Source organism: Primulina eburnea, chromosome 7 (genome assembly GCF_022965805.1).
Source record: "Primulina eburnea isolate SZY01 chromosome 7, ASM2296580v1, whole genome shotgun sequence".
In the NCBI taxonomy this organism is placed as follows: Eukaryota; Viridiplantae; Streptophyta; class Magnoliopsida; order Lamiales; family Gesneriaceae; genus Primulina; species Primulina eburnea.
The window spans coordinates 8,603,058-8,675,146 of NC_133107.1; the positions used below are offsets into that span (position 1 = coordinate 8,603,058).

Here is a 72,089-nt window from a genome sequence, read left to right on the forward strand (position 1 = left end):
GATAGTACTAATCATAGCACTGGTCTGAAGTGCAGAGGCTCTCACCTTGCGACTAAGAGCATCGGCTGTGAGATTCGCAGAACCTGGATGGTATTTGATCTCGCAGTCATAATCTTTAAGTAGATCCATCCAACGGCGTTGTCTCATGTTCAACTCAGCCTGAGTGAACAGATACTTCAGACTCTTATGATCAGTAAAAATTTCAAACTTAACCCCGTACAAGTAATGACGCCAGATCTTCAGCGCGAACACAATAGCAGCTAATTCTAGATCATGAATAGGGTACTTCTCCTCGTGAGGTTTCAGCTGCCTAGAAGCGTAAGCGATCACATGACCATTCTGCGTCAACACACACCCTAAGCCTTGAAAAGAGGCATCGGTGTAAACACTGAAACCATCAGATCCTGACGGTAACGCCAAAACAGGTGCAGAAGTCAGAAGTCGACGAAGCTCTCTGAAACTATCTTCGCACTCAGATGACCACTCAAATGGAACATCCTTCCGAGTAAGTTGCGTCAATGGTCTAGCTACCTGAGAGAAATTCACGATGAAGCGACGATAATACCCTGCCAGACCTAGAAAACTACGGATCTCAGCCACCGTCGTAGGACGTGACCAATTCAGCACTGCTTCGATCTTGCTGGGATCCACAGAAATTCCTTCCTTGGAAATCACATGACCAAGGAATACTACACGATCAATCCAGAACTCGCACTTACTCAGCTTAGCATACAATTGCTTCTCGCGAAGAATCTGCAACACAATCCTCAAGTGCTGGATATGCTCTTCCACACTGTGAGAATAAATCAAGATATCATCGATAAAAACCACAACAAACTGATCCAGAAAATCACGAAAGACTCGGTTCATTAGATCCATGAACACCGCTGGCGCATTCGTCAATCCGAATGGCATAACTAGAAACTCGTAATGCCCATATCGAGTACGAAATGCAGTCTTTGGAAATATCATCATCTCTAACTCTCATCTGATGATAACCCGATCGCAAGTCAATCTTGGAGTAAACAGAGGTACCCTGAAGCTGATCGAACAAATCATCGATACGAGGTAATGGATACTTGTTTTTGATCGTCACACGATTCAGCTGGCGATAATCAATACACAATCGCATCGATCCTATCCTTTTTCTTGACAAACAAGACTGGAGCTCCCCAAGGTGAAACACTTGGGCGAATATAACCTTTATCAAGAAGATCCTGCAATTGCTGCTTCAATTCTCTCATATCTGACGGAGCAAGACGATAGGGGGCACGAGAAATCGGTGCAGTCCCTGGCATTAACTCAATGCCAAATTCCACCTCTCTAACCGGAGGAAAACCAGGAATCTCATCTGGAAAAACATCAGGAAATTCACAAACCACTGGAATATCCTCTATACCAACACTACCTGTGGAGGAATCAATCGCATAGATGAGGTAGCCTTCCCCGCCCGCCTCTAAAACACGACAGGCTTTCAGAGCAGATACCACTGGCATCGGAGGTCGCGCTCCCTCACCATAGAAAAACCAACTAGAGCTCTCAGTCGTACGAAACTGAACAAGCTTCTGGTAACAATCCACGGTAGCTCGGTAGGTAGTCAATAGGTCTATACCTAGAATACAATCAAAATCTTCCATCTCCAGGATCATAAGATTCGCAATCAATTCGTTACCCTCAAAATCTAAGGGACAACCCATCACTAGACGCTTAGCTAACACCGAATGACCCATCGGGGTAGAAACGGAAAGAATGACGTCTACGATCGGCCTGGTCACCCCAACGACCTACAATTCCCTGACTACTCTCATCACCAAAGTGGTCAGCCATCGCTACAAGATAGAATGGGGAAAATGGTAAAATGGTCAACGAAAATCCCAAAACAGAATCTATAACCCAAAATCGTAAGCATGCTCTGATACCATAAATGTAGTGACCCGTTCCAGAATCACCTACTAATCAAGAACTAAGCATGCGATTAACTTAATTAAAAACAATCAGAAATAAAGGCGGAAAACTGTCACCAAAAGATAGTTATACAACCCAATCGAAAATCCAGGACAACTCAACTAAAATGAAATATACGGTACAACCATATCGAAACAAAAAGATACCGAAGAACTAAACCAACCAGCTACTCAACGTCCTCATCCTCCTCCTCCTGAGCTGTCCAACCTGAGGCCTGCCCCGTGGGAATGGGGTGTCCAAGATAAACAAAACCGAGGACGTGAGCGATAAGAACGCCCAGTACAAAAGCATGAGTATACAAACCTATATGAAATGCACATGCTATGATATGATACCAGGGTAGTCAAGAAACAGGAGTAACAAAGGATCTCAATATGCTCAGTCTAGAGGCGCCAAGTGGATAGTGCCGCGCGGTACTCCTCTGGGTCACTGCATCCACTACAAGAACAGACGTGGACCTAAAATGTCCCGGATCACCGAAGCCCTCCGGACCCGTCGGCCACTGTGTACTCTCGGTGTCCATGCGTCCACAAGACAAGACAGGGCTGAGCGGCCCCACAAGATATAACTTATCTCGAAAGAGATACAGCTCAACAGTAAAGGCTATCTCGAAGGAGATACGGCTCAACATGAAATGCAACATGCATCATAAAACGTGACATAATAGCATGCATCATATGACATATATCAATGCACCACATAATCATGCAACACATATAAGGATGTATACTCGACCAGGATATCTCGGATAGTACTTTCGTACCTCTATCACAGCAAGCCTAGCCTTACGCAACACCGCTAATCAGGTCTAGAACAAGCCTACGCATCAAAAGCATACCCAATGAACAATACTACCATGCTAGACTAGCAAAACCAGTACTACCAAAGGTTTAGGGTTTACCTTCGTCCGTCGACAGCCCTTTGATGTCGATTGCCTCGTAACTCAGGCGTCGCTACGCTACCAATCCTGGCAGCTCTTGGCTATCGCTCGACCAACAACTAACCCTAGAAACCTTCCAAACCTCTCAACTAGGAGACACAACTTCAAGAATTTGCAATCCAAAATGAGGAATTCCGAGCACTATTTATAGGCTATGTTCGGATCCACCGAACACACTTCGGAACGTCCGAACTCCTACGTGTCCATCGGCTCTTGACACCTCATGATCGGATCCACCGAACCTACACTTCGGATCATCCGAACTTGCATGCAAACTGACGTGTCGATCAACTCTTGACACCTCATGATCGGATCCACCGAACCCACTTCGGATCGTCCGAACTCTTCGGTGCTACCGAACCATCTTCGGTCCGTCCGATCATGACCATGGTCAAAATTACACATTAAACCTTCTTAATCACCATTAATCCGTTAATTACCCAATTTGGAATTCAGGCTACTACATTTTCCAATCTTCGGAAGTTCACAGCATGTGCGTACAATAATCACACACACGTGTTGTCTTCGGTGTTGCCAAAACCGGTGACAACACCATTTTTGCATGTATATTTTTAGGATGCTAGGCATACTGCATAATCATAATCATCCTATTTATTTGTGTAATGTCTGAACAGTGAAGGCAATTTCTGAAAGGTACTCTCTGAGTGTTCATACTTCCAATCAAATGTTGAGGAATAAATTATGCTCAATCCAAGACATCGAGTAGTTGAGGACGTGATCTTGTCTAATGTGAAAAAGTGACTTGGAAAATGTGAGCAAAAGGAGAAAAACAGAAAAGAGGTAAATAAAAAAATTGTTTAGAAGAAAATGAAAAATGCTACCTAGAGGAGTCCATTGAAGACCGTTCTTCTAGTGTGGGAGCTACCACTTCTAAGTTAAATAATGGAAAAAGCTACCTAGGGGAGTCCATTGAAGACCGTTCTTCTAGTGTGGGAGCTACCATTTCTGAATCAAAATAAAATTTTATGGAAGTTTGAATAAAACTCAGTGGTGTTGTCGGGAGGTGTTGCCAACACCAAGTTCTGACACATCACAATTTTTACATTGCCTGACATTTTGAAAATTCATCATATTGGAGGCATATGTAGGACATGCATATTGATTTTTGTTTCGTGAATTCATCATGTGTAGTGACATATCAGTGTTGACATATAACAGTTGATAAAAACATTGATTACCTAGATTTTGAATTTATGTGTATACTTGAGTCAGTGAGTAATAATCGAAGTGGGTTTTACTGGATATTCTTTTGAAATTGTCGTAACACGAGTTTGAATCAATTTTACTGTTTGATTTTGTGATAGAATCGTTATGAGTGTTTTGGGTAAATTTCGGAAATATTACATTTTCCATGCGGATTTTTTTTTAGCTGAAGGATTGAATCGGTGTATTGTTTTTGTTAGAGTAAGAGCATATATGTTTTGTTATAGTCTGTTTTTGGAAGTTGGCTTACATTCTGGCCAAAAAGAGGGAGTAGGAGATCCAAAAATGCAAAAGAATGATGCTGAAGTATCTGGAGTTGCTGAGCTTGAATGAATACTTATACTCTGTCTTTAATGCTGTTTTTGGGTTGCTTTGCGTGATTAATGAATTTCTCATTCGTATGTCTTCTTATGTTTTCAGGTGTTCTAATGATGGTGTTGACAACACTGTCAACAACACCAGTGTTCTAACATGTTTAATTCAGGGGGAGATGAACTTTGACTCAGGGGGAGACACACTCTAATGCAGGGGGAGCTTCACTGACTGCGATGCTAACCAAAATTATCATTTTTGGATGTTTTGTCCAGAAAGACAAAAAGGGGGAGATTGAAAGGAATATTTTATTCCTTTATTATTTTGCTAAATTGATATTATCAATTTATGATTTTGCCTTTCTAGATTATCAAATCTTGTTTGATTTAATTTAAATGATAATATCTTGGTTTACTTATTTGTAGATTATGAGATATTGCTTGATTTAATTCTAGATGATAATAACTTGATTGATTTATATCTAGATATTATATGATTTGTTTTTAATATGATTTTTATCTCCATGATATTCTATCCATGTTTAAAAGAGTGTTATCCCTAATGAAAATATTTTTTCCATATTTTGTAGGACTCTTCTATTGAATAACTTTTAGGTCAAGCCATATATATAAATATGAGAAGTCTTATAGCCGTACTTGGGGCTTTTTAGGGAGAGAGAGAAGAAGAGGTTTTAAAGAGGAGAGGCATGAGGTTTTGGAGTGTGTTCTTTTGTGTCTTCATGAGCTTTCTCGTGTGTGATCTCTGCGTGGTTTTCCGTGGACTTAGTGCATAGTCCTTTTACAGAGATTACTGAAGAATATTTTAATGTTGAAGACTTTGTGTGATTGAGTCACAGACTTTGCCGTGTTGCCGATTGGTTTTGCCAACACTCAAGAACAACACTGACGCAGAGTGTTGATCGAAGAGTGTCGTCGTTTGGTTTTAAGCAACACGCTTTTTTATTTTATGCATCTAGTTTTTATGTGGTTTGTTTTGATACATTTTTAATTCCTTGGAATGTCAAGGAATTTGGTTTTGTTTTATCACTAGTATTGTTTTGATGTAAACGATTTACATAATTTTTCTAGTGAATTTTTTGACATGAGGCATCGCACAAGTATTCGTACTTGTGCATAATTTAAATCTGGTGTTAATTTATTAAAGTTATATTTGTGTTTTAAATACTTAATTTCCGCTGCCGTGTTGTGTACAGTGTTGACAACACCGGACACAACACTAACTTCTGATACACACATTATAATGTTTTTATTTTAATTTCCTATACAACAATTCCTTACAGAAGATATTAAGATCGACACCAGTGGGAAAGATCTACATATTAATCAAGCCGAAGAGTAAGGAAGTGGCATTGAATAGATTGACAACAAAAGTATTTTTCTTAATTCTCACAACTTAATTTTACATATCTCAGGGATATAATACTAGAAAATATTTTACTCTTTTTGCGACATGGCTATAAATTTCTTCCTATTGCTGGAAATATTAGCAAACCCAACTTGGGAATGGATTATATATGATTCTGCAAATGCATTATTGGAACTGCAGCTTCCACAGACATGAATGGCAGGTGACATATAATTTAATATATTTTTAATTTATGCACGTGATTTTATGGTAAACGATAACTTGGGGTTTTTTTGATCCCACGAAGATTGATGAGGTTCGCTAATCATGCAAGAATCTCACTTTTTGTCCGTATATCAACCGGTATGTATGTCACATGCAGAAATATTATGAAATATGTCATGTACGCTGGTTGGTCTAGACAGGATTCTCCGAAGAATTCTAATATGACATCAAATACATTAGCAATGTGCGACACCGTATCAGACGATAAAATTAATTTGCAAAAAAGAAAACGAAAAACAAAGTTGTTGCATTTGAAAATAAAATGTTATATATGTGTGTGTAGGTACCGATAGACATGGTGAAAAGTACAATTATTGCAAAGTACGGATTTCAGAGAAGCCAAACCTGAATGTATACCCTGTGGAATCTGGTGAAAAAAACCCTTTGCGAATAGGTGACATTTTCGAACCAATTAAGTTGTGAATTCGAAATGCGAAATCAATATGATCATTAGGAAAATAAAGTTTTTTTCAACAATTTTAATGACTTATCTGAGTACACCCAACACGAGATATGAAAGCATCACCACCAGTCTAGCGCAGTCGAGACAGATGAAAAAGCTGATAAAAAACAATGCAAAGCGAAGATTGCTCGCGCCCAGCAACTTCGAAAGACATGTGAATTTGTTCGATTCATGAAAGCGATGTAGTTTTGTGGATTGACTGAATTTTTTTATACACATGGGAAATACTCAGAAATGATTGGTAGAAAGTCCAAGAAGAGCTGCTTAATTAGCTTTGAAATCGATGTGACAAAAATAGACTGGAGAAAGTATCTTCAAGAAATTCACATTCCCGGATTGATAAAATATATATTTAATAATCACAAAAATATGTCTGAATAGATAACATGTGCCTGTTTAAATTTACCAGAGAAATTAACACATGCAATGCACTTCATAACATTAGTTTTTATTAAAAAATAATTATACAATTGAACTGTTATGTCAATATTTGAGTTTTCGTATTTGGAGTTTCATATTAATTTATAATATATCTTTTGCCACGCCCCGTTCGAAGTGTTTTTGTGAGAACCTGAATTTCCAGCAGCTAAAAATGTTTCAGTAGCCATCAAAATTTCAGCAGCAACTCATATTTCAGAAGTTGGTATTTTTTCAGCAGACATATATTTCCAGCAGACAGAATCCAGCAGCAGAAGAATGAGAAAACAACAACAGCAGAAGAGCGAGGAAGCAGCAGACAGTTACGAATTCAGCTTAGACTTGTAACTGAAGCATTTAACACGAAATAAAGATAGTTGATGTCAGATTATGGCCTTTAATTGGTAAGCTAACAGTCAGAATTTCACCTATAAATATCACCCTCAAACATCTGAATTGGTTTACCAAAATCTTGAGTTATCACTTGAAATTAGAGCTAAGAGAGTACATTTTCGAAGCTGTAAAATCCAGTAGCAAGGCAAGCAGATTTCCAGATTTCAACCGTAAAATCCAGTAGCAAGGCAAGCAGATTTCCAGACTTCAACCGAAATTCTTTAGCAAATTACTTTAAGCGGGCTTATGTATAATATCTTGAAATCCAGTTTGTTGATTTATGTTTTAAAGCAAAGTTTCTTTATGATCGATTTCTGATATCTGAATTTTGAAGCACTGAAACTTAGTGAACTAATGGTAGGAATATATATTCTGAACATTACTGATTACTGATTACTGGCCTCACCCCTTAGAGGAGAGAACATATAGGGGACTGATATCAGTTTAGCCATGAAATTCACGAACGTGCTCAGTGCTTATTTGATAAACTTCTGATTTCCGATCACTGAATACTGATTACTGATTTCTGAACACTGAACACTGATTTCTGTTATGAAAATAAGAATTTCTGTATTTTTTTGTATTACTGTTCTGTATGAAAATGATTTCGAAAACTGGGAGTTATTCCCGCCCCCGCTTACTGAGTGACAACCATATCACTCACCCACCAAAACATCTCGGATAAGAACGATGAAGAAAGGCTAGAAGAAGAGGAGCAGATCCAGTTCTGGCTGGTGAAGAAGATTGTTATTTCTCAGTTTTATTTATGTTGTTTTCCGTTGCGTCTGTAAGACATTGTGATGTCTGGTTTGTTTTACATTTCCGCTGTAAAACATTAATTATTCGAGCTTATATCAGACATTGAAATATTCAGTATTTATGAATAAAAGACTGGTTTTTGAATTTCGTACTTCTGAGGCTTATTGTTTTCGAATGTAAATTTGAGAGCAACGCCGGTGTCAACCAACCCCCGTCTCGGGGAGTGACAATTTTACACTGACGTTGTTTGAAAGATGAAATCTGAAAAACAACAAGTCTCGTAGTTCAGTATAAACTAGACCAACAATTTCATAAATGGTTCGTAAATAACTTGTCATTACAAAAAAAATTCATAAGAACAAAATACAATTACGGAAACGTTTTGCAACTTAAATAAAATTGAAATAATAGAACTAAAATCTTATACTTGAAAACATCTTCTTCATCATCCACAAAAACATAGATGTTCCTTAATTTCCAATTGTTCTTCATCTTTATCTGAGAAGCGAGCAAGGGTGAGTGTTTTTTGAAACACTCGGTAAGTGAGGGCCGATCGAACACAATATATATAATAAATACATATGATTTTTTTTTAAAAAAAACTTACGTTGACAGAACATATTTGTTGGGATCGGTTAAGGGGGTAATATCGTTGAGCTATAATAGCTCGGTTCTTGAAATATTGAACACCGATGAATTAAATCGAGTTTGATATGAAATCAAGCGGAAAACACTCGAAATAATCCTTCGTAGAAACCGAATAAATATTTTATAAACCATTTAAGATATATGCAAGTTGAATGAGTAAAAAGATTTTCGGTTGAAGCATTTTATCAAACACTTGGTATGCAATATTTTGGTATTTGAAGAACACATAAAATGCTTCAACAATGCATCTTTAAAACTAATGGAAATGATAAGTAAATGCAATAAACAAATAGACACGAATTTGTTTATGGATGTTCGGAGATTTCAAACACTCCTACGTCACCTCTTCTTCCCCTTGGGAAGGATTCACTAGAAGACTTTGATTCATACAACTCTTTGTACAAACCCGATCCGGAAGGGCAGCACCCAACTAGAACTCCTAGCACTCAAGATTGTAGGCAGCACCTCACAATCAGCATATTGTTTAATGTCTCATATGCAAAGACTACATACACAAGTTTTACGTCTTTGTGCGAGACTCACTCAACTAAACTTGTAAACTCAACTCTCTCATATATGTGTGAGTGATTGTGTGTGTGTGTGGAATTTATCTTTTACAGTGCACATCTCAAATGTATCCTCACACAAGGGCTTGTGCTCTCAACTAGCTGATTTCTTCATGCTAACTGCCCATGCTTTGAATCCCCTTCCAAAGCTATTGTTTGATTTTCAATATGTTGTATTTATAAGCCCCAACATTGATATATACAAAACATAATCATATAAAACTAAAATTCATCTTATTTTACGTGACTTAATGATTAGTCCCTAATTTATTGCTCTAAGGGACGAGATCGTGACACAATTATAATCTAACTGTATAGGGATCATATCATAACATATTTCAGAATTCTTTCTCCATTTAAAACTTGAATCATAACAGTGTCCTGAAAAAATTATAATACAACACATAGAAGAAGGAGACATGCTCGATCGATTTAATACATATATTTATATTTGAGAACATAAGTCAACGCACATGTTTTTCTTAGAACAGATTTGCATGAAACTCAAACTTGAATAAAACTCAATACTTCGAGTGCTGCATGCCTCCATCTTTCTCGAAAATATGTGTATGTTTTGTTTGAACCTCTGCTGGGGAATTGGGTAGCACGGGAATTAACATATTATATTACACACAAACATGTATCGCAATCCCTAAAGTAAATAAAATGTCCAGAACCTCTCTCGGGGAATTGGGTAGCACGGGAATTTCCCTGGCCAATGTTTCCATTCTGTGGACGTGGCTGAATTCAATTGGCTGTGGGCGCCTCAAATTTTTTACACGTGCGGTCGTTAGATGTGGTGGACGAGGAGAATCGAAATCACGTATCTTGCCGACTCGAGTTTGTAATTACACCTTCATTTTCTATTATTTACAGCAACGCCATTTTGCTCTTTTTCCACGATTTTATCGATATAATATATACTATATTTTATTATTAAATTCCATACACTTAAAATAATTAACTTTGATGTTATAATAAAGGTAATTTGTAGAAAAATACATCTGTCTAAAATTTATTTAAGATTCAGTACTCAACAGTTTTTTTTTTGTATTTTAGTACCTGACAAAAGACCAACTTAGTTTTTAGTACATATTTCATGCATTTTTACATTTTTACCCTTTTAATTAATAAAAAAGTATATAAATACTTATTTTTGTTGGACATCTTCTCTTTCCACTCATCAATCCCGATGCATTTGGATGACATGTATATTTAATTTAAATGTTTTTTATTAAAAAAAACAAATTCACAACTAATTGAATTTTTTGAAATACTTAGTTTTACTTGTGAAATACTTAATTTCAATTTTAAAATACTTGATTCAGTAAATGAAATACTCAGAATGTTTATTAAAAACTGGATATTCGAACATGCATTTAAAAAAAAAAACAAATTCGCAACTAATTGAATTTTTTGAAATACTTAGTTTTACTTGTAAAATACTTAATTTCAATTTTAAAATAATTGATTTAGTAAATGAAATACTCAGAATGTGTATTAAAAACCTGGATATTCGAGTATGCATTTTTAAAAAAAACTTTTCGCAACTAATTGAATTTTTGAAATACTTAGTTTTACTTATGAAATACTTAATTTAAATTTTAAAATACTTGATTTAGAAAATGAAATACTCAGAATGTGTATTAAAAAGCAGGATATTCGAATATGCATTTAAAAAAAAAAACAGATTCGTAACTAACTGATTTTTTTGAAATACTTAGTTTTACTTGTGAAATACTTAATTTTAATTTTAAAACTACTTGATTTAGAAAATGAAATACTCAGAATGTGTATTAAAAACTGGATATTCGAATATGCATTTAAAAAAAAAAAACAAATTCGCAACTAATTGAATTTTTGAAATACTTAATTTTACTTGTTAAATACTTTATTTTAATTTTAAAATACTTTTTTTAGTAAATGAAATACTCAGAATGTGTATTAAAAAGCTGGATATTCGAATATGCATTTAAAAAAAAACAAATTCACAACTAATTGAATTTTTTGAAATACTTAATTTTACTTATGAAATATTTAATTTAAATTTTAAAGTACTTGATTTAGTAAATGAAATACTCAGAATGTGTATTAAAAATCTGGATATTCGAATATGAATTAAAAAAAAATCGCAACTAATTGAATTTTTTGAAATACTTCGTTTTACTTATGAAATACTTAATTTTAATTTTAAAATACTTGATTTAGTAAATGAAATACTCAGAATGTGTATTAAAAACCTAGATATTCTAGTATGCATTAAAAAAAACAAATTCGCAACTAATTGAATTTTTTGAAATACTTAGTTTTAATTATAAAATATTTAATTTAAATTTTAAAATATTCGATTTAGTAAATGAAATACTCAGAATGCGTATTAAAAAGCTGGATATTCGAATATGCATTTAAAAAAAATCGCAACTAATTGAATTTTTTGAAATACTTAGTTTTACTTATTAAATACTTAATTTTAATTTTAAAATACTTGATTTAGTAAATGAAATACTCAGAATGTGTATTAAAAACTGGATATTCGAATATGCATTTAAAAAAAACAAATTCGCAACTAATTGAAATTTTTGAAATACTTAGTTTTACTTGTGAAATAATTAATTTCAATTTTAAAATACTTGATTTTGTAAATGAAATACTCAGAATGTGTATTAAAAAACTGGATATTCGAATATGCTTTTAAAAAAAATCGCAACTAATTGAATTTTTTGAAATACTTAGTTTTACTTATGAAATACTTAATTTTAATTTTAAAATATTTGATTTAGTAAATGAAATACTCACAATGTGTATTTAAAAACTGGATATTCGAATATACAACGCAAATTCACCAAATGCTTGCATTTTCATCCAAGATCCATTTGGATGATATGTTTATTTCATTTAATTATTTTTTTATTGTTAAAAATACAAATTCGCAACTAAGCATTGAACTTTGTCAAGTACCTAGTTTTACTTGCGAAATACCTAATTTCAATTTTAAAATACTTGATTTGGTAAATGAGATACTCAGAATGAGTATTAAAATACTGAAAATTCGAATATGCAACGTAAGTTCACCAAATGCTCGCATTCTATCCAAGATGCATTTGGATGACATGTTCATTTTATTTATATATTTTCTTTATTTTTTTTTAAAAAAAATTCGCAACTAAGCATTGAACTTTTTCAAGTACTTAGTTTTGCTTGCGAAATAATTAATTTCAGTTTTAAAATACTTGATTTGTTAAATGAGATACTCATAATGAGTATTAAAATACTGGATATTCGAATATGCAGCGTAAGTTCACCAAGTGCTCACGTTTCCATCCAAGATGCATTTGGATGACATGTTCAAGGACTTTTCAACAGCCACAAAGCTTTGAAAAAGAAAAAAAGGCTTAGAGCGAAGATTTGAAGATTTCCGGACAATGTTCTTCGAAAGAATATCCCGTGATAGGAACAAGTAACTTAATCCGTGGATTTAAAATTTACAGATAAATATGAAGTCGGATATACGTCGATAGTCATAGTTCAGTAGGTCGAAAGCTAGTGGATTTAATAAAACGACATGCAATTCATCCTTGATAAATAATTAAAGAGACTTAATTACTTCACTGAGTTGAATTAGTTTGGCATAGGTTGAGAGGGCGTGTTCAATTGGATATGAAATATCGTCGAAAGCATAGATCATTGTCGAACGAATTAAGTAGATTAGCGAGGGGTAAATGAAATACTTAGAATGTTGTATTAAAATACTGTATATTCGAATATGTAACGTAAGTTCACCAAATGCTCGCATTTCCTTCCAAGATGTATTTGGATGACATGTTCATTACATTTTAAAATACTTGATTTAGTAAATGAAATACTCAGAATGTGTATTAAAAAACTGGATATTCGAATATTCATTTAAAAAAAAAAACAAATTCGCAACTAATTGAATTTTTTGAAATACTTAGTTTTACTTGTGAAATACTTAATTTTAATTTTAAAATACTTGATTTAATAAATGAAATACTCAGAATGTGTATTAAAAACTGGATATTCGAATATGCATTTAAAAAAAACAAATTCGCAACTAATTGAATTTTTTGAAATACTTAGTTTTACTTGTAAAATAATTAATTTCAATTTTAAAATACTTGAGTTTGTAAATGAAATACTCAAAATGTGTATTAAAAAACTATATATTCGAATATACATTTAAAAAAAATCTCAACTAATTGAATTTTTTGAAATACTTACTTTACTTGTGAAATACTTAATTTTAATTTTAAAATACTTGATTTAGTAAATGAAATACTCATAATGTGTATTAAAAACTGGATATTCGAATATGCAGTTTAAAAAAAACAAATTCGCAACTAATTGAATTTTTTAAAATACTTAGTTTTACTTGTGAAATAATTAATTTCAATTTTAAAATATTTGATTTTGTAAATGAAATACTCAGAATGTGTATTAAAAAACTGGATATTCGAATATGCATTAAAAAAAATCGCAACTAATTGAATTTTTTGAAATACTTAGTTTTACTTATGAAATACTTAATTTTAATTTTAAAATACTTGATTTAGTAAATGAAATACTCAGAATTTGTATAAAAAAACTGGATATTCGAATATACAACGCAAGTTCACCAAATGCTCGCATTTTCATCCAAGATCCATTTGGATGACATGTTCATTTCATTTAATTATTTTTTTTATTGTTAAAAAAACAAATTAGCAACTAAGCATTGAACTTTTTCAAGTACTTAGTTTTACTTGCGAAATACCTAATTTCAATTTTAAAATATTTGATTTGGTAAATGAGATAGTCGGAATGAGTATTAAGATACTGGAAATTCGAATATGCAACGTAAGTTCATCAAATGCTCGTATTCTCTCCAAGATGCATTGGGATGACATGTTCATTTTATTTAGATATTTTCTTTATTTTTTAAAAAAAATTCACAACTAAGCATTGAACATTTTGAAGTTATGCTCGATCACTATGAATTTTACAATGAAAGTTTTGCTCGATCACTAAACATGGAATATTTTGAAGTACTTACTTTTACTTGCGAAATACCTAATTTTAATTTAAAAATACTTGATTTGGTAAATGAGATACTCATAATATGTGATAGAATACTGGATATTCGAATATGCAACGTAAATTCAGTCATGATTGGTTTTTCCAACTAAGATTCATTAGAATACTTATTCATGTCATTTAAAGAAATGAAACAGTTCATTACTGATCGTGGAGTAAGAGTGAGTTGTTTGTAGATCAAAATAAGCACTTACTTTTAACAAAAATATAGCAGCATACTTGTCCCGGAGTAAAAGTAAGTTCTTAATTTGTATACCGAAATAAATTGTTATTTTTATTTCATGAGAAATGATGAGCAATGTATTTGTTAAAATTTCATTTGCATTGAAATTGCATCATAATGCATATTCGAATATCCAGTATTTTATAATCTATTTTAAGTATCTCATTTATGAAATCAAGTAATTTGAAACTAAAATTAGTACTTATCCAGTATTTTAATACACATTCTGAATATCTCATTTACCAAATCAAGTATATTAAAATGAAATGAACATGTCATTTAAATGCATCTTGGAAGGAAATGCTAGCATTTGGTGAACTTACGTTACATATTCGAATATCCAGTATTTTAATACAACATTCTAAGTATTTCATTTACTAAATCAGATATTTTAAAATTAAAATTAAGTATTTCATAAGTAAAACTAAGTTTTTCAAAAAATTCAATTAGTTGCGATTTTTTTTAAATGCATATTCGAATATCCAGTTTTTTAATACACAATCTGAGTATTTCATTTACAAAATCAATTATTTTAAAATTGAAATTAATTATTTCACAAGTAAAACTAAGTATTTCAAAAAATTCAATTAGTTGTGAATTTGTTTTTTTAAAATACATATTCGAATATCCTGTTTTTAATACACATTCCGAGTATTTCATTTACTAAATCAAGTATTTTAAAATTAAAATTAAGTATTTCACAAGTAAAACTAAGTATTTCAAAAAATTCAATTAGTTGCGAATTTGTTTTTTTTTTAAATGAATATTCGAATATCCAGTTTTTTAATACACATTCTGAGTATTTCATTTACTAAATCAAGTATTTTAAAATTACAATTAAGTATTTCACAAGTAAAACTAAGTATTTCAAAAAATTCAATTAGTTGCGAATTTGTTTTTTTTTAAATGCATATTCGAATATCCAGCTTTTTAATACACATTCTGAGTATTTCATTTACTAAATCAAGTATTTTAAAATTAAAATTAAGTATTTCACAAGTAAAACTAAGTATTTAAAAAATTCAATTAGTTGCGAAGTCGTTTTTTTTTTTAATGCATATTCGAATATCCAGTTTTTAATACACATTCTGAGTATTTCATTTTCTAAATCAAGTAGTTTTAAAATTAAAATTAAGTATTTTACAAGTAAAACTAAGTATTTCAAAAAATTCAGTTAGTTACGAATTTGTTTTTTTTTTAATGCATATTCGAATTTCCAGCTTTTTAATACACATTCTGAGTATTTCATTTACTAAATCAAGTATTTTAAAATTTAAATTAAGTATTTCATAAGTAAAACTAAGTATTTCAAAAAATTCAATTAATTGCGAAAAGTTTTTTTTTAAAATGCATACTTGAATATCCAGGTTTTTAATACACATTCTGAGTATTTCATTTACTAAATCAAGTATTTGAAAATTGAAATTAATTATTTTACAAGTAAAACTAAGTATTTCAAAAAATTCAATTAGTTGCGAATTTGTTTTTTTTTTTTAAATGCATGTTCGAATATCAAGTTTTTAATAAACATTCTGAGTATTTCATTTACTGAATCAAGTATTTTAAAATTGAAATTAAGCATTTCACAAGTAAAACTAAGTATTTAAAAAAATTCAATTAGCTGTGAATTTGTTTTTTTTAAATAAAAAATATTTAAATTAAATATACATGTCATCCAAATGTATCGGGATTGATGAGTGGAAAGAACAGATGTCCAACAAAATTAAGTATTTATATACTTTTTTATTAATTAAAAGGGTAAAAATGTAAAAATGCATGAAATATGTACTAAAAACTAAGTTGGTCTTTTGTCAGGTACTAAAATACAAAAAAATTGTTGGGTACTGAATCTTAAATAAATCTTGGACAGATGTATTTTTCTACAAATTACCCTTATAATAAATTATATTTTTTTAAAATCAGAAATATATTTATTTTTATTTATCTAATAAATTTTATCTTAATACAATCAGAAATATATTTATTTTTCTTTGATAAAAATCTATTTTAATAAATTTATATATTTTCTCATCACTGTCATATTCATATTTCAAATTTTTAAAACTGCTAAATTATTTTTTTAATCTTTATCTAGATTTTAAAATTTTTAAATGATCATTTCATTCTTAAATAAATATTAAATTAAAAGAAAAATATCACAAATAAATATAATGTTTCTTAACATGAATATTTATGTTTTCTTAAACGAAGAATTTATTTAAATACAAACAAATAACTAGTTATAGAAGTATTAATGAGAATATATATTACCAATCTAATTTGAATAAATTTTAGTGAATTAGATAGAAATCGAGACCCAATTAAATTAAGAAAATTAATGAATCTTTTTTATACTCTTATTTAATATAAAAATAAATATATTCGAAAAAAAGCATTCATAATCTTTGACATGTTTTTATTGGCATTATGATATATTATAAAAAATATTTATTAATAGTATAGTACAAATTCAGAAAAATGAAATAACATAATGCTGAACACATGCCATGATTATGCATGATTGCATGTATGTGCATATACATAATTTCGGGATCAAGAATGATGTATCATAAGTTTGAGACTTTGAAACACGATATCGGGTTTGACACTAAATTGTTACAGTCCCTCGATCTCTTTACTTAAAAAAATGATATATATACATTATAATATCATCATATCTTATATTCATTCGTTTATAGAAAAATAGTAAATCATGCATGTAAAATCATATTAAGAATTCCAGCTATCTTAAGTATTTATAGAGTCACACAAAAATACTTTTTTTAAATCCAAATATACAAACTCTGTGCTGAATAATATCTGTTTCTCTTAAAATTTTGTGAACGACATTGTTTTCGATGTCACAAGGTAAGGGATGATGATTATATATATAGATATATGCTTGAGGATTGTAATAATTACAAAAACATTTATTTAACTTAAAAAGTACATATATCTCTCCTGATAATTATACTATTATTTCAATTATATTTTGTTAATTTTAAAATAACATACACCTCATTTCAGATGTATGTCTATATCACAATTATCTATCCCTCTTGAATATGGAATAACAATGTAGAAAAAAATCTCAGGAAATATGTATGTATTCTAAAATTTAGCCACGGGGAGCCATGTGTAATTTGTAAAGTTAATGGAATTTTATTTATATAATATTAACACTGTTAACTTGAAATTCAAGTTAATTTAAAATATACTTCATATCAAATATAATATTTTATTATTTACTATAAAATTATCATGAAACAAATACAGCTATTAAATTTTATTGTAATTTTATAAGTAGTATTTTATTTATCAAATAATTATCCTTCAATAAAATATTATAATAATTATTTTATTTTATTATATAATTTTATATTTTTCTGTGTGATCATTAAATTATTATTTTAATTATTAATATTATCATCATTATTTTATATATAAAGAAAGTGATTTGTTTATAGCATTATTATTTTCATGATTATTATTCTGATATTTTACTTTTTGTAATTATAATTGTATATTTATAAGCATACAAAATGAAAAGAAATGAGGGAGTGAGAACTGAGAATTATCATTCTCATCTAAAATAGATGGATTGACTATTCTATGAATATGAAAATGATATTTTATGTTTTAATGTTATACTAATTAATCATATGTATAAGAAATGAGATGAGAATGTTTATTCCATTATAACCTCATTCCCTCATAGCAAACATGCTCTTATATTTACATTACCAAATATATTAATCTATTTTCTGGTTGTTTTTGGGGAGATAGTTTGAACTTCATATATTTCAATTATAATTTTATTGTTTACAACGATACAATAGATCAAATTCTAAATTAAGTTACTTATTTATAAATTAGTAAGAAAAAGTAGAATGAATTTCAAATAATACTTTTATTGAACGAACTTTGAGCCTATCTTAATTAACATGCAATATTATATAAACATGTTATAAGTGAATTTGAAATTTATGATCTCAATATTTTAAACAAAAAAATACATTTGAAATATTTTTCTTTAAACCAATCAATCTAAATAAAATCTCTATGAATATAGTATTGCGTGTTATAATTTTATTTTTATTTGTTAATATTTTCCTTATTCATTTGGATAATTGTCATTTTACCTATGCAATTTTAAAATTGTCGTTTTATCATTTGAAAATTTAATGATTACAATAATATATTTATTCTATAATATCGCACCCATTTTTATATATAAACTTGAATAAATTTGAGTAAATTTTTTTTTTTTAAAATACTATATAGTCATACAACACATATACGAAAACAACTGAATAAATCAAAGTTAAAATTCTCATAAAAAAATTATATAAAAACGTGACACTGGTTAATTATAATTATATATAAGCAAAAATTTGTGTGAAACAATCTTCAGGGTCGTATTTTGTGAGACAGATCTCTTATTTGAGTCATCCATAAAAAATTATTATTTTTATGCTAAAAATATTATTTTTTATTGTAAATATTGATAAAATTAACTCGTCTCACATATAAAAATTTCAAAAAATATCTCACGTTAAACTTACACGGAATATCAATATCTCTGTGGAAGATAAAATCAACCACTGGACCTACGTAAGGGCAAATTTGAAATAACACAAAATTATAGGGGTGATTCTATCGTAAGTACTTCGAAACTGGGGATTAGTTGGACGTAAACTATAGTAAAGTTTCCTCGTCTCTATCCATTTTTTCGTTCGACTTTCCACGTCATTTTGTATATATTTTTATCATAATTTATTATTATGATATTGTACCCTACGATTGTTCACTTGTACGTTACATCTGTGTTGCAAACTTGCAGCATAAAACCTCTCTCTAGATACAAACTGATGTACTTACTTACCAACAAAATCCTCGTTATTACATTCCTCCTTTCAGATTTCGCCGCCGAAACCGCTCGCCGGTGCTACCGCGGACGGAGTTCTCCGATCACCGGTGAGTGTCTATGCTTTTGTTCATTCCGACTTTCGTATGCATTGCGTGAACGATACGAAATGAAGTCGTGATCGGATTTTATGATTTTATCACTCGGTTCTATAAGCATGATGAAAGATCGAAGACTAAATGTTGTTTAGCGATTACATTTTCTGATTACGAAGCGAATTTTATGAGTTTTTTTTTAAAAAAAGTTTTGACATTTTTTCCCTGCTCTGTAGAAGTCTAGAGATTCGAGCTTCGTGAGAGGATAAGTTTGTTTCAGGTGACGTTTTTTTTCATGTGAATATATCGTTTTTACCGATTCTGGAAATGCTCGTGATGTACTCTGAACAGTGTATTTGATTCATTTCGAGGACTTTGTTGCAGTGATTATATCTAAATGCGTGTATGTGACGATTAATGCCTTTCTCTCAACGTATATTATATATATATTTTTAAAAAGTTTACTATAAAAGTTTTTGAAAAGATTTGATTGATGTTGAGAAAACTCCGGCAATTATTTTAATCTGAAAAGTCATTATTAGCATTTTCCTTGTCAAACAGGTAATTGGCAAAATGTAGTAATGTTTTTGTAAAATGCTCTTGATAAACTTGACTTAAAAACTAACTAAATTTTACGAAAAATCATTATTTATTTTTTAAAACCAACATGGTTTAGTTATGTTTCTATATTAAACGGATTTGAATTTTTACAACTATTATCTTTAAAGTTTATATGAAATTAAATTAATAGATATGAATCTTATTTATTGACCGACTCATGGATGTCAAATTAAAATAATTGTGCCTAAAATGTTTACTTTTAGCTATGAGAAAAGTTAATTTTATATTGACAAGAACGATAGATATATGTTAGTTATAACTCGTTAATTGCTATTTTTTATTCTAAAATTCGTAGTATTATCCTATATTTGCACCATGCATGGTCAAGGCTCTAACATGTTGTTTAGTGCTTGTATGGATAAGAGAAAAAACATATAACGTTTTGAGTCCAAAGTGAGGACAAGTAAAAATGACACCGTGACTTCTGAGTTATGAATAATTATGTAATTGTTGAAAGGAAAACTTAAAAAATGTAATGCTGTCTGCTTACATTGTTGTAAAATTCTTCATAGGCTGTAACTATTTTTTTCTTCGTTATGTAATTTCCATTAATTGTTGTACAGTGATATACATGTCAAACAGCCTTGTTTTGCAAGAAAACTTTTCTCTACAAGCCTGTGAATACATCTACCTCAGGCAGCTCCTCCAAATTACCCTGAGCCGACTTTTAAAAAATTTCTGAGAAGAACTGAGTGGGCTGAATTCTTAATGTGATGGCATCAAGATCTTGTGGAAGCTTCTTGGAATTGGCTTCTGGAGAATTTACGGATATTCCTCGAACTCCTAGAGCTCTCCCAAAGTTGATGACGCGTCCTGATATTTTATCTGATGGTAGTGGGAACAGTAACACTGATTCTGATGGCTCATCGTCTGTTTTCCGTGAGCGGAAAATCATAGTGGCTAACTTTCTGCCTTTGCATACCCATAAGGATCATGAAACTTCCAAGTGGCACTTTAGTTTCGATGAGGATTCACTTTTGTTCCAACTGAAGGATGGATTTCCACCTGAGACTAAGATTGTGTATGTTGGATCTCTCAAAGTTGAAATTGAAGCCAAGGAGCAGGAAGAAATCGCGAATAGACTTCTCAATGACTTCAACTGTGTTCCTACTTTTCTACCTCATGATACACATAAAAAGTTTTATCATGGTTTCTGTAAGCAACAACTTTGGCCTCTTTTTCATTACATGCTACCTATGTGCCCTAATCACGCAGATCGTTATGACAGACAGTTGTGGCGGGCCTATGTGTCTGCAAATAAGATTTTTTCTGATAAGGTCATGGAAGTGGTCAATCCAGAGGATGATTTCATATGGATTCATGATTATCATCTCATGGTGCTCCCCACATTTCTGAGAAAGCGCTACAATCGGGTCAAGCTTGGGTTTTTTCTTCACAGCCCATTTCCTTCATCAGAGATATATAGATCACTGCCTGTTAGAGATGAAATTTTGAAAGGTCTACTGAATTCTGATTTAATTGGTTTTCACACATATGACTATGCTCGACACTTCTTGTCATGCTGTGGCAGAATGCTGGGCTTGGGATATGAATCAAAGAGGGGGCATATTGGAGTTGATTACTTTGGCCGGACGGTGTATGTAAAAATTTTACCCGTGGGTGTTCACATGGGTAGACTAGAATCTGTCTTGAATCTCCCTTCTACACAGAATAAAATTAAAGAGATTCAAGAGCAGTTTAAGAACAAGAAATTGATTCTTGGTGTTGATGACATGGATATATTTAAAGGTGTCAGTCTTAAGTTATTAGCTTTTGAACAGCTCTTGCAGCTGCGTCCGGATTTGCAAGAAAAACTAGTGTTGGTTCAAATCGTGAACCCTGCAAGCAGCTCAGGAAAAAATGTTCAGGAAGCAAAAAGGGAAATCTACTTAGCTGCGAAAAGAATTAATGCATCTTATGGTTCTCCTGATTATGAACCTGTGATTCTGATTGACTGTCGCACTCTCTCTTTGAAAGGACTGCCTATTATGCAGTGGCAGAATGTTGTATAGTTAATGCAGTGAGGGATGGGATGAATTTAGTGCCGTATAAGTACATAGTCTGCAGGCAGGGATCTTCTCATTTAAATGAAGCTATATGCATGAAAATGGAATCTCCGAGAACTAGCATGCTTGTTCTATCAGAGTTCATTGGTTGCTCACCATCTTTGAGTGGAGCTATTAGGGTGAATCCATGGGATATTGAATCTGTTGCTGATGCCATGAATATGGCGATCACCATACCGGAGGCAGAAAAGCAACTTCGGCATGAGAAGCACTACCGATACATTAGTTCTCATGATGTAGCTTATTGGGATCGCAGCTTCATGCTGGACTTAGAAAGAGCATGTAAAGAACACTATGATAAGCTCTGTTGGGGCATAGGATTAGGCCTAGGGTTTAGAACCATATCACTTTCTCCAAGCTTTCAGAAATTATCTGTGGCTCACATTTTCTCAGCATACAAGAGGACAAGCAGAAGAGTACTATTTTTAGACTATGATGGTCCAATAGTTCCTCAGTCCGCAGCAGTTAAGTCCCCCGGTCCCGAAGTGGTTACTGTGCTTAATGCTCTGTGCAACAATCCGCATAACACAGTGTTCATTGTTAGTGGAAGAGGAAAGAATTCACTTAGTGATTGGCTTTCCCCATGCGAAGAATTAGGACTGGCTGCTGAACATGGTTACTTTATGAGGTATGATACAAGTTGATCATGTGCTCATAGTTTTTCATACCAATAACAGGGAAAAAAATCAAAGTTCATATCTAATTTTTCTTTATTTTGAAGCATGTATTTTTGTGTGTAAAGATCTCCTCGTTCATTTCAGGTGGAATTTGGCCTCTGATTGGGAGTCATTAACTGCTGAACTTGATTGGAAAGAAATTGTGGAACCCCTCATGAATCTGTACACAGAAGCGACTGACGGTTCATTTATTGAAGTTAAAGAGAGCGCACTGGTGTGGCATCATCAAGATGCAGACGCAGACTTTGGCTCCTGCCAGGCCAAGGAGCTATTGGAGCATTTGGAAAATGTTCTTGCTAATGAGCCTGCAGTTGTTCGAAGGGGACAGCATATTGTGGAAGTAAAACCACAGGTACTCTCCATCACAACATTCAGGTGTGCTCTAGTGCAGATTTTTCATTAAAACTAGTAGTGCCGTGCCACATACGTCTTACTATGTATAGTATTGTGTATATAAAAATGTTTTACCATTGTTAAAGTATGTGGCATTTCAGTAACTAAAACACACACTGAGCGTTTAAAACACCAGTATGATATGAATTTAATGTTTCATATAGTTATCAGTGCCTCAGGGGGATGGTATTGTACAAAATAAAAATGATTAACCATGAGACTGAAAGTTGATGACTTCCTTGATGTATAAAAATGCAGGGGGTGACCAAAGGTTTGGTTGCTGAAAAGGTCCTCTCAATGATGGTGAAAAATGGCAATGCACCAGATTTCGTGATGTGTATTGGGGATGATCGATCAGATGAAGATATGTTTGAGAGCATACTAGCTGTTGTGTCTGGTTCGTCCCTCCCTTCAACTCCAGAGATCTTTGTTTGCACAGTGGGGCAAAAACCGAGCAAGGCTAAATATTATCTTGATGATACTGCTGATGTTGTCAGACTCCTCAGAGGCCTCTCCACTCTTCGAATATAATGCCTCTGCCTAGCGAACTCGTCCAGGTTGCATATGATGCTATTCTATGATGAATGCAAAGCAGGTTTTGTAAATTACTTTCTTTTTTTGCTTGCTGACTAAGGGGAAAAAAATTCAAATAACTAAGCTAACTTAAAATTTGTAGTTCTACTGTATACAATCGGATGTACACTGGTGCATGATTACCGTTGGATAATGAGAGCTTCAAGAATTCACCAAGTTTGGGTCTTTCAGGACTTTTCTTTCGGGTGTGAAAATCTTTAGGGCAGTCCAATATACATGTTTGCATATGTACATATATATCCCTAGTGTTGGCTTGCAGATGTATAAAGGGATTCTTGATCTATAAGAAAGCACCATTCTTTTGCACGGTTTAACATTAATTATAAAAATATCCGTTTGATTTGTTCTGTTGGCCGATCTCATATGCTTGCTTGTTTTGTTTTACCATTATTATTATTTTCATTTTCGATGTTTAAGTTTACCGTTTAGATCTTTGGTTTTGCTTTATTTACATTACAAAGGGATATTATTGGCATCCTTTTATCACGAAAACAAAATTTATGTTATATCGGATCTCTTTTTATTCGTATATGAGGCCGTGCCTATTAAGAGGCAAATGAGTCCGACGACTCAGACCCATATCTTTTTTAGGGCCCAAATTTTTTTTAAAAAATTATTATATATAATACTATTTACTAGATAGCCCAAAACCAAGTATTTATTAAATGAAACTTGTTTAGCATGTTATCGATTTATTCCATAATCTTCTCAAATATTCATCTGCAGACAAGCCTTAATCGACTCCAGTCGGTACGTCTTCTCTAGGTTTGATTGAAAGACCCGTGAGGAGCTGTAAGTCTATTTTCTTGTATTTGTTTTGTTTCTAATTTTTTATTGTAGTTTTTTACTTTGTTCAGGGCTTTATGTGGTATCTATAATCTACGATTTTTGACTGAAATTTTGGTGTATGTAATGCTTATCCGGCTTTCAAATGCTCATATTGCTTATAAAATCTTGTTGATTGTCCCGGGTACAGTAGCAAGTGCAGAACGAAGTTTCTCAAATATAAAGATCTTCAAAAAATTTCTCCGATCAATAATGTCACGAGAAAGATTGGCTGTGTTATCGATTGAGAAAGAAATTACTGAACAACTTGATTATACAGACTTGATTAGTATTTTTAGCTCTAAAACTGTTAGACGGGTTGTTTTTTAGTGATCATTTTGGACATATTTGATATTTTTATTCCTTTAGATTTTTATATTGTCTTTGACGTATTAATTTAATTTGAAAAATCGCTATGGAACTAAAAAAAATATGAACACACGTTATGATTCAGAGACCTCTTTTTAAAAGTTAGGCTCAGATCCAAATATTGTTAGGATCGGCTCTGCGTATATGAGAGACCTATATTTAGCATGAGTATATTTGTAGTATAACATACCAGATATCATATATTCACCACGTCCTATGGACGGTGAGCATTCAATTTGGAAGGGTTCAGCTATTTTGTGAGCTGGGTTACTGGTTGAAAGGGCTGTGCACTTACGACATAGGCCAGATCGAATCATCCCTCTCTGTCATAGCTATTTCATCGATGTTAGCTTTGACCCAGATCACCGTTTGCAGGTCTAAATAATCGAGATGACAAAATTGTTAGGTATTGTTTGGTATATATGTGGTATTTGATAAACAAAATATGTGAAATTGTAATGTGAGCAATAAAAATTTGGTTAGATAGGTAATTTTATGTAGTTTAATTAATTATATGGTGTTTGATGAGTAGATGAATCTTATCAACCACATTAAACAATATTTGATTGTATAACGATAAAGCTCCAATTCGTATCCATTTCTCTAGAAAAGAACAAGATATTTTTAGATGTTAATGCACCCTCGTCGATTAAAAGTTGTTGGGTGGTCGTATAAGGAATCTAGTATCTTGTGAATTTAGTTTATGAAGATTACAATATATATGTGTGCGCGCGCGTGTTGTGCGCACATGCATGAAAGCTATGGAATGCGTGGACATGAAAGACTTGGTGCAAGGCTGCAAGCATGACGGGCTAAGAAGCAATGGTCGTTTGAGTGCAGAAACTATTTCGTTTAGCGTTTTCTTAAATATCAAGGTAGTGTTTTGTTTTGTTCTAATTTCAGCTTTTGTTTGATATATTTTCTGAAAAATGTATATTTGAAAATCATATCGGTTATGTAATGCATGTTTGGTCGTATTTTGTCGAAAAATAAACTTTTTACCGATAGATTTTATATCATACAACAATTTGGGTTATTTTAATGGTTATGGGTCTTTAAAAAAAAAATTGGTTATTTGTTGGTAGTTTTTTTTTTAAAAAAGATTGTATAATATATTAATTAATTACAATATAAAATAGTGATGTATTTTGGAAGAGAAAAAAACGTTGGATGATTACGTTAGAAGATGTGAAACAAATAAACAAAGCTGAAATATGTGTTGTTGCCAAAATATCGGGTGAGTGGGTTAGCTTCTCCTCGTAAATTTCGAGATCAAAATCCAATTCCAAACCTCATAATTTAGAAACAAATTAACATATGAAATTAGATCTTATAGTTATCTCAAAATAAATCAATTGACTAGATTTCCTCACTATTTAATAATTTTCAACCAAATTTCATTACATATTATTAAAATAATAAAAACAAACAAATAATTTATTTATTATAACATGAGCCTGGAGCCAATCTTTCTTTTCATTCTATATTATTGTTATGTAACATTCAATAAAAATTATATTCTATATAAAAATTCCCCCCCACTCAAAATTCGAGACATCAAAATAAGTAGTCGATTTTTTTTAACCAAATGCGACATAAGAGTGGTCTTCCTCCAATCAGTCAGCCTAGAAAATTTCAGTGCGCGATTTCTCAGATTCACTTCTCCGTGCATTTCAGCGTTACACAGCGATTCCCACCATTTCAGCAAGGTTGATTCCGCAGTACGATTCTCCAGATTCGAAGCACCCAAAATTGCCCCTTTTCATCAATCCAGATCTTTCAGCTTCGTTTCTTTTGTCTCTTGTTGATCTGAGAAATTTTTGGTTATATTAAAGTTAATCCGAGTGAAAATTCAGAATTGCTACTGGATCTAGTTGAATTATCGCGGAGCTTCAAAACGGATTCAATCATGAATCCTTTCTCCTCCGGCACTCGCCTGAGGTTGGTTCGATTTCCGCGTTCTGTTATTGGATAAGTTTACTTCGGTTTGATTTTTATCGTGATGGCTGGGATTTGTTTTTCTTTGTAATAGCTTTAGCGTAATCGGGCGATTCGCGTTGGTAATGTCTTTGTGTGTTTGGGTTTAGTTTTGCCAATCCTCTTATCATTGCTTAGGATGAGGATTGTTTACCTTAATAGTGAGCATTTCTAAAAACTGTTTGGATGAAAGTTGTCAGAAGAGGGGGATAGTAAATTGAAAAATCGAGTTCACGTAGTATGGAATCTGAATGTGTTGGATTGCATGTTAACTGATGAATTGACTTGCGATGAAGGCATGCTGTCCCTGAAGAATTTGATGAGTCTGAGTAGACTAAGTAGTAAGTAGTATTTGATGATGATGAGAAAGTTAAATATGATGGGATGAAAATACTGGCTTGGTGTCTCCTGCAATTTGTTTGTTGAAACTTTGGGAAAATGACATCATTCTTATGATAGCATGGGTAAATGATGGGTGTGATCACTCTTTTGAGGAGTCATTTGAGGAGGTCGATGCTCAAGTAGATCCATTATGTGTTATTGGACTGTTTTTGGAACACCGCCAGAGAAAGATCAATAGCACATGTTTGAAAATTTTAGAGTATATATGTGATGAGAATATGCAAACAACAAAGATGCTGGCTGTCATAAAAATTGAAGTAACCTAGAAAATGTATTAGTTAAGTGAACACACATGACCTCGACATTTATTCATGTATAGAGACTCAAAAGGAACAAGAGATCTACCATTTATGTTGACAGCAGAGGCTTTGTGGGATGAGTAGGATTTTGTTCTATATCAAGTAAATTCGCTAGTTAGTTGGAATTATTTTTCCCCGAAAAATGGACAACATTCTTCCACTGGTGCTGTTTCTTATTGCGGCATATCAGAGTCTTTACTCTTTAGGCAGGAGGGCCAGATGTTTAGAAGTAAACTTAAGTCAGTAATCCAAACAAGTTTTTAACTTAATTTGATGGTCACTTTGATTACTGAGGCAAATGATTTCTTCTTATACTTTCTTTTCTGGGACTATCATCCTCCATCTTATCTCCACATCCTCCTTGGTCTATGTCATTATTGTTGCTTGCTTGTTTTCTTATGATGATATTTTTTTTCACTCTTTCTTATTGCTGATTATTTTTTGTGGTACGAGTTAAGACGTGATTTTGTACTCTTTATGCTTTGTTTAAGGGACATGATTCGGGCAATTCGAGCTTGCAAAACTGCAGCAGAAGAACGTGGTGTTGTGAGAAAAGAATGTGCTGCTATTCGAGCCGCAATTAGTGAAAATGACCATGATTATAGGCATCGCAATTTGGCAAAGCTCATGTTCATACACATGCTTGGTTACCCAACACATTTTGGTCAAATGGAATGCTTGAAGCTAATTGCACATCCAGGGTTCCCTGAGAAGAGAATAGGATATCTTGGTCTAATGCTTCTTCTTGATGAAAGACAGGAAGTTCTTATGCTTGTTACCAACTCAATAAAACAGTATCCACATAAAGCTTAATTTCCTTTTTATTCTGTTTGCTTTGAAGCTAGCAACTTCTCCTTGGACTTGCAGCTGCCTAAAAGGGAAAAACAATGAAATAACATTGGAAAGGGCATGTCTATCTCTTCTGTGTTTATATTATAGCTAAGTCATTACCGATTGTCCATTTATTCGCTGTGTATTAGTTAAAGTTTCTATATCTTCAGATGCCTTAACTCGTGCACAGAGATCTAAATCACACCAACCAATACATCGTGGGACTTGCTCTTTGTGCCTTAGGGAATATCTGCTCAGCAGATATGGCTCGTGATCTTGCACCAGAAGTTGAAAGACTGCTCCAATTTAGAGATCCAAATATCAGGAAGAAAGTAGGTTTTTTATTAACAAAAAAATTACCAAATACACAGTTAAAACTTTTCGAAAGTTAAGAAGTCCTCGCTTCAATTTTACATATTCAGTTAGAAACTATCTAAAAGATTTTGGAATTATGTTTTATTACAGTGGCATAAAACTGTAAGATCTATAGTTCTATGATTAATAATTTTGGAACAAATTGCTGAATAATAATAAAAATTTAATGTTTTTCGGCAATGGAGTATAGTTTCTGAAGCTGCATTCCAAATTTTACATCAGTGTTGCATGCTTATTCTTTCTATGACTTGGGATCAACAGTTGTTACGTGACACTGCTATTGCCTGAGTAAAGACTTCTGTGAATTGTTTACTTCATGGCCATGCAGATTTATCGAAGAGAGTTTCTTAGCTCTAGGCATCAGTTACTGATTTTTTGCTAATCCGAAGCTAATATTAGGAATTCCTAAAACTAGTAAATTGGATTAGATGTATGAAATTTTTATTATTTCATTTCATATTAACATCTGTTTAATACTTGCTGTTATCATTCATTTATTCAAAAAAAAAAAAGATGATACCACTTTATGGTGATTATCATTCAATTTTTTTTTTCCTCTCAATTATTTCATGCAAGACCTTAAAAATTACTTATAAGAAACCCTACTTTCTCTCTGATGTAGGCAGCATTATGCTCTATAAGGATTATAAAGAAAGTTCCTGAGCTAGCAGAAAATTTTATGAATCCTGCCACTGCCTTATTGAAAGAAAAGCACCATGGAGTGTTATTAACTGGAGTCCAGCTTTGTACGGATATGTGTAAAGTCAGTACAGAGGCTCTCGAGCATTTCAGAAAGGTAATTCTATCCAGCTATATATTTATCCTGGAGTTTTTTGTGAGAAAAGAAAATGTGAAAAACTCTCCTACTTTACAAGTTCTTTTTTCCTTTTGGGTGGTTTTAGAAATGCGTTGATGGCTTGGTCAAAGTTCTTAAGGATCTTTCAAACAGTCCATATGCACCAGAGTACGACGTTTCAGGGATTACAGATCCTTTTCTTCATGTTAGATTGATCAAGCTTTTGTCCGTTTTGGGACAAGGAGACACCGATACTAGTGATGCGATGAATGATATTCTTGCTCAGGTAAGAGTAGTCTATAGGCACTACAAATTTTTCCTCTAATCAGCTTGAAGTCTTGTAGTCAATTCTCTATTTCAGCCTTTTTGAAATGCAATTTACCTGCTATGCAACTTTGGGGTTTGTATAAAGAAGATGATTGATTTTGACATCTCTTCGTTTGTAGTTGCTATTTCTCTTATCTAACTTGGAAATTTGCTGAGTTGATCTTTTGGATTGCTAATGTGATCGTGATCGAGTTCTAGATTCATAGGTGTTACTTTGAATTTTGATTCATTGGTAATAGTTAGAGAGAATCAATTCGAGAAATTTTAGGGCTCCTAGATTTTGGAACATATACTTTGTCGAATACTCTGCCTCAACTCTCTAGTGAAAAATGAGAGAATTAGGTAGAACTGAATGTAATTTACTATTATTTACTGAATTTTTCATGGTGATAATTGTTGGAAAAAATTATATGTAAGGTGATTAACGATTGGACTAATTGAATTTAATGTTTTGCAAGGGATGCGGTGTTTTTAGACTCAGATCAAAGTTTCAGTTTTGGTTTCCCTGTAATTGTAGGTGGCAACAAAAACTGAATCAAACAAAAATGCAGGGAATGCCATCCTCTATGAATGTGTTGCTACAATAATGACCATTGAAGATAATAGTGGGTTAAGGGTGCTAGCTATCAATATATTGGGAAGATTTTTGTCCAGTCGCGACAACAATATCAGGTTGTTCTCATTCATTTAGTTTGACCCGATCCACTTTTTATTGCGTCGATGAATATGAGGTTGTTTTACGTTTGAGTTCCATAAGTTATTTTCATAAGCATGGATTAGCTCTAATTGATTCATTTGTTTTTATTAGAATGTGATCATTCAACCAAGTTCTCATGATATTCGAGTATGAAAAGATATTATAAAAAAGAATATGTTTTCTGTTTCAACCAAATAAGTTAGAATGGGAAGAACTCTCATCTGACCTTAATTTGAGAGATTGTTATCTAACTTCTAAAGTTAATTTCTTCTTGAGGATTTTTTCTTTGCGCCTTGCAGTAAAAAGTACCTTGCTACGTGGCTTCTTGTTTCTTGATCATTTTTTTTCTGTCCAACTAAGATGAAACTTTGTTATGTCAGATATGTTGCATTGAACATGTTGATGAAAGCTATTTCCTTAGACAGTCAAGCAGTGCAGAGGCATCGAGCTACAATTTTGGAATGTGTGAAGGTATTATGTGGCCACCATTTCATGTAGAATTTTTAACTTTCAATTTTCTCATAATAGTTCAATTGGCTCCATCCATTGTAAGTGAGTGAGACAAGGCTTTTCTGAGATATTTGTACCCATCTATGACCTATATATTTGTTTTTGAATCTTCTAGATGTAGTCTATATGCTTTGACAAATTGTTTTGCATTACTGTATTCCTAGATGTTTGGATGAGTCAAAGCATATTTTGGGCTTGTATTTAGTTGTGTGCTAGTGAGACTCTCCCTCCAGCAAATCCCATGTGACAATTTTGTATCAATGAATGTTTTCTCCTTTTTTCAGTGGGGGGCATTTCGATTGAAACTCATCTCTTTCAGAAACTCATGGATGCTTGTTTTTTGTCAGGATTCAGATGCTTCAATCCGTAAAAGAGCCCTCGAGCTTGTATACCTTCTGGTGAACGAAAGTAATGTCAAATCTTTGACGAAAGAGTTGATTGACTATCTTGAAGTTAGTGACCCCGAATTCAAAGGAGACCTAACCTCCAAAATTTGCTCAATTGTTGAGAAGTAAGTTCAACTTGTAATGTGATCAATGCTTTCTTGTGTCTTCCTGCATGTTCCATGTAGACAAGGTTTTTAATCTCTCATAATTCTGAGAATAGTGATTGATTTATTTGATATGACCTAGATGCGATCTTTGTATTTCAATTCCAAGCTACGAGAAATCTTTCATGGAATGATCTCACAAGATTTGATAAAATTTAAACACAGGCGGACCAAAGGAAATCTGAGGGGGTGGGTAACTAAGGGTGTATAAATACATGTAGGCCTGCACAGACATATTACTGTGCAGTTAAATAACAGAAAATGGAATCCTTCTCTTTCTGCTCTTTTCCCTTTTCCTGAAATAAATTTTTAGTTTAAAACGGCACTTTGTCCTTCTATCTTTCCATTTCTGTAACTTATAGTTAGGGTCTCCATGCAGTCGATTCCTTCAACGATGTTTTATGGCTTTTCACCATCAGTGATTGGATGCACTGAATTGAAGTCATTTGTAGAAAATTCTAGAAACCTATGATTCTTTTTCCAGTTTATTGAATCTATTCACACAGCCTAATCTAATCTTCTGTGGCGGTGCTCCAGGTTTTCCCAAGAGAAAATTTGGTACATTGATCAAATGCTCAAGGTGCTGTCAGAGGTACTCACTCAACTTTTGGCTCTAAGCTTGAGGTTTGTCTTGATAATTGACAGATAGAAATCATAGAATGTTCTAATCCTGCCAATGGAGCAGCTTTAACCTTTACAAATAGGAGTTGTGTAGGTGTATTAAAATGCAAGGACTATCTAACATGCAGTTAATTGGAGGTGCTTTTACGCATAACAAAATTGCTTGAATGATTTAATGTCGATGTGAATGGGAAGATTCATTTCCGCAAGTAGATGCTTGCGATGAAACATGTTCCATTTACATTTTCAATTCTGGTCTGTGATTAATACCAGTCTCATTCAAAATGATGATAATACTAAATTTTCTTGAAGCACTTAAGGTTTGAGAAAAGGCTAAGAAATCGATGACAGGTTTTCTGAAGTAAATTTAGGTAATGTTGTGTATATATTTCCCTTGATAGAATAACATCTCTGTACAATTACTCTCCTCACTTCCTAGCAGAAGCTAGTATAAACTCTCAACAAGAAAAGTAACTGAATGACTTCTCTACGTCACCCCCAATAAATTATATTTCCCTATCCCCACATGCACTTTTCTTAGTTCTTCTAGAATACACATGCTTAACAATGTGCTTCTCTCTATTCTTTAAACCTACGTCCACATGACCAGCGTCATATACCTTAAGATGGCTGTGGACATTTTCCATCTAAGGTTATTGATTAAGTTACAGGACAACATTCTTAATTGTGAAGTTTACGAACATCACAGTTCCTCCTGGTAATATGAACATTTTAAATTCTTTACATGTCATCCACATGTTTATACATCTTTTTCAGAAATATGCTACGGTCAAATGTCTTTTCAAGGGAGGGCATTGCCTGACCCTTTTTATCTGAATGTGTGTCTTGTATAAGTAATGTGTTCTCAGGGAGATTCAATAGGTGTTATATTTCTTGCAGGCTGGAAATTTTGTGAAGGATGAAGTGTGGCATTCTCTTATTGTTGTAATTACTAATGCTTCTAACCTGCATGGATATTCTGTAAGGTCTTTGTACAAGGCTGCACAAACAGCAAGTGAACAGGTGTGTCGGAAGTTTGCTGATATTAATGCTTTGTTAATTTTGATCACGTACTTTGACTCATGTCTTACAATCCTGCCATGTCTTTACCAGGAAACTCTCATTCGAGTTACTGTTTGGTGCATCGGAGAATATGGGGAGATGTTGGTTAACAATAGTGGAGTTCTTGATATGGAAGACCCCATCACTGTGAGTTTGTGCTATTTTAAATCTCAGTAGTGCTCATAAAACTAGCATCGAACTTGGTACCTTCGTATGCATCTTCAATGTAGCCAAACTGGTCAGCTTGTCTCATTAGTTGTAACCAACGTTCGTAATATGTGTCCAACCGGCTCTTCCGTTTAGAGATCATTAATGAATAGTTATCATTTTTATTGCAGTGTGTTATGTCGAACATTTGAAGTGCACTATCACATTGTAGCTTTCATGTAGCTTAGTTCCTTATGCCACAAAATTGACAATTCTCTCAGTTGGTTATCTAGCACTATAACTATATTTTGGCATTTCCTTCCATGAGAGATTAACACTTGGACATACTATTGAAAAATGTTCGAGTCACATCGTAGTAAGGTCAAGGCCAGAATCATCAATTCTTAGATTTGCTCTGACAGCAAAATTGCTTAATATATTTTAACAATTTTGTTTTCCGAAGCAGGTAACTGAGGCTGATGCAGTGGATGTTGTTGAAACTGCAATTGGACGCCATTCTTCGGATCTCACAACTCAAGCTATGTGCTTGATTTCTTTGTTAAAACTGTCGAGTCATTTTACTTCATGTTCAAAGTATGTCGTTTATACTTTTTTTTCATCTGATAGCTCTACTATCTGGTGCATAGCTACAGTTTCCAAATTATTTTGCAGAAAGACCTCTTGGTTATTATATGTTTGCTAAAAACCTCATTTGAAAATTCAGAGTGTTGTTAAATTCGTAGCTAAAACCTCCCCTGTAAAAAATAATTAGATCGATAAAATTTGTTACAAAAAACCTGCTGTTGAAATATGTACGACGTATTTCCAAAATTAAATTTCTCAAAATGACAAATGATGTTTTATGTGTTGTAACTTGTAAAAAATATCACTTAAAATAATTCAGGAGTCTTTTGGCAATTTACCCACACTATCCATTCTGAGTGACTACTGTACGATAACAGATCGACAATTTTCCTCACGTTACCAATTTGTTTAGTTTTATTCAGAACTTTATTTGATGTGATTTGCTTGATTCATGTTTCTGCATTTGGATCACCATCACATATGACATATCATGTTTTGAACTTAATAAGCAAGTTTAAAAATATGTGTGTACGCTTTTGTAATTAAGTTATGGAAAAAGTTCATCTAATATCAGGAGGATAAATGATATAATTTCTCAATACAAAGGAAGCCTTGTACTTGAACTGCAACAGAGAGCAATGGAATTTAATTCTGTGATTGAGAAGCATGTAAAAATCAGGTACAAAAAGAGGTTTACTTATTCTCTAAATTTATGAATTCACGTTTTGGTTCTCCGAAATTGAGGATGGTGGATGAATTTTGTTTAGGTCTTCACTAGTGGAAAGGATGCCAGTACTTGATGAGGCAACCTATAGCGAGAGGAGATCTGGCTCTGTACCAACTACTGTTTCAACTTCACAAGGGGCTCCCCTTAAACTTCCAAATGGAGTTTCCAAACCAAATTCATCTCCTCTTATTGATTTGCTTGATCTTAGTTCAGATGACATTCCAGCAGCTAGCCCGTCTGATGGAAATTTTCTTCAGGATCTTCTTGGGGTAGATCTATCACCAGCTTCTTCACAGCAAGGTTGATTTTGCTTTAGTGCAAATGCGAGTCAATGGCTAGCTAAGAGTGCTCTGAACTCGTCATGAATATTTTGCAATTTATGCTCTGTATAGTGTCCGCTCTCTTACTTTCTCTTGTCGGGGGATTTTAAAAACCAAAAATTGTTGAGGTGTTGATCCTAGAGTACATGACCTTATTCTTCCTGACAACCAAATGATACAGAGTCCTGCCATCTTTACCAACACACAAAATATTTATTTACTATCATAGGTCAATTTTTTTATCTGTCAAGAAATTCTGCAATCATCGTTGCAAAATGTAGTTTTACATGTCAGTCATAAAATCAGATAGAATTCTTTCTCGTGGAAATTTTTTCTTACTAATCCAATTGTTTTTACTTTCAAATTTTCAGGAACTAATCAGATCCAAAAAAGTGGCACTGATGTGTTACTGGACCTTTTGTCTATTGGAACTCCTCCAGCTCAAAGTAGCTCGCCTGCTCTTGATTTGTTATCATCTGGTCAAAATGGCAAAAGTTCTGTGGATTTGTTAGATAAATTGGTTTCCCCTTCTGCACAAACCTCATCCCCTTTAGGAAGTTCTTCCATGATGGATTTGTTGGATGGTTTCGGACCCAACCAATCTGTCCCTCGTATGTTCCACTAGACTATGTACATTGTTGATTCATCTATCTATGATACTAATTGGCATAGTTAATTTGTTCCTGTTTGACGTGTTTCTTTCAGTTGCGAAAGGCAACGGCCCAACCTATCCATCGATTGTTGCATTTGAAAGTAACTCCTTGAAAGTGACTTTCAGCTTCTCAAAGGAATCTGGGAACCCACAGACAACTGTAATTGAGGCTCAATTTATCAACAAGTCGCCCAATGTCTTCTCTAATTTTATATTCCAGGCTGCTGTCCCAAAGGTAATTTAAGGATGGATCATTGGAACTTTCTATGCAGTTCGTTTTTCTGGTTGTTCCGCTCTGTCTCCTTTGCCGGAGACTGAAAAAATGTGAATCATATCTTGCCATAACTTCAGATTTTTATTTCTTGCATGTTCTTTATTTTGCATGATATGTGGGGTTGTCATTATTTCTTATGTCTTGGTGTTTAGTCTATTAACTTATACTACACTACTGGCTAAATAGCTGTCGAATATTTAGTTGGTTATGGTTTCTTGTTTCGATCGTTTTCCTTTCAGTCATTCTGCCTTGACTTCTGTTTTGTTCTGTAGCCCTACATTGACTATCATTTGTAGTTCTAAATGTTAATTGGGGTGGCAGAGTTGCATCTAGTTTTTTAAATTTATTTAGTTGGTGTTGGTGTTGGTGTTGATTAGCCTTTATTTTCGGTCATTGTTATGTCATGTTTGTTTATTTGGTCCACAGTTTCTTCAACTACAGTTGGATCCAGCTAGCAGCAATACGCTTCCTGCGAGTGGGAATGGATCAATCACACAGAAGATGCGAGTTTCAAACAGCCAGCATGGCAAGGTACATACATGGATCTATATTTTTCTTCATCTTTCTACCATTCCTCTAACTTAACTGTCACATAAGACCGTGTGCGAAAACTTGTGTGGAAACCATCATAATAATTTGATTCATAGGGCTTATGCGACTTGAATTGATTTCTATGTTCGCCATTTCTGGTTTTTCAGAAGTCCCTCATTATGCGCATTAGGATAAGTTATAAGGTGAATGACAAAGATGTTTTGGAGGAAGGGCAAATCAGCAACTTCCCCCGCAATATATGAGATAGAATGGCCATGGATAATTTGCATGAACGCTTGATAAATGGTCATCAAGGAGAAGCGACGTCTAATTTTCAGTTGTTTTTGAAGCTGAGTATTTTATACAATTATTCCAGCGGTAAGGCCTTTGGCATTTGGTTTCTATTGAGCTGGTTTTATGTACATTTGTGATATGTATAAGGAAATTTTCAATAATGGATTGTGTCATCAAGATTGGCCTTCTTTAGGATGCGTAGGAGGTACCAATTTTTCCCTCGTTGAACGACGGCTTCTGATTTTGTTTGATTAACTTGATGTATTCTTTAAAACGCTTGTTTGTAATATAGATTTGTCAATCGAGTCACCAATTCTTGTGGTATTTGATAGAATTCTTAGATTAACGTAACCTCGTTGTCATACTTATTCTCGAGCACACGGAAAAATCTATGTTACACCAGGTGTGGTGGGATCCTTTAAATCTCGGGAACCCCACATGGATTTATGTAGGTCTTCTGCTTGTTTTGATGAGTCCGATTGGTTATGCTTCAGCCTTCAAGGGTGGTCGATCTCCCCCTTCCCTTTTTAAAAATCAACTTTTCCGTTATTGTCATTCTCTTCGAATTTCTTGGGTCTGGATCCATGCATAAATCCATCCTCTTGCGATCAATCTTTCAACCTGGTTATTAGTCGGAGCTTCATGAAGCTCGGATATTTTGGCTTGGGAAAAAGAAGAAGAAAAAAGAGTCACTAGAATGTTTAAGTATATTGTAGCTAATGTTTAATATGCGAACGAGGGAAAAGGGGCAAGCAGGGGAGTGTTGATTCATCTTATACCAAAAAGTTCTAATAGATTTGATTTGATGAAGTATTTGATAAATTGATTTCAAATGACAGATGAGTCTAAAAACTCGAAATCAATATATTCAAATATAACTAGTACGTGCAAGATCACTTGCCCCATTGGTTCTCATATTATTGAAGATACATGCCAAAAATTGGGACAATTTGCTCACCTCTTTCAGCACAAAACATGGACCTGATGGACTGGTGGTGCCACCAACTTCACTAGCTTCCAATCTTGTACTCACTACTCTTCACATGGAATTTGTTGTCCCCATCATTTGAACCACTAGCATACAAATTTGCCAGCATATGATTGAGTGAATGAGACAAATGAAGCAAGCGTATGCACTAGGGAGGGAAGAAAAAATATTGCATTTGATCCATATGGATGCACGTGTGTATTGTTGGTTTAAAGGTGGTCGTTTTCTTAAAGATGTAACTCTCAGATCTCATACAAAGTATTCTAAGATTCAATATTTTATCTTAAATAAATTAAATTGATTATATCAATATCATGACTGGATGAGTATTATTTTCAAGTGTCTGGGACGTTTTTTACCTTTTATGTGAATGTTTGGCTCGTCGGACGAAACAACATCATCAACTTATTACACATTTTTATGTTTAACTAAAATGCTATATAGGTTTTCTACATTTTATGTGAATGTTTGGCTCGTCGGACGAAACAAATCTATAGCATTTTAGTTAAACATAAAAATGTGTAATAAGTTGATACATTATCATTCGTATCAAACGGCGTAACAAATATTCACTTTTGGTCAATAAAACAAATTATACTTTTTGTCCCCGGAAAAAACCACTCTCTACAAGACCCTTAATTTATGAAAATTATAATGAAATGAAAAACTCAAACACAATGTTCGATAGAAAAAATTGGTCCTACATAAATATGTTGTATGCAAAATTACGCTTAGAATAGCAATTTGTGTTGAAATTTAACCAGCAATCCGAACTAATACATATATATATATATATACATTGCACGTCTTTTTGGTGGGACAACAATGAAATATATAGATGTTAGTAACTATCTCATTCCATCTTTATCAAAAGAGATTCCAATCACAAAAAGAAATAGAATCAATGCATTTTCCAAAGATCAATTGGATGGTAAGAAATAAAGGAATTTGGGAAAAATTAACTCGTGTTAACTTTGCATAAATTCTTTCCCGCCAATTTGCTTTTACTTTTCTCACTCTTTTTTTTTTTTTTAATAACATCTCAATTTTTTAGTTTTTTTAAGATGATGGAACTCCCAACTTTTTTTTTCAATGCATACTGGATAAATTCTCATGCTAGCCAGATAAACATCACTAAGCAAACTCTGAGCGACAGAGTTGCCTGAGTAAGTATTAGTTGGAGAAATCGAACTCATGATAATTGACTAAATCCTACCTACTCCATCAACTCGAACATATCACATTTTTTTTTTAATTATATTGTCGGTGTCCTATCCTCATCTTCTTGATCAAAAAGTGTAGAACAACACCACTCTAGCTAATAAATTTTTCTACAAAATTGAATCATAATTGAAAAAAAGGTTTTTAAAATATTTTATTTTCTTAATTTCCAAAATAATACTATTTGTGTTGTATTATTGTTTTCGTGGCATGAATGATAGTTGTGATGATAAAATGTTTCATACGTTCTTAAAAGTGTGATGACGATTGCATCATTCTTGGAATCCGATAATAATGGCAAAACAGTATTTTTCATATTTCATACATGAACAATTCAATATATTTGGCAAAAATATGTGTGAGACGATCTCACGGGTCGTATTTTGTGAGACAGATATGTTATTTGGGTCATCAATAAAAAATTATTACTTTTAATGCTAAGAGTATTATTTTTTAGACAAAAACTTGTGTGACACGGTCTCACGGGTCGTATTTTGTGAGACGGATATCTTATTTGGGTCATCCATGAAAAAGTATTACTTTTTATGCTAAGAGTATTATTTTTCATTGTGAATATCGGTAGGGTGGACTCGTCTCACAGATAAAGATTCGTGAGACTGTCTCATAAGAGACCTACTCTATTTTTTATTGTAAATATTGGTAAAGTTGACCCGTCTCACAGATAAAGATTCGTGAGATCGTCTCACAAAAGCCTACTCATATATTTTGAGGAGCTAAATTCAAATTTTAGAAAATTACACGTGGAAAATATTATTTTTTTTTCATGTGAAAAAGGAGTTCTAGACCTCATAACTAAAATATTCTCCAGCATTATTCCAAGATTAGGTGAGGGCCAAAATATATTTTCAAATATATGTTATTTTGATGATAACATTGTTATAATGATTCTTTAATTCGAGAATACCATTCTTTACAAAATATTTAACATATTACTTCTGTTAGAAAAATTATATATAAAATTCTTAGATTTTTTTTTTATTTAATCTGAAGTTAAACAGAGCCACCGATTCACAGAATGGGTAGGTTATGAGGTGAACCATATGCTTGAGAAAATATTTCATGACCCCATATGTCCAACAATGTCTCCCATAATCACAAGAGTGCCTTCCTACCACTTTTCATTGATCCCACCATCCTTGATTTTTCATTCCACAATTGTTGCAGTAAGTGGATAAAGTGACAAAGTTTTGTTTCCAGAAACACCCAATTTTTTTACCAAAAAGTAGCATCTAATTATGCTACATCACCCCCACTTTAACTTGAATGGATTAACAGGTGAATTTCAAGAAAGATTAGAAATTTACAAGACTGGTGAAATGATGGCCTGGGAAATTGAGTCTGTGGGCTTGATTTCATAAAGTATTAGTGGGTATGTTTGGGGATGTAAAATCAAGAAGAATCCCAAAATAATCATATCTACAAATCTTTACAATATTAGATTTTGACATGTATTTGAATTGGATTATACGACGATACAATGAGCTCTTATAACAACTTCAATCAACCACTTTTGCTGGGCCGGAATAGAAATAAAATAGTTGTTGGTGATCTGGATCATGTAAGAGAGTATTATGTAATTCGAATTTGAAGATAAAAAGTTTGGCCATAAGTCAATCCGCATAGTGGGATGTGGAAAGAGATGCATCATTCGTTATACATACAATTGCATAAAACGAAACCAAAAGAAAAGTTGAAATAAAGCATGAGAGAAGGTAAAAAAAAAAGGTAAAAGAAACACATCAAAAAGATCTCTCATATATATATGCATGGGATAACTACTAAAACAATAATCGAAGCAAAACAGAGCACCTTAGTCTATCCCTAAAGAATAACCTCAACTTTATCATCAGGGCATGTACTAGAATTCGAGATATAGGGCGACCGGACGTTGAGAGACGACTCAATAAATTTTTAGGAACTGAAAATTGCGGGTTTTATAAAAAGTTAGGATCTAAGATTTCAATTTTTTTTTCATCCGATCGAGTAATCGCTCGCATTCGTTGTCGTTCGACCTCTAACTCCCATCATAAACTTACACATTAATAGAGATGGAATCATGTGTGCTAGTTGAACTAGGGAATTTGTTACTTTTCTTGGACCATTGCCAAATCTTGGAAACAGAAAAGCTTTCACCTTTAGTCCCACAAGTAATTTTCTTGCCAACACCAGCAGCAGTAGCATCTCCATGAGCTGTGAAATTCCCACTATGCCCCACTCTCCATTTCACAAGCCTCACATCACTACTACCCTCAGCACCATGTTCCCTTTGAGACAAGGCCACTTGCAGCTCTGAATCAGCCACCACATATTGAAATGAACCCATTGAAAAACACCTCCTACCATCCAAATTGCTATTGCTAGTCTCCCCAACTTCACTTTCCTTAATCCTGTTGTCACTAATTGCACTCTTCAATTTCCCAAGTCTAACTGAAAAAACTCTCTTTTCACTTATAGCAGCATTAGTGTCATCTTCTTTATCTTTTAACAAGCTAGGAACCCCTACTAAACTCGCATATCTCGAGCTTCCGCACTCGATTTCCTTCGAATCATCGCAATAGAACATAGGGTTTTCAAAAGCATATCCAGGAGTCAAGATCACACCTCTGCAAAGTGGACAAGTTGAATTTGAGAGCAACCATGTGTCTATACAATCAAGGTGGAAAGCATGACTGCAAGATGGGAGTAACCTCAACTTATCTTGTTCTGAGAATTCACACAAACAAACAGCACAATCAAAGTGTTCCTTTAAGCCCATTATGTCCTTGTACAGAAACACTGGAAGCAAATCAATGTAGGCTTGATCTAGACCAGAATCATGCAAGTGAAAAAGGTGCTGCAATTGCCTTTGAAAAGCTCCAGAAGTGGAGATTTCTGGGTAATTCGTGAGATTTGAAGATCTTTGCTTGAGGAGGAACTTTACGAGTAAATGGAGAAGAGCTAGAATGAAGAACACAACGGCTAGGACTACAATGATGAAGAGGATTATCGGGCTCACTTTACTCCCAAATGCTGATTGAATCCAAGACATTTTACTACCAGTAATGAATCATCTGAAATCTGAATCAAACCCTTTAAAAATTTCCAAGAACGGCCTCTTTCGGAAACTTAAATAAAGCAATACTTACCCATTATCAAGAAACAGAGGAAACCCAAATCTTAACCCGATTTTGTGACGCGGACAGATCCAAATGTCGGTTTAGAATGAAACTTGGTGCTAAAAATTGCTGACCCACCAAGGATTTTTTGCGTATGTTTCAAGAAAGTTGCAGACTTGCCTCACTCTTCTCAGTTTCTGCCGTTTTTTGAAACTGAGTTTTAGAATTCCTGGAAGAGACGGCCTTCGAAATACACACAAATTGTTAGAAAATGGGAGGAAGAAGAGGATTTAAGTGCGTGGCAATAGCACTTCAGGCCAGAGAGGGAGGGGACGACAACAAGAATGTGCACTCAAAATCACGAGGCTGCCATTTTTATGGCCTCACAGCAAACAAAAACAATATTTAAATTTAAAGGCACAAAATGTAACTAAAAAAACAGGATGAGATTCGGGTGATGAGTTGCAATCATATTTAAGAATTACTTAAAAAAAATTGATTTTCTTTAAGAGTAGGTCTCATGTGAGACCGTCTCACGGATCTTAATCTGTGAGACGGGTCAACCTTGCCCATATTCACAATAAAAAGTAATACTCTTAGCATAAAAAGTAATACTTTTTTTATGGATTATCCAAATAAAGATCTATCTCACAAAATACGATCTGTGACACTGTCTCACACAAGTTTTTGTCTTTTTTTAATACAAACATTTCATATGTAAAAGCATTTCATATTTCTAAGACATGCTTTGACATATTTATTAGTATATACTAAGATAGAGACTAATAAATAATCTCAATTGTAACTTCTTCTAAAGGATATCCGTGAGATCCAAAATGCGACAACGTAATCCAACATCATATAAATCTAAGAAAATGAAAAATGTTTAATTAAATCATTCTAATTGCATTATTTATATGTGATATGCATGCTTACATATTTAGAATCCGGTTTTTTATTAGTATGCGGCTTTTTATTAGAATGCATAAAACCGTATTTTCAAATATTATTCAAAACGCGATCGAGAAACGGATGCCAGTGACTATAAAGGGAAAATATTTTTATTAAATGACTATGTTTAATTATTTAATATATTGCATATTTAAGGTGTGATTTTAAAAATGGCGTCTTTTGAGGTGTTTGTACATGCCGAGTCGTATTTTAAACCGACAATTGATTTTTGAAGAAAACAAGGACTTTTTGGAGGCTCAATTAATATTTTCGAAAACTTTCCTAAACGAGATATTTCCTATATTATAATGAGACTATTATACCAAGGTTCTTGGGTCTAGCTTTCTACCCAATTATTTATATCAAAATATGGTGTTCTAAACCACAAAACACTTTCATATCACACAAGAAACCTAGGGTTTCTCCCTAGCAACACATGACCACGCACACACCCACATTTTTGAAGCAATTCATATGGGTTTTTGAAGGAAGAAAACGCAGCAAAGATTCCCCGTTTCTCCGTCAGCATTCTTCGCGTCTAGAATTGTTTATTCGTGCATGAATAACACAAAGGCACGTCGTATTATTTTTCCCTCATCGTGCATACCATATTATGTGTGAATATGTGTTCTTGCATGAAAAGTCTAAAAGTATAATAATATTTTCATTTTAAGTGTTTGCACTTGGAAGAACTTGAATTCTCTTGCAGAACTTGATGTTTCTTGATAGCATGAGGGGCTTGATAGGTTAAGGACCATATGGGAATGATTTGGGGACTGTTTAGGAGGCCTAGAAGGGGCTGCACAAGGATTGTACAGGAAGAAAAAGGGGCTGCACTATTTTTGGGGCCAAGAGAGCTAAGGCAAGACTTTGGGAAGGAAAGAGGAAGAGGGCGGCGCAGGCTACTTTACAGGCGAGGGGCTGGGCTCGTGAAGGTATTAGCCACAAGCCATGGTGGTCCACGGATGGCTGGATGGTCCATGAAGGGGAGGCGCATGGCTAGGACCCAATCTAGCCATGCACGTGAGGGATCCGAGCGAAGTGTGCACGTCATTGTGCATTTTTGAGTATGCTGGTCCAGGAGGGGTCCTAAGAGTTCGGTCTAGGTCCTAGGATGGTTGGTTAGGGTCTGGTCCCATCGGTTAGGGCCTAGGGTCGAAGGAGAGAAGCTTGGTTGAGGTTAGGGTTTGGTTGAAGAAGTGCAGATATTTTCAGTAGGTCTCTAAGTGTTTTCGATGGTTTTAAATGGCTTGAATTGGGATGGAAAAAGTTTGGATATGTGTTAATAAGCTATGGTTAAAGTTTGGCAACGTTTGCTTAAGTTTCGGGTTGATTCGAGTTTAAACCTGGGACTTCGGTTCAAGTTTTAAAATGAACATTGAATTTAGTTAAGGGGCTTAAGTTTACGTCTAAAAAATATTTATGAGTGTATTTTAAGGTGTCATGGGAAGTTTGGATGGATTTGGGTCATCGTTTTAAGGTCCAAGGGTAAAATGGTCAAGTTAGGGATTTACGGGCGAAACGATCATTTCGTACCTGAATTGCGTTAGCAGTCTTGGCAGTGTCTTGAATGTATTAACAAATGTTGAAATATATATTTTGAAAGGTTATGGAATTTTCTGATGAAAATCGTATAATGTTAAAAAATAAGTTGCGTACTTGGTTTCAAGAAAATGTATATATGCATGAATTTTTATAAGTGATGATATGATAAAATGTTTTGAAGGAAGTGATTTGATTGTGACTAATTCGAACATGAATACAAATATGAAATGACATGTAAAGCCAAGGCTCAGTTGACGGGTGAGAGTGTCGCTGATGTCTCCGCATGGTACCATGATAATACGTAAGATTGATTAGTTGACAAACAGTTGATACAAAAGTCACAATTAATAATATGAATTCATTTAAGTGGAAAACATATATGTATATGATGATAGGAAATAAATATGTTTATGTATATGAAGATCGTGAAATATATGTTAATTACAATACTTTTCACTGTAGCATGTGGATGTATACGTATTACTTGTTACTATAGTTAAGACTTGTTGAGTCAATAAACTCACTAAGTGTGAATGATGCAGGTGATGATTTTGTTGTTGAGACATGAGGGTCGAATAATTGAACCGGCTGGTCGGGTAGTACACTAACCCGAGGACCTCTGCCTTGCTAGTTTTTCCGCATAGTAATACTTTTACTTCACTCAAAAGATTTTGTTGACTTTTGGTAGTAAGAGTGGGTTTTGAGAGGAGTTTGATGTTTATGCTATTTTTTGAAAAATGTTAGCTTTAGGTTTGGTTTGACGTTTACGATGTTACGACTTTTATTACACTTTTGGATTTTGAGTAAAATAGATTGTGAGTTTATTTTAAATGGTGCAAAAACATGTATATATATATATATATATATATATATATATTTCGGCTGAAACCAAGAGGTTTTTTTTTAAAAAAATTCTAGTATATTTTAAAAGAAAAGAGTTTGAGACGTTTCATTTCTCTAGTCTCCTGATGACCTGTGGTACTTGTCATTGTCTACACATAAAGACAATAACAACCTCCCTTGGGATTAACAAACTTTGTACGTAACAACCATAACAAATATAATATGTATATATAAAGTGATATATGATATGCAATGCATGCATGTCGTGAAGCTATCAAGTCAATTACTCATTCATTGAAAATGTAACTGAATCAATCAAAACGTCAAATCATCAAAACTCGAGCAGACACACTGATCTTAGTTAAGTATGAGGAAATATCCATATGATAACATCGATAAAGAGTCATCAAATCCTCAATATCTACCAATCAATCATAGGTGTCACAGATGATTATGTCTTTACGGCCACATAATGCTAAACATAGTATCGTGTTCACATCCTCAAAATCAATGTCAAATCTAATTATATAAATGTATCCAAGGATCATATCTAAATGTACATGTCATGTATCGATGTATGTATAAAATAATGTATGGTAACATAATATTTATTTTATACATCAATCTATTAATCATGAATGTCATGTATGTCATATCAAATAAAGTAAGACGCATAAACATATACTTTCATTCAAATCAATCAATCATATATTAAATGACGATGATACATGTCATATGTTATTTGATCGCAACATATATTATTTCTTGAAGATCATCAGTTGAATCAAAGTGGAATGATTCAATCTGTTTGGTGCAATAATTGTCCATGCTGGAAGAGCGATTGAACCATGGCGCTTGAGCAACTGTGCGATTTAAAAGATTTTAGTTGCATCAGTACCACCAGTTATAACTTTTGGTAACGCGGCAAGCGTCCGATCATAATAATTGGTATCAGAGCGAGGTCATGGGTTCAAGTCTCCCAAGAATCATATTTCTATACTTATTAAGGGGGGAATGTTGGGTTAAGCGTGCATGAGTGAGAGAGTAGTAATGGGATGAGTGTCCTCATGAGAAGTTCTCATGCGTCGAGCTACTAACGTTGCGCCGCTTAATCTGGTTGGCTAAGTGGGCTGTAAAAGAGTGACATCAAATCTTAACGGACAATACTGTCTCTGCTGGGGACCGGGCCGACGGTGATCTCTAAGGGATATAGGACATCACCAACAGATAGACACGTACCTCCCCAGACTCATGTGCCTAACATACCGATCCATTAGCATCCAAGTAGGTGCACTCTGCGCTTCCATTAGTTTAAGAAAATAAAATTGCGTCTTGGCTAACATCTATAGTTTTTGATCTAATGTTAAGTGCTTGATCCTAACACAATCTACAAAATAAACTATAATTAGCTTAGCACATGGGCTTTCACTTAGAGTGCATATTTACAATTCAAAAATCAAATACCAAACTTTAATAAGTGAAGTCCACGAGGTTGCTGAAATCAGGCAATGAACATTCTACAAAAATCGTACGTGAGGGATTGATGCAATATTCACATTTTCATTCACCAATCCATTCCAGGAGAAATCATTTGTAATCCAGAATAATTTCAGAAATATTTAATTTCCAAAACCGATCACTCAACAAATCATTTAATCAATATTACACTTGCTATAATATATAATTACCATGATCGACTTCTCCCATGCATGTTCGACACATCCAATTCAATTTACTTCTATTATACATTTCAATAGTCTGCTTATTATCTTTACGAATTCAAATCAAGTCTGCTTATTATTTTTAAATTAAATATACTAGTTTATTATTTAATAGACTATTTGAATGAATAGATTATTGCAACTTTTAGTTTAATTATGATTATATTATGAGTTGATTTACATATAATAATGTACATAATTACTATTAATAAGATCATATGGTCTCACATGTATGATGTATATTATATCTTTTTTATTTTGATTGGTTCTCTTCTAACACGCAACGTATTAGGACAATAATTGCAAACGTACAGTTTATATGAATATAATATATTGGATTTAATTTTTTTAGTCTAATCACAGGTTAAAGACTTTTAAAATTAATCCATATATGATTGTTATTCTTGTTTAATTTCTAAATAAACTGTTTAGTCTTTGCATTAATTCAGAATTCTCGCGTTGTTAAGATATTATTATTGCCCTTAAGTTTTGGTGATCGACAAAATCAAAACAGTACCTAACTGTTTCAGGAAACAGATGCAATCTATTTTGTACAACAGGAACGCTTCAACCGCTTGATCTCAACCGCTTGCAACATCTCAACAACTTGAAGAGTTTCAACCGTTAAAAGTTTTCCAACCGGCTACCTACAGACTTCATTCGCTTTATTTAAGGAGCTATTTATTGAACACCTAATGAAAAACATTATCTGACCAGCTCAAGACATTCAACGGTTCCAGTCCTGATAAAGATCTTAATTTATGTCACTATCCCAAAATGGAAATATTGTTCAATTATCCTACAAGTTTTGATGGAGATAACATTTACTATAAAGAGGATAACTAACAACAAGTCTTCAGAGGAACGAGATTCAAAGTTGCACAAGTAAAGAGAACATTAAATATTTTCGCAACTGATAGTGACACATCATTTCAACGCTACATGTTTACATTACGTATCCTTTATCGACCGTTGGACTCATGACCTATATAAATGAAGAGTTGAAGAATGCAAGTAGATATCTTTGACTTTTGCACTCTATGATATACAAGCTTTTCAACCTCTATATTGCCACATCATTAAGCTTGGACATCTGAAGATATTAAGCGCACTCAAAGTTTCATCCTTTATCGCTCATTCAAGCACACACTCATAAAAAATCTATCTGATCATTCAAGGACCCACCTCATGCTACTCAAGCATATTGTTTCTTTATATCAGCAACCTTTGGATTATTTGATTTACTGAGTGGTCTGGTAAACCGAGGGTTCTTAAATATCCAGAAGTGTAAAGTAATCACTAAGAGTTCCAATACAGGTAGTGTGATAAGTCTTGATTGGAGTGGGATGGTGCAACAGTTTGTAAAACCACAGTCTTTTAGTGGAATCCTTCCTAAAAAAGAATAATGGGTGACGTAGAAGTTTTATCTCCGAACATCCATAAAATCACGTGTCTTTACTTTCTGCAATCTCTTACATTTTGAATCGTTTTCTTGTTAACAAGCTAGCCAAATGGTTGTAGCTATTATTAGAAATTCTGAACAGTCTTCCGCACTTTTTAAGCGGTTCACATTTCTAACCGTTCGATAAAATTTCAATCGCCTAAAAATAATTGTAAACAAATTTAAAAAGTCAATTTCTTCAAGAGTTATTCACCTCCTCTAAACTCTTTTTCGATCCAAGCAAGTGATATAAGAGTGGGTTTTCTTGAACTCTTATATATATATATATGACATCATTTAACAAGATTACCATGTTTTCAAAAGAAGATTATGATGATTGAAAAATTTGTATGCAGGCACACTTAGCGGCTCATGATGATGACATGTGGTATGTCATCAAAGACGGTCCTCTAAAATTCTGAATGTTAATTTTGTTGTTGCTGTAACTGAAGGTGCCTCTCAGGTGGTGGAAAAAACATCAATCTGAATGAACTGCTGAAGATAAAAAGAAGGCAAACCTTGACAATGTTGCCAATGATATCCTTTACAAAACTCTAGATAATAATATTTTTCTAAAATTAAACTTGTTCTACGCGAAAAAGATCTGGGAGAAGCTCACACAACTGTCTGAATGCAATGATCAAACCGATGAGAATAAACTAATCTTTGCCATCCACAAGTTCGACAATGTCAAAATGAAGTCTGGAGAAACTCTTTCTGAGTTTGATGAACGGTTTTGCAGTATCATTATTGAACTTATATCTCTAGGTAAAGAATATTCTAATAGTGAAATTTCTTTGAAGGTGATGAGAGTCCTTCTGATAAGTACATTTTATGCACTTAAATTATTCTTATACTTCATATAGATCGTTAGTCTTTTTGAGCAGAATTACGCGTTTTGTTGTTTTTTGGTGTGATTGCAGGAATCTAGGTGCGGCTACAACATGTGCGTGAAAACGAGCTAAAATGACGCCTAGGAGAAGAAGTGTGAGCCATCAAAAAAAAGTCAGAATACAGTGAGGCTCGCGCATATGCGCGTTCTTGTCATTAATGTTGTTGAATTACTGGCCATAATTCGATTGATCAAATAATTAAGATCTAACAATCGAGAGGGGGGATTGAAATTAGGACATGAGAAATCACATCGTTAGATATTTATAACGTGCAAAAGACGTATAACTCTGACGAATCCATAAGAAGACATTGGTTTCATTTATTACGTGTTGCTTGATTTTGAATAGACATATTAAAATCGGTAATAGATAATACAATTCTATTTAACACTTGAAAAAGGGAATAGAAAAATTGCGAGTTCTTGGTTAGTAAATACGATGCTATTTAATAACATGTTAGTTAATTTTAATTTAGCATAGGGGAAACCAGACGAAATCATATCTCTAGATTTATTTACTCAGTGAATTTTCTACTGCGTGCTAGAATTATCGGATTTTTATTTTATTTGAATTGATTATAAACCGACTATTTGATTTGTCTAAATAAAGTTGAGCTATGTCAATTATGGTAATTAATATACAATTTTAAATTTACTCTTCGTGGGATCGATATATGTACTCAAAACAGTACTAAAAGTTGACACCGTATACTTGCGGAAGTGAAAATACGCAACATCTTCCCAGAGAATGAGATATAGACAGTGGCTATACGAGAATCAAAGGATCTAAACAAGCTAGAGATTGATGACCTTTTCGCTGATCTGAAAGCATATGAGTTTGAGCTTTGAATTTGAATTGAGGAAGAACCATCTATACCTCAATCAAACAAGGCTCTTGCTGTAACCACAGTGACTCTTCCGGTCGAAGAGTCTCCAATTAAGAAATTAGTTGAGCAATAATCCATGAGGCTACGTCTCTGTTCATTAAGAGATTTGGTAAATTCATGCGCAAAAATCAATCTAAGTTTACTAAATCATATTACAAAAAGGACCATATAGATGATGGTCAAACATACTTTAACTATGACAAAAAATGGCATTTTATTGCAAAATGTAACATGCAAAAGAGGGATGAGAAGAAACCGGCTGAGAGGAGAAGGTCCAGAGATGATAAGAAGTTTGCCAAGAAGAAAGATCAACGAGGTTTATTTGCAGAATAAGGCAAGAACAAGTGGGCTGATTCAGACTCAAAGCAGTATATCTCTGAAGAATCCTCAAGTGAAAGTGATGATGAGGCAGTCAAATGTCTTATGGCTGATGAAGAGTCAGAGAATACCGAAGACATGGTATTTGATTTTGATTCCTTAGAATTTACGTGAGATGATCTTGTCACAGCATTGCATGACATTGTAAATGATTTTAAAGGACTCTCGCAATGGTTTGATGAAGCCAAAGCAAAAAACCAAGACCTGAAAAACAAGTCAACATTCCCCGGCTGTTCACATCAAAAGGAGGTTGATAGTTTGAAAGTCAAGATAAATATGTTAGCGGCTGAAAATGATGATTTGCATAGGTTATTCCATGTCACTTTGAAAGAAAACAAACGGTTGATAAATGTAATCAACTCAAGGAATAAGTCATCTACTTTCCTTGAGAAGATGCATGAGATGCAGAAACCAGCTAAGGGTAGAAATGGGCTTGGTTATGGTGATAAGTGCAAGAATTGCACGTTATTTATATGTTAATCCATTTGATTTATGTTGGTTCGAACAGAATTATGCTTGGTTTTTGTTGCGTTTGTATCGTGCAAGAGATAAACAACTATTGGATGGTTTAGAGCAAAGCGTGAAAATGCGAGAGACGAGAGCCACAACGCCACAATGTAGCGCCACATCGCTCATTAGGCCGAGGAACGAGCGCCTAGGCGCTGCCCAACAAGCGCCACGACGCCTCAAACACGAAGATCAAGCGCCTAAGCGCTAAGGAACAAGCACCGCATTGCTTACACTCATGAATGACGGGCGCCTAGAGCAGTGCCGTGGTGCTAATGGCGGTGAGGACAGTAATTAATGGGCTTTCATTTAAGGCCCGGACACAGAAATATAAAGGAAAGGATGGTTCAGAAGAAAAGGAGGCCGTTTTTTGGAGAGAAAAACACACAGGAAAGTAGGAGAGAACACGAGACGAAGATCCGGAGTGCGAAGATCGATCACAAATACGAAGAACGACTGGATCTGGGAACATAAACGACACTTCGAATTTGTCATCTATTCTTTCACTTTTATATTTTACTGTGTTGCGATGTCTAAAAATTTAAATATATGTTTATTTTATTTAGAATTTGTCATGAACTAATTTTATGGTCTAGAGAATAACGTAGCTATGTCGATACGATGATTTGACGCGGCTGTTTATATGATTGAATTTCGTTTGGTTTAAGTGTTTCTCTTGTTTTTATTCACTGCAATTGACTCGCCATAAATTGTGTGTTGTTTGATTAATTCTACAAATCGGGAGAGGGATTAGGATTATAGATCATTAGAGACGCATCGTTGAATGTTTATATCGTTCGGAAGGTGTATAACTTTAGAGAGGCTTAATGAGAACATCGTTTGCATTTATCAATGAAACTTAGATTTTATTAGGAATGTTTGGATCAAAGTTTGATTGATACAATTTATTCGTCACCTGGTAAAGGGGAGAATAAAATAATTAAGTGTTCTTGGCCATTAAATAATTGGAATTCATGAATATAAATTCAATCGGGAATAATTATCTTGTAAACGTAATGAAATCATTCCTCTATATATTTTCCCTCAACGATATTTCTCCATTCGGTGTTTAATTTAATTAATTATTTGCAATTAAGTTGTTTTTAAACAAACCAAACCTCTTATGATTTTCTAAATAAAGTCGAGACTATTTTATTTACAAGCACTGATATACGTTTATATACACACACTCTTCGTGGGGATAGACACTTGTACTCAAAAATACATTTTACTATAATTCGACGTCGTGCGCTTGTGAGCAATCAAGAATACACGTGACATATGGCATCAATGAGTGCAGTACTTCTGAGACATAGACTCAACAGTTACTAGATCAAGATAGTTTAAAATCAATTAAATTTGTCAGATCTGGTACGGTTTATGAACATGATAAGCATGAAGTCCAAGTCAATCAAAATGTAAATTTTGATAACAATGGACGGCATCATGGTCTAGGTTGTGTCGAATCTAAGAGTAAAAAATCCAACCGATCGCTTAGATGCAGGAAAAATCCAACCGCTCAAACCGATTTAGATTGGTCTCGTGGAAAATAAAGTTCAACAGGATATCACTCAAAGGAAATAAGACCTAACCGGTACTACAATAGCTGACCTGTTTAAAAGAGATACATACTGAATGAAAAGGACAAACTGCCAAAACAACATATAGCAAAAGAAAGAACACATTACACACCACCTGATTATGCACCAAACCACATACAATTTGGGACACACAATGAAATGTCTTTCAGGATAATTCGAGTGTGGTGGGTCCTGAAGGGTTTAATCAGTTCAAGACTCAAATAGATATGGGTACCAAGTTCTTATTTCAATAATTTCAGGTATGGAAGAATAAAATTTAAAAGAATCTATTTGGTTTTTAGAGTCTTAGACAACCGCTAATCTAGAAACATGACAGGAAATAGACATCTTCTATCAAAAATCATTGACTACAAAGGACAATAATCACTTTTGGTGATAACTGTAAAGGTAAAGCAGTGTGTAACGGTAAGATTACCCATGGCAGAATAATTATATAAGATGTTCTCTTAGTCGAAAAATTGTGTTAGAATTTGATTAACATAAGTCAACTATGTGACAATGGTTATACCGTTGAGCTTCACAAGCACACTTGCACGGTTAAATCTGTAACAAGCAATATTATGTTAACTGATCTAAGAGAACAAAACAGATATAAGGTGAGATGAAATGATGATAACTTAAATGCACCTACTTGTTTTATCGCTTTAAATGAAAATAAAAATTGGTTATGCCATAAACAGGTTAATCACCTAAACTTCAAGTCTATTGCCACCCTTAGCAAGCTTGAACTGGTCTCCGTCTGCCTAACATTGATTTTTCAAAAGATAGAGTTTTCAATGCTTGTCAGCTAAGTAAACAGGTTCGATCAACTTTCAAGAACAAAGGAAGGAACTCATCGGTTCGATGTTTGGAACTACTTCACATGGATTTAGTTGGACCTACACCAGTAATGAGCTTAGGGGTACAGAAATATACCCTAGTTGTGATTGATGATTTCTCACGATTCACATGGGTGAGTTTCTTGAGTTCCAAGGATCAAACCGCTACTCAGCTTATTAAACTTCTCAAGAGACTTCAGAATGAGAAAACTGAATTGGTAGACAGAATCAGGAGTGACAGAGGAAATGAATTCTTGAACCAACTCGTGTCATCCTATCTTGAGAACCATGGCATCAAGCATTAGCATTAAGCTGCCAGATTGCCTCAACAAAATGGAGTTGCTGAGAGAATAAATCACTCTCTTAAAGAAGCAGCTGGAACTATGCTAGCAGAATATAAGATTTCTCAAAGATTTTGGGCAAAACCTGTCAACACTGCTTGTTACACTCAGAATCGGTCCATGATCAACAAGAATCATGAAATATGGACCGGCAAGCAGCCCGAGATTGGATATTTCCGTACATTTGGTTGTAAGTGTTTAACACATATCAATTCCAAGACACATCTAACTGCTTTCGATGGTAAATCTGATAATATTTTCTTTTTGTGATTTTCAGCAGTTAGCAAAGTTTATAGAGTTTACAATCAAAGAACTCTAACTATTGAAGAATCGATATATGTTTTATTTGATTAATCATCTATTTTTCATGATAATAATAGTAATAATATTCATGATTTAAGTGATAAATTAGATGCTACTAACCTTGACTCTAGCAGTGATGATGAGATAGATTTGAGAAGAACTGGCAAACATATATTCGAAAAAAATCCAACTGTCCAAGAACAATCCCATCAGGTGGATGAACCGGTGAAAAATCACCAGCTAGAAACTAATCAGATAGAGAAGGAAACGGTGGAACAAGAAGATGCAAATGGTCAACCAACAGAGCCATGTCCATGTGCACCAACTCTCTGTGGAATACAAATCATCCACTCAAGCTGGTCATCGGTAATCCAACAGCTCCTCTTAGAACTAGAAAGCAAACGATTGATGAATTTATGCATGCATCATTTGTCTCTCAGATAGAACCTAAGAAAATTGATTAAGCACTAAACGATACTAATTGGATAGATGCTATGCAAGAATAACTAAATCAGTTTGAAAGAAGTAAATTATGGCATTTAGCTCCTTGACCTACTAACATGCATGTAATTGGTACTAGATAGGTGTTTAGAAATAAAATGGACGAGAACGGTTCAGTAGTAAGAAACAAATTTAGACTAGTAGCACAATGCTATAGACATGAAGAAGGTATTGACTTCGATGAATCATTTACTCATGTTGCTATATCAGAAGCCATTAGAATATTTCTTGCATTTGCTGAATTTAAAAACTTTAAAGTATATCAAATGGATATCAATATCAAATCAGCATTCTTGAACGGTTTTCTTAATGAAAAAGTATATGTTGAACAACCACCTGGCTTCTTAAGTCATAATCATCCTAACCACGTCTATATATTAGATAAAACATTGTATGGCCTAAAACAAGCACCACCTGTATGGTATGACACTTTACCAAGTTCCTACTCGATCATGATTTTTCAATTAGAACTGTTGATAAAACATTGTTTAAATTCTCAAAGGATAATCATTCATTATTTGTACAAATTTATATCGATGATATCATATTTGGATCAACTAACTCTAAACTGTGTGAAAGATTCTCCAAGATGATGCAAGATCGGTTTGAAATGGGCATTATGGAAGAATTAAACTTCTTCTTAGGACTGCAAGTCAAGCAGTTGGAAACTGACATTTTCATTAACCAAGCCAAATATACAAGAGACATGTTAAAAAAGTTTGGTATGGAAAATTGCTATAAAGCTGCTACCCCAATGAGTTCATCAATAAAACTTGACAAAGACGAAGGGAGAATTTCAGTGGATACAACTATGTACGGGGATTGATTGATTCATTAATATATCTGACCTCTAGTCGGTCATACATCATGTTTGCAGCTTGTTTGTGTGCACGATTTCAAATTAATCCTATGCAATCACACTACACTGCTACTAAACGCGTACTTAAATATCCTAAAGCCACTATTAACGTGGGTCTTTGGTATCCCAAATATTCAAGTTTTAATCTTGTGGGTTATTCAGATGCAGATTACGCATGATGTAAAAATGACCGGAAAAGCACCAGCAGTTCATGTCAATTCTTGGGCGATAGACTAATATATTGGTTCAACAAGAAACAAACCTCCATCGCTACCTCAACCGCTGAAGCATAATATCTTGCGGTTGGGAGTTGCTATGTTCAATTACTGTGGATTCAACAGTAGCCCAAAGACTATGGAACCCAAACTCCTGACTCTACTATCTTCTGTGACAACACAAGTGCAACAACAATTACATATAATCCTGTATTTCACTCTCGAAGAAAGCATATTGATATTAGACATCATTTCATTAGAGAGCATGTCATGAAGAAGGAGATTCGCCTTGAATATGTTCCAAAATATAAGCAGACATCAGATATCTTAACCAAGCTTCTACCGGATGCTAAGTTTTCTTATTTCCAAAATATTATTGGATTAATTGATCTATCCTGATTTCTTTTATATATTTATATGTTGATTATTTCCAGAATTAAGTGTTGGATAGAATAAGCTTAAACACGAAACAAGTAATAAAAAAATAAACTTTTACTCATTAAATCAGGCGTCTGTGAGTAGTACATTTGACGAGAATCAACTCTAGTGTTCTATATTACAATAGAAACAAACTACTAGAATACTTCTTAATCTGCTTAAAAAATCTCTTCGCACCATCGTGGTTGGTGAAAGGGATGATTCCGCAGTAGAACGAACAATCTAATATCGGGCTTTTACATTCCCTATGTGCATCTGCCATCCAGATGCCCATTCCACCTGTGCAGGCCCTCTCAAAGTCATCTGAGAAGGTCACCCTTCACAAGATCTTCTACTCTTTGTATAGCATTAGAAGGTAGACACCTTCACCTCTGATGTAGAACCCGAATTCAGTACACGTAAAACTCATGTATTTATTTAAATTGTTAAATTATTTATCTAAGTTTAAATTGATTTTAGAGATGCATGATTTATGAATTTCCATTGTTTTAAATTAATTATGTTTATGTGATGCACGTTAAAATGTTTTCTCGAGTTTCATGTTTCAGATGATTATTTGATGCGGGATCGAGGAAACTGGCGACGATTTTGGCGATTTTAAAATGTGGTATTTTATTTTAAGTTAGGATTGGGGCATTTTAAATGATTTATTTAGTTTTAAGCATTTTAAATCCTAATTTATTTATTTAGTGATTTTATGATTTTAAAACTTTTAAAGTTTAACAATTGTGTATTTTATTTTAATTAGATGATTTTAGTAAAGTAGGTATTAATTTATCATTTTGATTAACTTGTTAATTGGGTTAGTATTATAATTAGCATGATAATTAGCTAATTAAGCAAAAATTATATCCCCTAATCACTGAACACACCAACACACACATTTACACACACACACACATACCCGAAACCAACACACACACACATTTAATCCCCTTCCCATTTCATTTTTTTAAAGAAAATTTAGGGTTCTGGGAACCAAGAGCAGCCGCCCTCTCTTCTCTAATCTTCCAGCAACCCTTCATTGATTTTTAGCTTAGAAATCGCGCCACGGTTCGTCTCGGATCATCCCTCGCATCTTTTCAGCTTCGGTATCGTCGTTTCGATAAATTTAAATACAAAATCCCTGTATATTCTTTCTTTTATGCACGAGCTCATCATAGTATATGTTTTTATGTTTATTTTGTGTAAAAAATTCATGTATATTGCGCAAAGTTTGAGCAAAAATTGGTTGGATCGATTTTGAAATGATTTTAGATCTGAAAACCTGAAATGTGCTGTCAATTCGTGTACTGTGAATTTTTGGTCGCTTATCTTGAAAAACTTTCAACATAAAAAACATAGTACTTTTTGAACCTTCGATTTGAGCGTAAATTCGTAATTTTTGGATAAAAAACGAGTGAGTTATGATCCTTTTCGTGGAACTGCTCAAACTGCAATTTCCTGAAAATGTGTTCTTGACGTGTTCTTGAAGTTTTATTGTTGCAAGCTTCGTTGGGAACCGACGGGTGATCCCTGCTGCATTTAGGTATATTAAGTATGATGTTGGTTCGATTTTTAGTGCCTCGTTTCGTGTCGTTTAGCATTTGGTTGGATTAGAAGTCGTAGGAATCATTTGGTGTCGAAAATTTGAGTTTACGGGCTACGTTATGTTGCATGAAGTGCGTCGTTGTGTTGGGGACTTTTGAGGGGACTTTTGATATGTTTTACGGAGTTTGAGTCAATGCATTAGTGTCCTAGGATAGGTCTCGATGTGTTGTTCATGCTTCGTATGTTCGGCTTGAGTGGTTTATGTCACTAAAGTCGCGGAGTCCAGTGTACCTGTCGCCCGAGCAATAATAACTTACCGCCCGAGCATCACTCGTATTGTTTTAGCGAGCGTCCAGTAAACCCGACACCCGAGCAGTAACTTCTTACCGCCCGAGCGCCACCCTTTCTATTCGAGGCCAGAAGACCTGGCGCTCGAGCGGTAAGATATTACCGCCCGAGCGCAGGGCCAGCTGGAGGGAGGTTTGGCTTTCATTTAGCTTTGGGTTCCAATAGTGAGTCCATATCTTTATTTTTTGGAAAATGTTCACGTATCATTTTAGAGTTCGTTTCGGGGTTTGATGTCATGGTTAGTATGATTAAACAAGGTCAATTCTCGAGTGTTCTAGAACGTCATAAGCCACTTATTTAATTCGGGGTTGAGTACGAGTAGTACGTCTAAGTTATGAAAGCTAAGCACTTGATATTTGATAATGTGTTAGTATGTGCAGCAGTAGCCCCAAACGAGATCCAACGAATCGCTCAATGCTATGTAAATATGCTCGACATGCAAAAAAAATATTTTATGTTTTTGAGGTATGCTAAATGTCTTGTGACCAATTATGAATTGGTTTGGAAGTCGGTGAACGTGGCCGAGGACCTCTCCACCCTGGTAAAGCATGACCGGGGATCTCATGTATGTGGTAGAGGATCTTCCGTGCCAGCCCAGTACTGTGGTTTAGTCTGATCAGGCGCATTTATGTATGGGTCACTTGCTTTGAAACATATCTCTACGCAAAATGATGAAGTTTATGCATATTCAAATATGTATGTTTCAAGTTTATGTACGTGCGCTCAACTTTGAAGTTGCATGTGGTTTTATTACGTATTACTTGTTATTCTCAGTTTATACGTGCTGAGTCTTTAGACTCACAAAACTCAATCGATGCAGGTGAGGACGAGTATGAGGAGACGAGGAGTGACCACCAATGAGCTGGCTTGGACTGCGCATGAGGTTAAATCCGAGGACCGTGAATGTTTTAAGATTTTATGCATGCCGATTTTAATACTCTGACTGTTACGAGATTTCTTTACATTGTTTGAACAAGTATTTTAGCAAACTCTATTTGTGATATTTTTATTGAGAAATTTTGGATGAACAGTTTATTTTAATCGATAACTGAAGACGACGATGGTACTTCCTTTCCGGTTCCGCAAGTTTATTTGTGGCAACAGGTCCTCTATAAGGTATACCTATCTCCCTGTATAACTGAAGTTCCTGGAGCATGGACCAGGTTGGCAGTGTCTCCTTCAAAACATTGTCCTCATACTTCAGCTTGCGGTTGGCCACTATGGACTATTGGAACTCTTCTGCTAGATCCGGCTCTAAAGAACTTATAGCTTTATCCATCTTGTAACGCCCTCGATTGATTTCATAAAATAACAGCGGAATTTAAAAAAAAAAATTAAAGGAAAGAAGGATTTAAAATTTTCTTGACATAAATACATTTCAATATATAATTAAAAGTATATACATGATTTATTAAGTGTTGTATCAAAATACAAAATATCATTTTTTATCATGCCAAAATGCTAACAAAATATTTTCTTCCTTCCATCTCTTGTACATATGACTTCGGCTCCAATCAACGTCCTGGCTCGTCACTCTTATCTGCATCACATGAAATAACTGGAATGAGTATAAAACTCAGCAAGTGAAACTCTTACATAGCAATCTACATATATAATACTCTGTAAAACATGACTTTGAAATCATTAAATACAATCTAACTCTTGAAACATAGAATAACATAGTATACATGACTATGATGATGGTATTTCTCTTTTCTCTGATGGATTGATATCTAAATAGTATCTCTGTCTCTGTACCTATATCCCATCAATATAAATCGATTACTCTGTCGGGATATAAGCCTATGGTTGTTGATCAACTAATTGCATGCAATCTCTGACTATCTATTTATCAATCCAATAAATCATTTGAACTCTCTCTTGGACATTAAAACAAACACTTTGAGTACGCTTTTCTCTTGCATTCCCTTGTATATAAATGAGACATATAAAAGCCTCTAATATACAACAAAGTGTATTCATACATAACATGAATCAAATAGAAGGGAATAACATTTTAAAACCATTGAAATACAATACATATACTTCATGTGAGCACAAGAGATGAATTCCACTTACAACCAATGGAAAGCTTTATTCTAATCTCTTGGTACAAATCCTACAACAATAAACCATGTATTGAATCATCAACAACTTAATAATCAAATAACCATACCATAGAATCCATTAAACCAACACAAGCATAATTTCCATAATTTCCCCCAACACCACAATCCAAAAATAACTAAAACCACAAGCTTACCTTGGCTCCTTAAACCCAAAATGATCTTTCTCTCACTTCAATAACCCAACAAAAAGCTTGAATCAAAGGAATAAAAGAAGGAAATAAGAACCCCAGCTTCCCCTTGAGCTGAAGAACCGAGAAGAATGGGTAGAATGAAGGAGAAATGAGCAAATTCTTGTATTTAATCACCTAAAACTTCAAAACACGACTTTACTGTTCATCGACCGCGGGTGCCAGACCGCGGGTGCGCTATGCATATTGTACCACATCCAAAAATCCAAAAGAAACGACCGTGGGTGCGTTGCGTCTTCGACCGCGGGTGCGGTATCGCTTCTGTCTAACCACAGCGGGTGCGGTGTCTTTTCCAGCGTGGGTGCAGCGTCTCCTGAAGCCAACAATAAACTTTGCAACTAAAATCGAATCACAACGTCGCTTCTCCCCATATTTTGACAACACTCTCAACTTGAAAGTTGCACCTCTATATCTTATCTAACCAGTACAATTGGCCTCATACCAATTGGCTCAACATACAAATTATCATGAATTAAATCGCAACGATGCTACAATATAACCACACATCATCTATAATCAACAATACTATAAATCATAATCGCCATTCTTAACGTCAAAATTATACTTAAACTTAACCAAGTAGTCAATAAACATATGAAACCTTAAACTGTACCGTTCACCAAGATTGGATATTACACATCTCTTGCTTTGCTCTAATTTATTTGTATATAAATAATTTCCAGTGATTTCATATCTAACTTGTTTTCTCTCATTTATTCACTTAGACCATATGAAGGGTCGCAATTATTATGGAAACTGTTAGATTGATAGGAGAATGCAAAGAGACCTCTGTCAACCGCCGACTGCTCATTCTCCAAGGCTAAGTTCATTTAACCTTGTAATATGCATGTATTTAGGGGAAATATTGGTTAAGCCAATAAATTAATGGGTTGGAAAGAACACGTTTCTCACCGCTGCGATTGACAAGTGGACTACCCATATTTATTACAGACTTCAACCGCATACTCTCTAAAAACAATAAAGTTAAACGGTTCGTTTTTCTTTTTCTTTTTTGTTTTTGGCGCGTTACTCAATGTAATTGCGTAAAAATCACTCAACTTATTGATCGCTCTTATATGACGTGACTGTTCTCTCTTTAAAATTTAAAATTACTCATTAAAACGTCCTCTAAGATTTTTCAATTTAAAAAACCCATCCACTGACAGTCTGCCACGTGGAATGATCTGTGCTTCCCCGAACCGGATATACTCATTTCAATTTTACATTATTATTTTTACTCTATTGCAAGCATTCAACATTTTAGCACTCTATTATCTTGTGTTTTTTGCTTTTCAAGGTTGTTTTGCAAACTTTGTAAGTCAAAACGTTCTTCATCACCTCATAAATGGCTGCTTCTATTGCACACAATACCATAGCTATCAACTTTGCCTCTGTGCTTGCCATGACTGATAGACCTAAGCGAGCCATTTTTCAAATGCTCGCCATCTCCGGCCTGAGATCATTTTTGGGTTGCAGTGAGAAATATTCCGAAACTATTTTGAAGGAGTTCTTTGATTCTGATTATATGAAAAATGGTTAAATCTTATGCGCTGTTCAGGGAAAGAACATTCGGATTACCTAGAAGATGTTTACTGATTTGTTTCAGTTACCAATCACTAGCGTCACAAACTTTTCCACTGTTCCAAATGGCAATGTTGAGCTTTGGAAGACTAACTTCTCTCTTTCGGACTCTCTTATTTCTTCTCCAACCTGCCAAAAGAGGCATCTGAAGATCGAATTCAGATTGTTGGCTGATATAATGGCAAAAAGGATTCTCGCTGAGGCTGGTGCGTATGATAAAATCACCATCGAAAATTTTCTTATCATGGCCAGGATAGTTTCAAATCTTGACATCAACTAGTCTGATGTCCTATTCAAGACACTGGTTGCCATGGTAAAGAAAGATAACCGGTCTCAAGGCTTTGCGGTTCACATCTATTATCTACTGCTGCAGGAAGGAGTCCAACCAGTGGACCTGATTGAGGTTGGAAAAACTAAGTTGTTCATCTGGACAACGGTTGAAAATTTCAAAAAAAAAAAATCTTCAAACTGATGAGAAGATTGTCTCTGTCAAACAGAGACTGGGATCAAAAAAATTCTTTAAAAAAGGAAGACGTTTGTGCCTCCAAAGGTAACCAAGCGAAAGCTGGTTCTGAAATCCAGCTATGATGAAGATTCTCGTGATAACGTCCCGGTCTATCAAGTCTTTAAGAAGAAATGGTCAGAGAAGCCCAAAGCTAAGAAAATCAAGTTGATCAAGCACATCTCTATACCAGTGATCCCATATCCAATTCCTACAGTCAAAGTGAAAAGTCTCAAAGAGAATCAAATCGCTGAACCGGAAATCACACCATCTTTCTCCGGTGTCCCTCTCCTTCATCCTATAGATAAGGGGAAGAAATTTTTGGCCGAAGACCCACGCAAACAAAACAATGTGGACACTGGCATATTGTGCTCACAAGAGAAAGGGTCAATGAGATTGTCCAAAATAAAATGGAGTTGTTTGATAAATGAGTTGAATTCAGAACGATCACAACATTTGACTCCCACATTCAAACCAAAAGAATCAAAGCAGTTGCCAAACTTGAGCTTTCAATGATGGAGTGGACAGAAGCCTCTGATATTCCAACTGCTTTGCTCCGATAAGACTTTCTTGAATTACAGCTGAAGGAAAGTGTTCTCCGAGCACCTATCCAACTCAAGAGGAACCATTTTGTTCCCATCAGTCCAACAACAAGGGATGATTCGTCTTTCATCTCTCAACTTGAAATATATGCTCTATCACTCTCAAATATTATCACTCTTAAAGCGGCAGGAACTTTAATGTCTTGCGAGTGGCGGTAAGGGAAAGTTTGGCAGTGAATTGAATCTTGATGAAGTGCTGGCTCTTGAGCAAATCGCATATCTCTCTACAACTCAGGTACCACCAACTTGATCTACTGCCGTGCTCACTACTTCTTATATTTCAGAAGTTCCGGTTGTGACGCGTACAACATCCTACCAACCTTTGAAATCATTATGTCAAAGGATGGTCCAGTCACTGAGACGGTCATCGTACAAAATGCACCTAGCTCCCCGGACTCTCAGCAAGAAATTTATGTGGAAGACACGCCCCTGAATCAGTTGTGCCTCCTCTCTCAGCGCATATAGGTCTATCTGAAGTACCTCTAATTTCTGCTGAGGAAGTTGTGCAATCTCTTTTCTTACTTTGATCAGGGAACAACCCATATGGAGATAACTTGTCCCCCAAGTCTGAATCTGCTGTTGATACCACTCAGGGTATTCCCAAAGAAGCGTCAGTACTTCACCTGGTGTACCTAAGGATGACACTAAAATTGTTTCTTCCTTGTCTATAGTCCCTTTTATTCTTGAGGATCCATCGACCGGTCTTGTGGCACAAGAAGTGCCCAGCGAAGGAATTCCTATTTCTTCTGTTGCTTTTGAAAAGGCGATTGATGTCCTAGCTTTTGAAATCGATGAACCACACACAGCCTTTAATGTCAACAGGGAAAGCATCATCTTCCCGCCTGGCTTCCATCAAGGCTAGAATGACTTCTTCACGGACCTCTTCGAACCAGAGGAATAATTTGTTGAGGAAAACGACCAGAAGTTGATTGTGGACCGCCTGGAGCTTATGGATAAATCGATTGTTGCCCTCACTCGGAAGCAATTTGATCTTAAGCAAGCTTTTCAGTCTATGAAATCTGACATTTCCAAGAAATTTCTCGCAGTGAATAGCAGTCTTTCCCTCTGACAAGAACGGCACAATTCCACGTATATCAACACGTGCATCGAGCTTCAGGCCAGATGTCTAGGAGAAGGGTTGCAAATAGTGTCAAAGATGATGAAGCTTTGGTAAAAAACAGCTTGAAGAAGAGACGAGCATAAAAGGGTTAATGCACTGGGTTTATGTAATTGTTTGCACCGCGTGTAGCTCGTTGTTTCATTCACTCAATGAAATACACTATTTCTTTTATTACGTTTTTATGATTTTCTGTAAGTTATTGTATTGCTCTGCAACCAGGTTTTGTCATCACCAAAAAAGAGAAAATTGTTAAGAATATTGTTATTACCCTTAAGTTTGGTGATCGACAAAATCAAAACAACACCTAACTGTTTCAGGAAACAGCCGCAATCTATCTTGTACAACAGGAACGCTTCAAACGGTTGATCTCAATCGCTTGCAGCATCTCAACAGCCTGAAGAGTTTCAACCGTTCGAAGTTTTCCAACCGAATACTTAAAGACTTCAACCGCTTCATTTAAGGAGCTATTTATTGAACACTTAATGAAGAACATTCTCTGACCAGCTCCAGACATTCAATGGTTTTGCACCGCTATAAGTCAACCTATGGCTTGCTCCAGTCTCGATAAAAATCTTTATTTATGTCACTATCTCAAAGTGGAAAGATTATTCAGTTATCCTACAAGTTCTGATGAAGATAAAAATTACTATAAAGAAGGTATCTAACAGAAACTCTTTAAAGAAACGAGATTCAAAGTTGCATAAGCAAAGAGAACATTGAATGTTTTTGCAGCTGATAGTGATACATAATTTCAATGCTACATGTTTACGTTACATATCCTTTGTCGATCGTTAGACTGATACCCTATATAAATGAAGAGTTGAAGAATGCAAGCAGATCACTGACTTTTGCACTCTACGACATAGAAGCTTTTCAACAGCTATATTGCCACATCACTAAGCTTGCATGTGTGAAGATATTGAGCGCACTTAAAGTTTCATCCTTTATCGCTCATTCAAGCACGCACTCATATGAAATCTATCTGACCATTCAAGGATCGACATCGTGCTACTCAAGCATATTGTTTCTCTATATCAGTAACCTTTGGGTTAATTGATTTACTAAGTGGTCTGGTGAACAAGGGTTTTTAAATATCCAGAAGTTTAAAGTGATCATTAAGAGTTCCAATACATACAGTGTGATAAGTCATGATTGGAGTGGTCTGTTGCATCAATTTATAAAGCCAAAGTCTTTTAGTGGAATCTTTTTTGAAAAAGAAGAAGGGATGACGTAGGAGTTCTATCTCCGAACATCCATAAAATATTGTGTCTTTACTTTCTGCAATCTCTTACATTATGAACTATTTTCTTGTTAACAAGCTAGCCAAACGGTTGTAGCTACCATTAAAAATTCTGAACATTCTTCCGCACTTTTTAAGTGGTTCATATTTCTAACCGTTCGAGAAAAGTTTCAACCGCCTAAAATCGATTTTAACAAATTTAGAAACATCAATTTCTTAAAGAATTTATTCACCCCTTCTAAACTATTTTTCCATCCTAACACATGTTTTAGTACCCAAAAAACCTCACACCAATTCATATCTACCTCGAGTTTTTTCTTAAAAAAATTACATTGGACAAGGTTTTTTCACTATCAAGTGAGATCGAACTCTTAACATCTTCTCTACTGTGAGATATTTATGTCGCTACCTCTACTATATATAGGTGTAGCATATCTACCTCAATTTTTTTTTATATTAATGTAAAAGTAATTTGACTCGTATCCTCATGTTAGTTAGCGTTGAAAGAATCGGCTCATATCTATTAAATTATTATACCTAGATATAAAATTGTGCAATTATTATCACATTTCGCATTCATATGCCATATGATAGTATAGATTTAATTTTTTGTCAACCTTACGATTATCAATGATATTGTACTTTTATATTATATTATAACTAGTATTATTATAATTAGTATTTAACTCGTGTTATGCACAAAATATTATTATATATAATTAATAATTAAAATTAGTACTGTATTAATGATTGAATAAATATTTAAAATTATTAATATAAAATAAAGAACATATTTAAAATTTAAATATTATTATAAAAATATTTATGTCATTTGAGATAAAGTTCAAATGATGATAATAATATTACGTCGTTAAATTAAATTCTTTATCTTTGAAACTAATGAATAGAAAAATATATTTAAAAAATCTTATATTATTTTTTTATCATATATGTCAATAATAAATAATATTTTTCAAAAAAAATCATTTATTAGATGAATAAATTTTAATTAAAAGTTTTAGTTATTTTTTACAACATGTTACAAAATATTTACATTAAAATTCTAATTAAAATAATCATAATAAATTATATGCCAAATTTACTGACAATCACTACACCAAAAATTCACGACGACACTCTTTTATGTGAATACATTAATACTGATAAATATTTCTTTTTATAGCATTTTATTTTTGACGAGAACTTTCTAAACATGAAAAATCTCTGTTTATATAAACATTTATACATAACACCTTTTGAACAAAATGGTCATCCCCGACTATCTCAAAACATTGTGTATAGCATCATTTTGCTCATGCGATGAGATTAGAATTAATACGAAATTCAATAATAAGAGCTATTATTTTGGATGTAAATATAAATTAAATTTCTTAATTGTTAGGAAATCTATACAATCTTTACTTCATATGCCACAAATATGACTTTTAACATTAGGAATTACCATGTGATACTCGAATCTTTTTGAGAATTTAGATATTTTATTTTATAATATATGTATTTATATAGATTAGTTATCCTTTATCATGTCCTTATTTGAATTTATTTTGTTTTATTTGAAAATTTGAACAAAAGAGGAAAAAAGTTATTTTGGAGACAAGATGATTGAACAAAATTACAAGAACAACAAAATACTATAAGAAGAACATAAAATAAAAAGAGAAATTTATGTTAATTTGGAAATTCACGTAAAATTAATCAAATTTGAAGAAGAAGTCGTCATTCTTTGTATTTTATGAGAGTTGAGTTTTGAATTTGTTAATTAAATTAATAAGATGATGTCACCATGTAAAAATGAGTGGGAGACGCGTGGACAATTTCACCTGGTCGGGTTGTATTCTTTCAGAAAAAGATTCTCTCTGTGTCTGGAAATATCCGCAGCTCAAGTCAATATTTTTCATAGAGAGCGAATATTTCATTTTTTAAGAAGAGATATCTGAATGATTCAGTCATAAACAAACCTTGATTTTTATAGAAGGAAAACCAATGATAATTTTGTTTTCAATACCTAGCTAGTACTCATGATTGAATGGATGTTCATGCTTCTCTTTTATTGACATTATTAAGTCTGACAGCCCATACTTACTTAGATTGAGTTTTGTCACTCTTTCACATGCCGAAAGATCTCCTAATGATGATCAAGTCATGGTGCCCATACCTACAATCTAAGACATGACACCTCTATCGGAATGCAGAGGCTTTATCCTCCCGGGCTCACAGATGGACTTTGCCCTCGCTAGCCTAGTCTTCTGGCTGCCCGGGCTCCAATCTCTCGGGGTCTTAAATAAGCTCGGGCCCTGCTTGACACAGTGCAAGTCGCCTGGTCTCTCACTTACCCGGATTCTAAACCGGAGATTACCCGAGAGAATAAGAGTTTTGAACTTTGAAATATTTGAACCATCAGTGAGATATAATAACGATCGATGACAAAGACTACACGCAGGGGAGGATATAACATAATACATTACTTCATGTAAATAGACGAGAAGAGAGAGAAACAAAAAGGCCAAACATAGACGAAGACAGGAGACAACTTTCTCTTAGGAACTTGGAGTAAGAAGAAAGCTACTTGGGTTTGATAGATGGGAAGAAGACAACTTCAAAAATGGAATCATATCAATCATACTGAGATTTTCTTATTTTTTTCTATATTTATTCTTATGAATTCAAACATTATGTTTTTGCATTGTTTTGATTTTATAGAATAAATGCTTTTAGGGACAAAATTATATTTTGTTAGATCTTTGGTTTTATTTTCAATATATTATTTTTCTTGATTTAATTATTGATTGATGTTGGCTTTATATTTTTTGTAACTTGTTTGATCAACTATTTACATGTTTCTTGCTTAATTACGAATCGGAAGATGATTAGTTAAATATAGCAACAAAGATATAATCAACATATAGTTAACTGACTAGAAATAATACTCAGTTTCAGTGTGCGGTTTTAGATGAAAATTGAAATTCCATAAATATTTAATGCATTTAGATCTAATTAAATTTGATTAGAAAAAATTGGACTGTTAGATTTAAATAAGTTTATTAATTCGAGGAATCGTTTAATGAATAAATTGAATATTTCATCGTGAATGTCAAAAATTTAATAATTAATTGAATTTTAACATGCGTCAACATAGTAGAGTTTGATATTGTTGTGTTTTTTAGTTCTTTATTTGAAGTTGAATCACTCTTTGATATTTGAATATAACGTTTTTTATTGCAATTCTTTTATTTAATAGTTCATAATTATCCCTTTATTTATTTTGTCTAGCTTAAGTTAAGTGATAAAAAAATCTAGTAATTAAATATTTTTCTCTGTAAGATCAATATTTGGATTCATAATCTATTTACTATAACTTTACCTAGTTTGCTTGCTAGATTTAATCCTAATCGAAATCGTCGGTCACCATGTACCCTTAGAAACATGAAATGCTTGCAATTGTAGGAAATTGAGCTTTATTTAACCATGACATTATATACAATTTGATATGTTTTTCACAAACCATTCTTTTTTATGTCCATTGCTGAGGTGACATTGACTTAGTGAATATACAATTTTTATATGATTCATCACATATATTAAAAGAGTGTCATCTGAGTGATAAACACAAATATGAACACGAATGATAGATATCATGTAAAAACTATTACTCGCAACATATAAAAACTATTACTATATATATAATTAACAGAATGATTTATACATTATACGTAGTAAATCTTTAATATATATATATATATATATATGCACACACACACACAACCTAATCATATTCTTTCCATATAATATTGCCTTTTAAATTATAATAATAATAAAAAAAAAAAACTCTTATATTTATATTATATCAAATGATATCAATAAAATAATTTTAAAAAAAACTAGAATATTTTGGTCAGATTTGCTTGTGTGCCTCATGATTCATGTGGATGCGGAAGCAAGCAAATAATGAATAAATAAATAAATAATTAAATATATTCTAGTACAAGCTGAGCTTGTGAGATTCTGTTGAACTCCTGCAAATGCACCCACATGCATGAAGCAGTCAAATCTTGTGCGCCACAAAGAAAACCCAACTCCGCAATGCAGAGCCGGAGACGGGCCGCGTGCGGCGGCATGTCGCGGCAATTCTTGCTGCCTTTTGTTGGCATGGTGGTAGCAATGACGGCTTTATCAACCAATTTGACAGTAAGCAAAATGGCCATGTCCAAAGGCGTCAGTTTCTACATTTTATCCGTGTATTCTAATGGCTTGGCCACTCTTATTCTTCTCCCCACAGTGTTTATTTTCCGCAGGTAAACACTTTTCTTGGCTTGGTTTTTGGTGGTATGTATTTTTCAACAAATTTATGTGGGCTGTATTGGGTATTTGATTATTTGCAGGTCTAAATTCCCACCGGTTACGTTTGCGGTTGTTTGGAGAATTTTCTTGCTTGCTTTGTGCGGGTAATTCATTACTTAACTAGTCGGTTGGATTGTTTGTGTCGAGAAGCATTAATTACCCCGTCATGACATCGATCCAAACCAAGAATTGGGGACAATTTAAATGATTTATATTACACAATTAGAATTAACTATATCTTTTGGTTAAACAATAAGCATTCAATCCCGTGTCGAATTCAGTTTTAATTCCAAGATCATCGTATTTAAGTTTGTTTTCTTGATTTTTCCTGTCACAAGTTGCTTAGCAGATATTGGGAGTTATGCTGGTATCAACTATAGCTCCCCCACACTCGGATCAGAGTTACTGAATCTGGTTCCGGGTTTTGCTTACATACTCGCCATCATATTCAGGTATGTCAGATTTCACTCCTTTCGCACTCGATAATCGAGCACTAACGTAAATCTTGATAACCTTAGGATGGAAACACTAAATTTGAAAAGATCAAGTGGAATACTCAAGTTCTTGGGAACTATAATTTTAATCGCGGGGGCGTCTATTGTGACGCTGTACAAAGGGGCAGCAATCTTGAACAAACCATCAAGATTTACCTCTTCGGTACACGTTTTGGCATCACCACAAAATTGGGTTCTTGGAGGAAATTTGCTTGCAATGGCTGCTTTTTTAACCGCAGTGTGGTCTATAGTTCAGGTTTGATTCTAGTAAGGCTAAATAAGTTAACAAAAAATGTTGCAAAGTTTGATATAATTCCTTGGTATGTTATATCAGACGACGATTCTCAAGATATACCCAGTGGAGATGATCATAGTGGCGATTTACTGTGCTTTTATGACCATACAATCCTCGGTCATTGCTCTGATTGCAGAAAAAGATTTAACTGCTTGGAAGTTACAAGCTAAGATGGGCTTAGTTGCAGTATTATATGCGGTATGAAATAAATCTTTAATTTTTTTTTTTAGAACTTGAAATTTTATGCATTCAATCATTAGACTTATGGTGTTTCTGTTGTTTTATCTATTGTTTGACTTAAAATTATGACAAAAACTTGTGTGAGACGGTCTCACAGGTCGTATTTTGTAAGACGGATCTCTTATTTGGGTCATCCACGAAAAATATTATTTTTTATGCTAAAAGTATTATTTTTATAGTGAATATCGGTAGAGTTGATCCGTCTCACAGATAAAGACTCGTGAGACCGTCTCACAAGAGACTTACCCTAAAATCATTAATCTTGCAATTCTTGATGCTTGATATAAATGATTCACCATGCTTCGTGTTTTTTAGAACCTTCACATTATTAGCTGTTGAGAAACTCACTTTGTCTATTGATATCACATTCATCCGAAATTGGTTTTGAGAAAATAGATATACTAAACTTATCTATTTGAAAGTTAGATTTTCTTTTACCAATCAATCTGCCAAAACCCATTCGAATCTTGGTCAAAATTGATCATCTTTTACTCCAACTTCCTACATTTGTTTATAAAGATACAAGTAGGGAATAATGAAACTATGCAAATGTGGCAAATGTGAGATTAACCTCTGTAATATAACAATGAAGATCATAGCAATAACGGGTTCTGTTGGGAAATTGTATCTGTGCACGGAGTAGCCTAATCTAAATATTGGAAATTCTATCTTGTATCCAAAAAGTTAATATATATTTCAACCTTAATTTTTAGACGTGGGGCATTTTATTTCTTGTTTGATTACAACAAGTTCTCTCGTT

General features: G+C 33.9%; 4 protein-coding genes and 1 pseudogene across 4 annotated transcripts in view; 4 read left to right on the top strand and 1 right to left on the bottom strand.

Annotated features, from left to right (window-relative positions):
* The first annotated feature begins 5,075 nt into the window (after positions 1–5,075).
* Positions 5,076–6,935, top strand: LOC140835666 (uncharacterized). The gene is made up of 3 exons (XM_073201066.1): positions 5,076–5,093; positions 5,742–5,831; positions 6,741–6,935. The coding sequence occupies exons 1-3, from the start codon at positions 5,076–5,078 to the stop codon at positions 6,933–6,935; spliced, it is 303 nt and encodes a 100-aa protein (XP_073057167.1).
* A 12,573-nt stretch (positions 6,936–19,508) lies between these two features.
* LOC140837141 (probable alpha,alpha-trehalose-phosphate synthase [UDP-forming] 9) lies at positions 19,509–24,306 on the top strand (annotated as a pseudogene).
* Positions 24,307–26,736: 2,430 nt separating this feature from the next.
* On the top strand, positions 26,737–37,448 carry LOC140837142 (AP-1 complex subunit gamma-2-like). The gene is made up of 18 exons (XM_073203187.1): positions 26,737–27,099; positions 28,328–28,630; positions 28,858–28,999; positions 29,665–29,838; positions 29,945–30,124; positions 30,683–30,837; positions 31,243–31,333; positions 31,720–31,883; positions 32,460–32,514; positions 33,444–33,566; positions 33,657–33,752; positions 34,219–34,346; positions 34,912–35,016; positions 35,105–35,364; positions 35,756–35,995; positions 36,090–36,271; positions 36,737–36,841; positions 37,009–37,448. The coding sequence occupies exons 1-18, from the start codon at positions 27,068–27,070 to the stop codon at positions 37,102–37,104; spliced, it is 2,631 nt and encodes an 876-aa protein (XP_073059288.1). The 5' UTR covers positions 26,737–27,067; the 3' UTR covers positions 37,105–37,448.
* A 3,508-nt stretch (positions 37,449–40,956) lies between these two features.
* On the bottom strand, positions 40,957–42,880 carry LOC140837143 (RING-H2 finger protein ATL46-like). The gene has a single exon (XM_073203188.1). It carries the CDS (start codon positions 42,391–42,393, stop codon positions 41,398–41,400), a length of 996 nt encoding a protein of 331 aa, XP_073059289.1. The 5' UTR covers positions 42,394–42,880; the 3' UTR covers positions 40,957–41,397.
* A 27,044-nt stretch (positions 42,881–69,924) lies between these two features.
* LOC140836108 (WAT1-related protein At3g28050-like) overlaps positions 69,925–72,089 on the top strand; it is a 2,613-nt gene continuing 448 nt past the window's right edge. The window contains exons 1-5 of the mRNA XM_073201517.1: positions 69,925–70,254; positions 70,342–70,404; positions 70,639–70,752; positions 70,819–71,050; positions 71,129–71,287. Coding sequence (XP_073057618.1) covers positions 69,992–70,254; positions 70,342–70,404; positions 70,639–70,752; positions 70,819–71,050; positions 71,129–71,287 — 831 coding nt within the window. The 5' untranslated portion in view covers positions 69,925–69,991. The remainder of the gene's footprint in view (positions 70,255–70,341; positions 70,405–70,638; positions 70,753–70,818; positions 71,051–71,128; positions 71,288–72,089) is intronic.

Bases quoted from the DNA above. Each gene is read 5' to 3' on its own strand.
- LOC140837142 (XM_073203187.1), top strand. From the start codon at position 27,068: ATGAATCCTTTCTCCTCCGGCACTCGCCTGAG. The intron at 28,631-28,857 runs GTATCCACATAA...ACTCGTGCACAG, and splicing joins GTTACCAACTCAATAAAACA to AGATCTAAATCACACCAACC. The intron at 36,842-37,008 runs GTACATACATGG...CTGGTTTTTCAG, and splicing joins CAAACAGCCAGCATGGCAAG to AAGTCCCTCATTATGCGCAT.
- LOC140837143 (XM_073203188.1), bottom strand. From the start codon at position 42,393: ATGTCTTGGATTCAATCAGCATTTGGGAGTAAAGTGAGCCCGATAATC.
- LOC140835666 (XM_073201066.1), top strand. The intron at 5,832-6,740 runs GTATTTTTCTTA...AAAGCGATGTAG, and splicing joins TGAATAGATTGACAACAAAA to TTTTGTGGATTGACTGAATT.